The sequence below is a fragment of the Magnolia sinica genome, chromosome 8, assembly GCF_029962835.1.
Source record: "Magnolia sinica isolate HGM2019 chromosome 8, MsV1, whole genome shotgun sequence".
Taxonomy (NCBI): Eukaryota; Viridiplantae; Streptophyta; class Magnoliopsida; order Magnoliales; family Magnoliaceae; genus Magnolia; species Magnolia sinica.
In genome coordinates this window covers 58,133,498-58,194,445 of record NC_080580.1, presented here as the reverse complement: position 1 = coordinate 58,194,445, position 60,948 = coordinate 58,133,498, and the positions used below count along the sequence as shown (strand labels likewise).

The following is a 60,948-nucleotide window of genomic DNA, read 5'->3' as shown; positions in this document are numbered from 1 at the left end:
AATGGATTAGCATGTGTAGTCAATGGATACATCTCTTTCTGAGAGGAACAATGAATTCTATAATATCAATATTTTGGATGTTCACATGTTCAATATCAGGAATCTCTCAAAACATGAATCATAAAGAAATAATAATACATAAAATATAACATGGCAATCATATTAATCTAAACAATCGTAACCATCAAATCATCTATCTCAATCGTACATATATAAGAGACGTTGGGATTCACTCACCTATTTGAGATAGGGTCGAATTCTTTAATCAATCGAACGCTTTGTAAAAATTATACTTCAAATCTATATTAAGATGATTTAGAACATTCAAATTTAATCATAACATTCTAATAAGTGGCGTCTACCTTTGATCCAAACAAGATGACCCAACATAAATTCTAAACTTGAAATTTGAAAAACAAGAGAGACTATCAATCAATGCAATCTATCAAACGACCTTGCTCGAGGACCCTTGATCGATTTCCTAATCGATCGACCATGGATCGATGTAATTTCGAATTAACTCTAGAAGTCTCTGGACACTTTTGGCCACCTTCGATTGATCGATCAAGTATGGTCGGATTTAATCAATTTGCTCGCTGGACTAATTTGGTCGTCCTCGATCGTATGAGTTCAATCGATCGAGATCGCTTGAGGATACCCTCAATCCATCTAACCTCGAGTTCAATTAATTGAACCAAATTAGGAACTTTAAAATTTGATCACTAGATAAAAACTAACCTCATTCGATCAATCAAACATTGACTTCGATCAATCAACTGAAGTCAGATAGGTTCAGTTACATAGTTCGATTTTCCAAAAAATTTAGGGTTCTTATAGTTCGATTTTCCAAAAAATTTAGGGTTCTTCTTCTTCTTCTTCCTTGGTTTTGATGGATTCCATTAATTATAGAATTTATAATCAAATAATTGCTTAGATCTAAATATCTAGCATTTACAATCGATAGTTGAAAACTGTTTTTGACAAAGCTATTATAAATTATACAACTTCACATATTGTTATCAGAATTCCTCAGTTGGACAAGTCTAGAATTCGAGGTTCTAACATGATATGGCTTTAGGATCCTCTAATTCGAATCTCCTAGACTAACATGCCCGATTTTTTCAAAGTCGATGTTCCTTGTTACATAAACTTAGTTAAAACCGTCTTCCATTGATCAAAACTTTCCTTGAATCAAGATGATGGGCACAGGGTGAACTTTCCACATCCATTAGTTGAAATTCAAGGTTTTTAATTTACAGAAAATTAGAACATGAAGGTGAAATCTTACCTGGTGGAGGCTCTCCTTTCATAGGGCTTCCTTCTCTCTTTTGGTTGTTCTTAGGGTTATGCTTTTCTGCAGATCTCCTCTTGTCAAAAAATATAATTCTTATCAATCCGCTGACATATCCCTTGTTCAAAAGTGATTTTACTAAGTAGGTTAAGTACTTGTTTTTTTATTAATAATAGAAAATCAAATATTAATTTATTTTAGTTAGGATCTCAAGTGAGTCACAAAAATCAAGTTCATTACAACGGGTCTAAAAGGAGACTAGTTCACTAATTAGGGGCCAAATATAGGATCACTTATTAGGAGGCCCACAACCGTACATTGAGTTAGACCATCATCTTTCGGTTCATTTCAATATTTGTTCAAAGATTTCAACGTATCAGCTTTTGGATTTCAACCGTACATGGGTCCTACCTTTTGCACAATCTGATTTCCACACATCTAAGTCATTTTGTAGATATAAAGCATTAAGTGTATCTTCCTCTTTAGTATTTGTTGGGTTAAAAAATAATAATAATAATAAAGGAAGCACCTTTACTCTCCAATTTTATTATTTAAAATTTTACAAAAGAGAAAGGTCTTTTTCTACCATTTGACCTATTAAAAATAAAAACAAAACCAAAAAAAAAAAAAGAGGAGAAAAAAAGATAAAACAAAGTGTCATGACATCCTCCACCTTTGAAATACAAATGTCTTGTAGGCATAAACTGAACGCTTCCTCTTCGGGCGCAGATTGCTACATGTGTCACCGACTTCAGTGGTGTGTTGACATGGCAAGGTACCATGATGTATGTGTTATATCCGCACTGTCTATCCGTTTTACGAGATCATTTTAGGGCATGAGTCTAAAAATGAGAGAGAATCAGAGGTCAAATACACCTCACCATAGACCTGGATAAAGGTAAAATACAAATATCAACTTGATCCAAGACTCATGTCACCCCAAAACTAACCAAAAAAGCTTTCTATGGTTCAATCCCCACTGTTTTCTATGGTGTGATCCACTTGAGCTTTGAATCTGCCTTATTTTTGGGCTCGTACGCTAAAATGATCTCACAAAATGTATGAATGGTGTGCGTAACACACATCATGGCGGGGCCACAGTACATCACAAAATCCACGTCTCTCTAATTGCCCTCAAATCAAACACATCCTTGAGAAAAAATAATATTTTAAAATGTTGATGACAGCACTTGTAAACTAGGAAATTGTGTAGAACTCAAATTGAACCGTTCACACCGTAAGCTCACATTTACACTCAGTAGTCCTCTATTCAACAAAGAAATGTCCATTAATCCGAGGATAGGATAGGATGGTGCAATTACAGCAGTTCAGATGGTCTAGTTTAAGGCATGTACTGCGTGCAGTATTCCAGTTAAGGCACCTTCTCAGATTGATTTTCAGGATGGGCAATCGAGGGTTCAAATCAATGGTAAGACCTCCACTATGATAATTATTGACAGTCCATTTTCTTGGCAATTTCTGGAATCATATGGATCAACCCATCAGAGGTCAGATGATGGACAGCCCAAACCACTTTTTCAACTTTTTTTTCTGGCATAATCAATATGAACCATCCATTTTTCCAATCATTAATTGCCTAGTTAGGATCAAGCAATCAACGTACTGAACTGGGAAGGATATGAACAATCAAAGCTCAACCCCATAAGATGGACAGTCCAGGGACCAGAAAACTGTCATGATCAATATAGGCCATCCATTTTCTTAATTAGTGACTACAACCATCCAATCGAAGTTATTAGAGAGGAAATCAAATGTGGGAGTGGGATGCATGATGAATGTCCACGGAGAATAGAGGTCCCAGATCAACAATGCTCTAGATGATCGCTTGGTAAGTCGACTTCCGGAAACAGATGCAAACTGCCAACAAAGTACAACCAACCCGAATACACACTTCACACAATAAAAAGAGTGAACTCAACATATTAGGGTGCGTAATCAAGGTCAGGGCTTTGAATAGGGGTGCAGATGGGTCGCGTCAACCCAATGAGTCACTGGACCCGACCCAAAAACTAGTGGGTCAGGATCCAAAATTTAGACCTATGGGGCGGGATCTGGGTCCAAAAGGATGACCTGAATTACGAGGGGTTTAGCTCTGGGTTCTTTCAAAATCAACCCAACCTAGAGGGGTTTATCTCTGGGTCCTCTCAAAACCCAACCTAACCCAGCTCTGGGACCTGAATTATCCAGGGGTTTAGCTCTGGGTCCTCTCAAAATGAACCCACCCTAGACATAGACCCGACCTAGACTCATAGTCTTTTAACTTGAATTTATCTTTCTTTTCGGCCTTACACTACAAAATAGTGACCACCTTTTCCAAAAATATGGTTACACAATCCTCTCTACTAGTGACAAACCAGTGGAACTACCGCTACTACTTGAAATAACCAATTGAATTTGGGACAGCTGGCTATTTTATTTTTTACCATCCAAATTGATAGCTACCACTAATTGGTTGGCATGGACATTACTTAATTATGTTGAGAGCTCAATTTCATTTTCTACACCTAATCCAGACCCAAGCAAAATCAACTCATGTGATATGGGGGTTTGGGTTTGGGGCCAAGAGGACCCAGACCTAAACAATTGGTCCGGGAAACTTTAATGGGTTGAATCCACGGTTCAAAATCCTGACCCAATTATTTAATGGATAAGAATTGGGTCAGAATTCTGACCCAATTCTTAAAAGCTCGTAGGAAATGAATGCTATAATTCTGTTCACGGCCTATGTTATTTGTAATCAGATGACAACATAGATAAAAGTTATTAACGAAAAATGTTCATGTTTTAAAGCTTGACTAAGAACTAAAAACGATGAATTTTAGAATAGCTTAGAAATGCAAAATAAAATGCTAACAAAAAAGTGGAGCTAAACTTTAAGTTCATAATGATTTGTATACATTGATGACAAAAGAATGTGAGAAAGAGATCTTCAAACTCGCAAAAAAAATGAAGGAGAGAGTTCAGACGGGGGATATTTTAAATATATTAAGAGGGAAAAAACAATGAGATCAATAGGTGGAAAAGCAATTTTCAAAAAGCACTTGGATCATATGTTAATTTAACTAAGCTACTTATGCCTCAAGTATCTTATCTTGGACACAACCTTCCACATGGATCATGCATCATGTTGCGCCTAGCTTGGAATTGCCTTCAATGTGAGCTTTCCTTGTGCGGGACCTACCTTCAATGTCGACATCCACCCATCTTCGATGTAGGCTATCCAACATGCAGGGACTACCTTAGATGTGGCCAACCATCATGCAGGCCCACCTTTAAAGTGGATTGTGCATCATGCAGGACCCAATTTCAAAGTGGCTTTTCATCAAGCTCAGCCTGCCTTGCCTTTGGTTGTGGGTCATTTGGGGCCAACCTTCAACATGAACTGTTCTCATGTGGGGCCACCTTGATATGGGCCAGCTATCATGTAGGCCCACCATCAATATTATTATTGATCATGTAGGGCTCACCTTTAATATCCATCAGAGTCCACCCTTGATGTGGACCATCCATCATATACACCCCATCTTCAATGTAGGACATCCATCATATAAGGCCCACCTTGAATGTAGGCCACTCATCGTAGCACCTTTGATGTGGACTGCACATTCTGGGATGGACCTTGATGTTGGTCATCCATCATGTGAATTGTCTATCGTGGAGCCCACCTCCAAAATAAATTGTCCTAAGTCCACCTTCAATGTACACCACCCATCATGTGGAGCCCACCCTTGATAGAGACAATCCATTGTGCAGACCACACCTTCAATGTGGGCCGTCCATTATGAGGGCAATACATGGGGCCGTCCGCCATTATGAGCCCACCTTGATGTTAGTTATCCATCATGTGAATTGTCTATCGAGGCGCCCACCTCCAAAATAAATTGTCCTAAGCCCACCTTCAATGTACACCACCCATCATGTGGAGCCCACCCTTGATGGGGACAATCCATTGTGCAGACCACAACTTCAATGTAGGACGTCCATTACGAGGGCAATACATGGGGCCGTCCACCGTTATGGGCTGACCTTTGATGTAGACTTTCCATTATGTGAGGCCCACCCTGATATTGATTATCCATCATGTGGGGCCCACCATCAAAATAACGTCCATTTATGGCCAACCTTGCCCATCATGTGGGACCCAACATCAAAATAATGCCCAAATAAGGCTAACCTTGCACATCGTGTGGAGTCCACCTTTGACACGGACCATCCATCATGCAGGCCCCACCTCAATGTGGGTCATCCACCATGAGGAGCGCACCTTCAATGTTATTGTCCAGCTACCTTCAATATCCACCGCCCCTCGTGTGGAGCCCACCTTTGACATGGACCTTCCATGTGGGCCACACCTCAATGTGGATCATCCATCATGCAGGGCCAACTTTGGATGTGGACCTTTCATCGTTAGAGGCGGAAACGGATTGGCTACTCCCCCTGACACCAGCCAATGGCAGCCAATGATGTATACGTTTCATCCATGCCGTCCATCTATTTTAACAGATTATTTTACGATTTACGATCTGAGAACAAAAATGAGTCTATCCCAATCTTAAGTGGCCCACATTACAGGAAACAGTGTTGAATGAGCGCCGACCATTAAAAAAACATTTTGGGGCCTTAAAAGTTTTGGATCAAGCTGATTTTTGTTTTTTCCCTTCATCTGGGGGCTGTATGACCTAATCAACCTATTGGATGTCAAATAAACAGTACAGTGGGCAATACGAGGATTCTAATGATGAATGTCCAATCAATATTGTTTTCATGCGGTGTGGTCCACCTGAGATTTATATACCTCTCATTTTTGGCATCAAGCGATAAAATGATCGATAAAAATGGATGAATGGAAAGGATGAAACACATACATCTTGGTGGGGCCCACAGAGAACCGACCACCAGCCCTGGCCGGTGTCAGGGGTAGTAGCCAATCCGTTCCCGTTAGAGGCTTACCTTAGAGGCTGACCTATGGCGTGGACAATCCATTACGCAGGCTTACCTTTATGTGGGTCACACCCATAACGTGGGGCTCACCTTTGATGTGGAATATTAATCTTGTAGGCACCACCTTTGATGTGGACCGCCCATCACGTGGAGCCTACTGTGATATGGCCATACATCACATGGAGAGGTAGAAAAGTTGAAAAGCAAAAAACTAAAAACTCGTGGGGATTAGTAACTTTCACCCCCCATTAAGTTACTTTTGCCACGGTGCTTACCGAAATAACTTTAAAAAGCATCCAAAATAGCCCTCAACTCTTCCAGGATTGGGGTTGAATGATCCATAAATGACGTCAGAAACTGTAGCCCTCAACTCTTCAAGGATAGGGTTGAATGAACCATAAATAACGTCAGAAACTGTATATATTTCCGCAGGATTAGGGTAAATGAAATGAAAGAAGTAATGAGAAGATGAAAACCGAGGACCTTGAACCAGATTGTATACCAACAGAGGTGTGGAGGTAAATGACAGATATGGGTTATTTTATGCCAAGTTCAACAAGATTGTATGATCAAAGAAAATACTAGACAAATAAAGTACCATAGGAAGGATAAAGTGCTGTACTAACCACAGTCATAGCATGAAATTATGAGAGGGAGAGTGAAGTCCAAGGGGCATGATGAATACATTAGAAACTCAGCTTGATTTGAGGTCTGCAACTATAACACTACGGCTATTTTTCAACTTTAACAAGTCGAATAAATATAGTAGGGTTCATCGAGAGTTAATTTGATAGTTGCTAGGAAAGAAATGAGTTTCAATAGGAAAAAAAGATTTGAAACAAGATTGTATTATCAAAGAAAATGGCAGATGGAGGGAAAGTACCATGGTTCCTATTTACAAGATTAAAGAAAGTTTAAGGCACCAGACGGGCAGGTCCTACCGCTAAAGCTATTTTCATACTTGAAAATTGATGTTGAATAATATGGGGGGGGGGGGGGGAATAGGAAAAGATATAAATAAAGGTAGAGGGAAAGGGGCGCCTCCTACAAAGACAACTTCCCTCTCTTGGGTGCGTTTGTAGGTGTGAGGTAAAACCTAGTTCCGCTAGTTTATGCCGTCTCTTGTGGTGTGAGGTGAAACTTAGTTCACCTAGGTTATGTTGTCTATTGTGGTGTGAGGTGAAACCTAGTTCCCCTAGTTTATGTTGTCTCTTGTGGTGAGAGGTGAAACACAGTTCCCCTAGGTTATGCTCTATCTTGTGGTGTGGCATGAAACTTGGCACCCTAGGTCATGCTCTATCTTGTGGTGTGGCGTGAAACTTGGTTCCCTTAGGTTCTGCTCTTATCTTGTGGTGTGGCATGAGACTTGGTTCCCTTGGGTTATGCTCTTATCTTGTGGAGTATACTATTCTACTAGGGTATTGCTTGGTTAGAGAGTTTTGGTAAAGTGAAAGAGTGGAAAAAAGGTAAGCCTTGTATTTCTGATTTTTCTTCAAAGAACAAAGCTCTATATTGTTGCCCCATGGACATATGCATACTACCGAACCACATAAATATTTGCGCCTCATCTCTTGTTTTTGCTTTGGCCTTTGGGTTTTTTGTTTGGCTCTTTTCTTTTGTGGTTTTGTTTTGCCTTCATGTGCAGGTGTTTTTCCACAACGAAAATGTGAGGAGCAAGAGTGAAGAGACAATTGAGATCCCAGTTATTACAGGCTTGCATCAAGGGTCGGCACTGAACACCTATCTTTTCACATTGGTCCTTTTCACATTGGTCAAGGTCGGGTTAATGAGGGATCTGATAGTGTATGATGTTTACAAATGACAATTTTAATTGACAAGATGTGGGAGGGTGTAAACACAACTAAATTCATGGACGAGTGCTCTAGAATCTAATGGATTTAAAACAAGTCAAACTAAATTAGACCATATGGGGTGCAATTTAAGTGTATCAATGACAATGGGACCGAATTGCTGAGTAAGAAGTTTCATAAAATGACCACCTTCAATGACTTGGGTCAATAATCATGAGTGGAGAGATTGCGGGAAGGGATCCGATAGTGGATGTTGTTTACAATGACATAGTTTTAATTGACAGGATGGGGGAGGGCATAAACACAGCTAGATTCATGGGCGAGTGCTCTAGAATCTAATGGATTTAAAACAAAAACTAAAATAGAACATATGGAGTGCAATTTAAGTGTATCAATGACAATGGAACCCAATTGTTGACTGAGAAGTTTCCTAAAATGACCACCTTCAATAACTTGGGTCAATAATCACAAGTAGAGAGATTGAGAAGGATATTGCCCATAGAATTCTAGATCGGTGGAAGAAATGAGATATACCTCGAGGTGATCAAGCTGAAGGGAATATTTGACCAGCAAGACTTTATGGGACATAGTGTTGAAAATTAAGAAACAACATGTTCATAGATGGTTTAGTCATGTGCAAAGAACTGCGCTAGGTAGATGGAATGAGTTGGTGCAAGTTGAAAGCTCTAAAAAGGTAAGGGCATGGCCTAAAAGGAGGTGGGTGGATGTAGTAAGAAAATACTCTGCTGACCTATTGTCTAACTTAACCTGCAGTCCTCAATAGAGTGAAATGGCAGAATAGGATTTATGTGGCCAATTCCAATTAATTGGGATAAGGCTTGATGATGATCTGAGCAGTCCTATATATACAAAGATGAACTAATAGTTCAACGGTTACCTATTTGGAAAAGGTAAAAAGGGTTTTAATATTAGATAACAGGCATGACATCACCACAGGCAGTAATACCATAAGTACAAGATCTGAATCATCCAGTGCTCTCTGCTATGGATGGGCCATAAACAAAATAACTACCAATAACAATAACAATAATCATTATTATTATAATAACTAATGATAATAATCATGATATGATGATGACAAACAACAACAATAAATGAGATCCTCACAAAACACATGAATTCTAGCTATTGAATGTGAAGCATTGGTCAGGACTTCTTTCAATGATCAGTCGGACCAAATAGAATGGTCAGATCCACATAACCATCAGGGTGAACCCCATCCACGGCAGGGCCCTACAAGATGAATGGCCCAGAACTAGTACAGGTGTAACATGAGACACAGAATCCCATGCCAAATTTTAAAGACAAAAATCAAGTCCAACATGGTTGCTTCTTCCTCCTGGAAAACGTTTGCTTGCTTTCATTTTTATCAGTACAAGCAGGCATTCTTATGGAATTGTCATTTAAAAGAGTTGTCCTCAAATCCAAGTTTATCATCTATCCCCTTACCATGTTTTGTAAAGGCCTTTTCCCTACTGATTACCTCTGGAATTTAACGCCAAAACATATCTCGAAAACAAACTGCATTTTTTTTTGCTTTCCCGTCTATAATAATATTATAATAGAGAGATATTAAAGACACGCTCAAACCAGGGAAAGCATTCATGGGATTCTGAGGGGGATATGCACGGATTGGCGCTTACATGGAAACAGCTGCGCTTAGTGTGAGTAAAGGTCCCTAAACAAAGCAATACAAGAAAATCATCAAAATTGGAAAGAAAACCTCATTCTTGAGCAGCACCATTCGATGTTGTATCCATAGGCTCAGCTTCTGCTGAATCACCCTTCTTACCTGCAATGGGAAGATACGTTGCAGTAAATGCATTGATATACAGATGTGTAATGAAAAATTCAAGAAGATGAGAATGCAAAAATGATCAGCCAACAAGCAGCATCCCATGCAGGTCAACATTACTTTTAGTTATCCAACCCATTCATCTGGTGGGCCTTAACACCAATGGGCAAGCCAACAAAAAGATCATGGCTGACCTTCCTGGCCAAGTAATTGTTGGCCTGCAAATGGATGGTTGAAAATAACTCCTGAACAGTTAAAAATGTATCCACATTCATCATACCCAACCAAATGAGTAAGTCAGCCTTATTTTTTGGACCAGGCATCTACAAAGAGTGGCGCAGCTGATGAACAGAGAATCCTACATTGGCATAAGTAGCCCTAGAAGGTACTGCATATGGATCACATTACATTGTTTTATGAAGGAGATTTTTAATCCATCAGATGAAAAAATGTGAGGAACGTTGAGTCCCATATCTAACAAATATTCGAGCATTGTATGATACCTCTTCCACCCATTGGTTCTTTACCCCCGAGTCATTTTGGTCTTACAACTTCAGATTTTTTTTTCTTACTTATATAAATAAAAAAGGAAAAGAAAAATGAAAATAGAAGGTGATCAGAAAAGGAGAACGAAGATCCAAAATTAATGTGGAAAGTCCACAAGAAGGCACCTGGCTAACGGAAGTTTATGTTTCCAATCCTAACAAAACTTTATGCTTCCATTGTTAGTGTTGAGTGCCTTGGAAAGCCAATGATGATCTTGACCACTGATCATGATGACCATAGGTTCTGTGTGGACATGTGATTAATACCATAATTAATGGATATACCTTAACCATTTATGCATGTATGGGTTAAAAGAGAGGCTTTCTTTTGTTGTCCTTGGGAACTTGAGTTGGGACACAACGGCCACTGGCCAAGAGAGTTACATTCCATAGATCTCAGCACGGTATTAATCCATAACCACCTAGTAGGGGTTTTAGGATGACATTGTGATTATTCTTATGCGGTCATCCTGTGTGAGGGTGGCGATGGAGAGTTAGGATGGAAAGTCTCCACCATCGGTCTCAACAAAGACTTGGTGCCTTTTGCCCTGCCCCATATAGGAGTGTAAGGGCCCATTCATTAGGGATCTTCTTATTAGACCATTTGGACACTTGAATTAGAGGATCGCTTCAAGTCTTTAGATCAGGAGATCCATCATTTTCTGGTCCAGATCAACTAGTGTATATAACAACTTTAACTAATCCTCAAGGGCCTGTTTGGGAGAATGATTTGGAACCCCCTGGATTTGAAATCCTCCCGTTGTGTTTGGCACCCTGGATTCAGAATCCCTTGTATTCCAAAAGTAGCTATGCATAGTATATTTACAGGGGTTTGAACTTAATTACTAAATCAACTTTAATATCTCTAATTAGTGTACATATGTAATGTTTGACTCAATGGCTATAATAAGCCGATTGAAACATTTACTTTGCCCGAAAATGATGAAATTCCAAGTCTCGGATGGCACACAAGCACAAGGTCACATTCAAGTGCCTAACCAACGACTTTTAACCGATGATTTACATAGACAATGTTTGGACGGCGCAGATCATCATATTAAAGTAATTATAGTGATGCAATTGATAATCTATTTGTTTTGGGATATCATCAATGGGACATGTGCCCAATAGATTAATAACCTAGTGACACATGCAACTCTTGGAAGGATTTTAGATGTAATCCAAGCTTTCACCTTGATGTGCATTATTGGATGGCTCTCATTGCACATGCCCCAGCCCTATTATATGGGATGTGTGATGGCTCTTTGCTTCTACATCTGAGATAAATCGTGATGAGATTTCCTTTGGAGGATCAGCATAAGATATCTACAATTGGTTTGAAATTTAGGGTCTCACATGCATTCTACATGGGGATCCTAAGGCCCATCTACATGGGGATCTCGAGGCACATCTAAAATCAATTGTTTTTTTTTTGTACGTTTATGCTTCCGTTTTGCTTCTAAAATCCTAACAGAACTGGCATCAAAGCAGTCCCATCATAAATAAATATTGAACCCTTCATTTAATCGTGTTGATATGTATGTCCATTCGAACTTACAATCGGACATATTGAAGGGGTGTTCCCTTACGAACGTGTGCTCCAAATTTGGGCCCAAAAGAACATACGGATTGGGAGTTCAAATCGATTTGATACCCTGCATCTCCAATGGTGGTAATTGAATCTATGGTTAATTTGGGCACATTGAGAATTTCTTTTCATTATTCTTCTTTGTGATTGTTGTGGGAAGATAACAACTTTTATGTGGTTCAAATCAATGGATGATCATGTTTTTATTTCTCTGTTTGGAAATTTTATGTTTAAATGGATGTAAAGGGATCAGTCTGTAAGGCCACCTCCCAATTTCAATCAGGTTGTATTGTTCCAATTTTGATAGATTATGATGAATATAGCACCTTACGTGACCCAAATTAGTCAAGACCATGTTTGTTGCTAGATCTAAGTCTTGCAATTCAAGCCATTTCATCGAGGTCCAAGTCAACACGGCACATACACCACAGAGAGGAGATGTCAGTTGCACAATAAGGGACAAGAAGATGATAATGAACATAAGAATATGCCAGAAGATGAACAGCTAGGATCTTCAAATTGGGGCCCACATTGATGGGCACCCACAAGACGGTTGCATGAAGTGTCCATAGGAACAATAACAATTGGAGTCTCTCTCTCTCTCTCCCCTCTCTCCCCCCTATAATTTTCCATATGCAAAATATTGGTATCATGTTACGTATTGCATCCTCGGGATACAGATACATATCAGTTATCGCACGGGATATATCGTTTGTAACGAGTAAATAATCGCACTTTTTGGGAAACATTGGGAAATTTGTTGAAATTTTCAATGAAACTTCAGGGATTGTTAAAAAAAAAAAAAAAAAAGACCTCAATACACACTTTTAAATCATAACATCTCAAAAAAAAAAAAAAAAAAAAAAAGTGCACATAATAGGTTTCCTTTGTATAGAGTCCAAAGCTATACGTTCTATACGTTGTCTGACTGAACTAATGCAACTATATTCAAATTAAATGCAAAACATTTAGAGTGTAAGTGATGATCATTTCTTCAAATACTCCTAAATACTTCAAAATTAGTCTCAATTGAGAGCTGGTTGAAGGAAATTTTCAAAAATAAAATATTTTTTTAATAATTTTAATTAAAAAACATTTTTTGTTTTTTTTCAAAAACTGAAAAGGACTTCACAAATCAGTAGATAAGCCCTCGTACATGCTTGATTTCACGTTTGGAGTGCAACATTGCAAGCAATTTGGAAGAAATTTAGGAAATTCTGAATTTTCCCCAAAGAGACCACTTTCACTCAAATTTCAAAATTTGAATGTATGCGATGATCATTACATCAAATACTCGTATATACTTCAAAATTAGTCTCAATTCCAGCTGGTTGAAGGAAATTTTCTAAAAAAACAAGGAGAACATAATGAATCAATGGATATGGAAATTAAAGCTCCAACTCCATGATTTTTCATATAAAACATGAAGAACCAATGGATTTGTAGCCATTTGACACTGATTTAACATAATTTCAACAAAAAAAAAAAAAATGGAATTGAAAATTGAAAATGCTCACTAGATCAAACATGTGGGATATATCGGCACTACCTGTGCAATTCATATCTCATAGGTGGGATGCAAGATATATCGTGAGATATATCGGCCAATATCGTCAATATTTAAAACATTGCATATGACTCAAATTAGAAACCTTACAATTCAAGTTAAATAGAGAGGATTTTTTCACAAAAAAATTAGATTAAACCAGTTTCTCATCTTTTCCTAATTAGAAGTTTCATTGCACAAGGGTAGAGTTTTGTCTAAATTTAGAAATAAGCATAACAAGGAGAAAGAATAAAAAATGGAAAGGAGGAAATGAGAAGAGAAAATCTCTCCCTCTTGTGTCTGTATGGATGCATGTCCTAAGGAACGGGCGTCCATACAGCTGCCCTGTGGTCCCCACTTGGAAGATCAGAGACCATCTTCTCCTCATCCCATAATGTGCAACTAATATCTCCTCTCCACCATGTACGTGCCATATTGTCCTGGATTTTCTGAATGGATTGAATTAAAAGGCTTAGATCTAGCAATATAAGATCCCAACTAATCCACGTGAAGAGGGGAAGGTTGGCCTTATTTTTTTAGACCAGGCATCTACAGAGTGCTGCAGCTAATGAAGATAGAACCGTGCATGCATTTTGCTACATTGGCATATGTGCCTTAGCCATTCAGATTCTACTCGTAAAAATATATATTTATCCAACAGTCCATGTGCAATGGGCAAGGGTCTGCATATGGCTCACATCACATTGTTTTATTAAGGAGAATTTTAGTCCAGATGAAAGAATATGCTGAATGTTGGGTCCCACGTCGAAAAATTATCCTGTCCTGGTCAAGCATACCACTAAATTGAGTAGTCCACTATAATGATACCTCTTCCAAGTGTTGGTTCTTTACCCTAAGTCATTTTGGTCTTACAACTTCCGATTTTTCTTTTTTTAATGAATAAAAATAAAAGGAAAATAAAAAATGATTTAAAAAGGAGAACCAAGATTCAAAAATTAATGTGGAATTGAACTGCAAAGCCCACAAGAATGCACCTTTTTTCTTCTTGCCTCCACCTTTCTTCTTTGTCTTCGTGCCCAAAGCTAACCAGGCCTTAATCTCTGGGTCATCATCAATTGTCTTTGTAGGCTGCAACTCTTGCAAAGCATGGGACGTGATTCTGTCCGACCCATTTGGCATTAACAAAACTGTGAATTTGATATGAGCGACTAGGTCCCCTGCACCACCATCACACCATCAACTTCATTAAAACTCCCGCACTTCCTCAACATATATTCACCATCGACATTCAAAGAGACAAACAAAATGCCACAAAAAAGGACAGGGCAGGTAACTTCCCCATACATTTCACCAGATAATTCAGAATTAGTTTCTAAGTCTGAAAATAGTGAAATACGTTGAAATTTCATTTATTATAGATAGACATATATTGGTAGTTTCATTTTATTATAAATAGAGTAGCTGAGGAATTATATGATGTGGACCACATCTCTCTGCAGTATACATGGGTTTTCAATTCCGACAAGTGGGGCCAATGGTTCAGTTCCCTAATCTACACTTGGACCCTTAGACTTGCTTTGTTCCTCAGTGGATTAACTATGCTGAAAATCTTAACATTCCAATTCGTGTTCAATAGATGGCGAAGAACAGAAATACAATAGTCCACATTGAACTTAGAAGTGTTGCTAGGATCTTCTGATCTGGGAGTCTTTGCAGTCAACTCCATACCAAAAATCTGAATCATGAGCCTCACTTGTCAGAATTGAAACCCCCTGTATACTGTGCAAAGATGATCACAGCATATCCAATAATTTCTAAAGCAGCTATCACAAAACACACCAAAGCATATAATAAATGTCGCTAGTCAGGGGCCTCAAATATCAAATATCCAAGACATTCTCGAAGCCTCTCGTCAGTGAGATATGATGTTAAACATGACTCATTCTCATAACAAAAGAGTACAACAAAACAGATGGAAGGTTTGATTTATAAATCAGCACTTACCAGGCTTTTCATGCAGAACAGGGTATGGCTGCAAGAGGTCATGATTCACACATTCCACTAGACCCAACCGGGCGCGCTTCTCCTCGAGTGCCCTGAAAAGAGATTATTATTATGATTATTATATTATAAAAAAATATAAAACAAATCAGAAACCTTTAATGATTAATGTAATAGAGGACATGGACCAAACCTTGCAGTAAATGGCATAATCGGGAACTTCTGATTAATCTCGCTGAAGATAAACCTTGATGACTTCATTTTCAAGTGATAGTTTTTATCAACTGCTCTTTTATATATGGTTGTTTGCCTCTCATCCAACAACTTAGGCTGCAATTTTCACATTCATCACATACGTAACACAGCATTCATTGCATGGTTTAGAGAACTATTCATAGAAAATTTGATAGATGATGAATAAGTCATCCTCACCTTGCCATCACCTGTGCTGGTGACTATATCAATTGCATAGACTTCATTCTCCTCGAATTCTGCATCATCAACTCTGGTCTCGGGGCTGGTTACGCTCAGTATGACTTTGTTTCCGTCAATGACAAACTGTTTAAGCTGATGACTGAGCACACCTTCAACTATTTTGCAATCGTAGGCAGCAGCAACCTTTTGAATAGCTTCTGTTACATCTTTATTCTGCCATAATGTGACAAGGTTCGATAAGCAATCGATATTGATGGTAATCATCAAGTTGCAGCAAAAAAAAAAAGGACAGCGCAACATATACATTCACATGTGCATAAAATGATTGTATATCATACCGGTGAAACTCAAGCAAACATGCGCAAGGTGAAGTATGCAAGCGGGCTTGATGTATTGGTATGTGAAGAAAGATTGATTGTAATTCTTACAAGTGAAACTCAAGGAAACATAGTAAAGAATGTCCTGGGGTACACCTTTGAGAGATGAAAAGAAGTAGGTTGACGGTTAAAAGGAATGCAATTAGCACAAAAACTACGTTTTTTTACAACTACAAATTTATTGGGAAAAATGTGGAACCAATAATACAACACATAGCTATGCCCTCAGCAAGTAATCAATCAACTTGGTTGTATTGAGAGAAATTACACAGGAACAAATTAAGGCAGCAAAAGTGTGCAATGTTCCACACACCTCCAAAAGGTGCTCAGTGTACAGTTTCCAGAACCGAGCCAATGCTTGATCAAAACCCCACAAGCTCTTTTAACATATGGGTTGATGGGTTAATCTGCAAGTTCAATCAATTTCTGGCAAGAAAAGGTGCTGTTTATCGATCAACACAACATTACCGATCCCATCACCAGTGGAGCCAGGTATGATATGGGCAACAGGGAAAAGAGGAAATCAATAATCAATTGATCACCTCGGCAACACTGACTTACATTTTTTAACACTAATTTTTCAACACCAATGTTTTCATACGGACTTCTCATTGAACAATTACCAAATTTGAACCCCCTCTATATAGCCCTGTTAACTCAATTAATTCCTAAAGAGTACTTTAGATTCAGAAGAGCAAATGCTCGATCAGACCCTAGTCACCCCACAAAATCTTATCAAATTCTGGCAAGAGAAGTCTCTCTTTCTCAACAACAAAACATAAACAATCCTATCATCAGCGTAGCCAAGTATGATTTAAGAAACAGGGAAAGAGGAAATCAATAAGCAATTGATCGCATCAGCAAAGTTTCCTTCAGTTCAACAGTTGAATTTTTCAATTCCAATATATTCATATGGAACTTGTCATTGTCTAATTACCAAGTTTGAACTTCCTTTTTCCTAATTTTCTCCATAAATTTCTAAAAATGAGTACTTTAGTTTCAGAAAACAGATAAGAGAAGGTGTGAAACAGGCTGTTCACCTTGGCATATCAGTCTTCACTTATACTCTACTGTTTTGCATTCAAAATCTTGTTCTATCACAAATTTTCGGCATTGAATGCTATATATAAAGGCACAGAAACAATTTGTCAACATCGCTGATCCTAGCTATAAAGTTTCTGCCCACGAAACATCAATGTTACAAAATGGATGACCATTGTTATCAACTAATGAGAAAGGCCATTACTTAAAATAGCTATAATGGATGACCATTGTTATCAACTAATGGGAAAGGCCGTTACTTAAAATAGCTATAACTGTGCCAATCTTGAGTTCAGTCAGCGATGAGTGAAGAAAATCTTTAACTGGAAAAAGTAGTTTTTTTTGGAAGATTAAAAAAAAATCACCATTAAAGAGTAGCTATGTCCTTGGGCATTTAACATTAGAAGGAAAAATACATCCAAATGGTATGATTCTTTTTAACAATTTATTGGAAATATTAATCATATAACAAATTCATGTGGACAGGTTGACTTCATGGGTTTGCAAAGATCATGGTCGCTGGTGCCCATTACTGTTTGACACAGGCACACATGCCTGTACCAAAGTAGAATAGATAATTAATGACGAAACATCCTATGCTTGATGGAATATAAATTCTGAATCTTTTGAATTGATATATGGCGAAGCCCAAACCTTTCCTAAACAGGAAAGTCCAAGCACTTATCAACAATAATACCATGTGCATGTTAAGTGTTTTCATGGCGATTTTGGCGACCTGGTGGGCTGTTTGGATCGAAAGGAACAATTGGTGTCTTCGGAACGAGTCGAAGCCCCCCCTCTTAGTGTGCTCCTTTGTTAAGTGTTTCATTGCTGAATGGGCCTCCCATTTGGATGGGTTTAATGTTGATCTAGCGTTTCTTCAGGTTTCCTAGGATCTGATATCTCAGCAGTTCCCTTCCTCCTGTTTTTTTCTTCTTTTTACCTCTTAATACAAGTTACCTTTCAAAAAAAAAATACCATGTGCATGGAATAAACACAAAAACAAGTATTCCAATGCAACTCAAAACACATCAACAACCCCGAATAACATCAAAGAGAAATCCATACAGAAAAAAAAATATATAAGAACTAAAATTTTAAAGAGCTGTTATAGTCCAACAATAACATCCCATTAAGAGTTTCTTTTTTCTTTTTTGAAGGGCCCCATCAGAGTAACTATGACAAAAGCTTCACCTGGACATTAGTCCATCGCTTTTGATAAGTATTCATCATTTAGATAGCATTATTTTAACTCAAGAACATTAAATAAACACTTCATTGTTCATTTTAGAGATTACGTATTTTATTAAGGCAAAATAGAAGAAACATTCTCAATGCAGGTACATGCTCAATGTGAAGGCCTAGACACTACCCATGTGGGTGAAAGAAGTGTTTAGCCTACATGAAAGATCACAATCACATTAACCACAATTGAGACCTTCCAAGGCCCCAGAAACAGGGATGCGGGCAAAGAAATGCCATTCTTCGAGATTGAGATATGATGTGAGGCGGAAGTTGGAACCAATAAAAAAATAAGTAGTGTTCAGTTGCATGACAAAAGAGACATGCAGGCTTGTATAGTGTATACTTTAACAGAATTCAAATAAATTGCTGCAGAGGAAACAAAGGTGAGGCAAGAGCAGCAATGTGGGTTCAGTTGTGGGGATTAAAAAAAAAAAAGGTAGCAAATGAATAAAAGAACATATAGACAAACTAGCATTCTGACAAAAGAGGAACTATTTGTGTAGCCTTCCATATTGTGTAGAAGATGGAATACAAATAAGAATAAAGTGTCTCAGCATGCACAGTAAAAGAGAGAACTTCCAAAACCCACAAATTGAAGATGCATTTTGATGAAAAGTATGGTATCCCTGCTATGAGAACTTGCCATGTTGCAAAAGGAACAACAGTAAAACCTCTTGTTATCAAATAATAACAACAGGGACAACATTTTCTTGTGATGGAAATAATACAGAAACAATTTAAACTTGATTTCCTATCAGAGTAACTATGACAAAAGCATCACTTGGACATTCTTCCATTGCTTATGACCAGTTTTCCTCATTTAGAGAAATCATGTCCATCGGAAGAACCACAAAAAAAAAAAAAAAAAAAAAAAAAAAAAAAAAAAAAAAAAAATAAAAAGAACCAACGACAAATGGGCAACTTTTTTGTCAAATAATAATAACTGCAAAAACAATTAATGAGAGATAACAAACAATAAAAACAACAACAATAATAAAAGCATAGCATTGATCCATGCTCAAGGCAAGTCATCCTCGTTTAGCAAAACCCTATCTACTGAAACCATTCAATGTTCTTTTCCTAACATGAGCATTTTCCACGGCATTAGAAAGAACTGCAAAATGGCAAGCATTACTGAGAAACAGAAGCGATGCAATTTTCCATAGAACAATTTCAGCAACAGCCATGTTTTTCAATGAGTAATAACAAACTACAAAAGTAACAATCTCTATTATATACACAACAAGAAATAAGGACCAAAAAAAAAAACATTTTTATGGCAAAAAAAGACACTCGAAATTCATCATTCTGAAAAACTAAACCATGCAACCAAAGAGGACATGGAAGGGATTTTAACCAATTGAAAGGGCATTAGGGTAATTAGTATGGAGCTCTGTATTTAACACACAGAAGAGTTTGCTACAATCAAGGTGTTTCATAACAGTAATGGCCCCCACCATTGCCGTTATGATACGGGCTGTAACAGCCCCCATATTGGCCAGTACGGCTCTCTTTTTAAATTTATAAATAAATAAAAACTGTTGCGGGCACATTACAGCCTGGTTTTTTTTTTTTTTTGTAACGGCTGTTTCGGCTCCGTAACACGCAACGGTTATGACCATTAACAGTTTTGGAATACCTTGGCCACAATACATTCCAGCATATTCTTATAGGATACATCAGGATATAGCCATTGAATCTGGGGTCATGTTCATGATACAAACTGTTGATCTGATGAGAATACACATTGAGGGTGGTTGCTAGTTGCTACGAATATCTTCAAAATTGAATGATCCTAAAGTTTCAATATATAGCACACAAATAATGTTAAGGAAATAGTGCATACAAAAAGGATAGAGTTAAATGATCAAGAAGGGTTGAAATATTCCAATCTCAAATTTTTTTTATTTTTTGGCATATCCCCATTCCATGGTGTAGGCCATCTTACAAACAACTTAGATCATTCAAACATGAACCTAGATCCATGGCTTAGAACAAATTCTAATAAATACACACCCAAGAAAATTTCAAAAAAAAAAACACACCCAAGAAGCAGAATCCCATCCCTCGCGACTTGCAAACCACTTCCTCTCTCCACATGCATTGCATGTGCCAAGTTTCCATGACGGCCGTTACAAACCCATAACGTGTAACAGCTGCTACCGTTACCTTTACGTGAAGGCCTTTATGCTATGCCATGCCATGACGTACACCTTCCACTCTGAGAAATGCATAATGCATAACAGAACCATTATTTTCTATAAAATAGGCAACTACTATTTTCAGTTTCTTCAGAAACATGCACAATCATGATTTTTCAAGAACTGAATCTCTTTAGGACTGCCCATATCCTATTCAACCTCTAGAACAACTTAATATTATGGATTGTATGAAAGATAACAATAACCCATTCTCACAAATCACCTGAGCTGAACCATTCCTTGTAGTGCTATGACTAAAGAAAACTGTATTCGATTTTGAAATTCCCTCCTATAGTTTTCAGGAGGTGAAAAGAAATTCCACTTCATTTGTATTTGCTGCTCTCCTCTTATAATAGCATGATTGCTAAAACAATTTTTAAAAGAGAAAACAAGTTCCAATGTAAGGTATAATTGCCTTGGTGACAATATAAACATCCCCCAAATAATTACAAACAACACCAAGACAAGCAAAGAGAAGTCAAAACCAAAAGGGATGTTTTTTTGATAAATAATATCAAATACAACATTTAACATCATGATAGCCTTTCATGCGCTTACTTGGGAGTCAATTTTCATTATTCGCTTGCAACAGCCCAGCAAGCAGTTGCCCACCTTTCAACAATAACAATTAACCAAACATGTTTTCTCTATCAGAGTAACTATGACAAAAGCATCACTTGGACATTGATCCATAGCTTTCTTGATTTTTTCCTCATTTAGAGAAATCATGTCCACCCAAACCTACTCTAATCACATGAGAAAATTGCTAGACTAGAAGGAAAGTCTCTTTTCTAATAATGACAATAACAATGAAACTTCTATGTTCGATGCTTGCCTTATACTATTAATCTGGCACAACAATAATGATAAACAATAAGGATTAACCAAACATGTTTTCCTCTATCAGCGTAACTATGACAAAAGCATCACTTTACACTGATCCATAGCTTTAGCACATTTTTTCCTCATTCCAACAAGTTGTCTCCACTCAAACCCAATTCTAACAAGGTGGGAAAATGCTAGACTGGCAAAATGTGTTTTTTAATAATGAGTTAAAAGCAACTTCTATATCTGATCCTTCCCTTGTACTAGTCATCTAGCACAGTCAATCGACATGGAGAGATGTGAAGCAATATGCGGTAAAGGTTGAAATTCTTCTGTTACGAATGGATGTATAAATACTTCAAATTAAATTTCATTGCATGGTTGGAACTTGAAAACATTCTAACAAGTACAAATATGGTTAAATTTGCAATCTAATTAAAACAAAAGTCTGTAATAATAGCAAAAAAATGAGATTCCTAAACTTTTAGGGTTTTAGAATGCAAGGCTTGCCTCACAGTTACAATGAGGGGCCTTCTTTCCACTCGTTGGAAGGAATGCATGTGGCCCAGACCACTCGTCAGGCAGTAGTAATATACACTGTCAACATTACCTGGACTCAAAAATAATATTTGCTGACTGCTCAGGCAGATCACACTTGTATGAGAAAGAAAGGTGGTTAAAAGGAAAAGCTTTGCTTTCCAACTTCAATGTACATGCTTCACACACTTGATGAGAGTACTACCCTGATTTTTGGCATACAGCATGTCATAGTGTGCCCCTAATTTATACCCTGAATTTTGGTATATGGTAAGAGGGCAATGGTGCTGCTTAATGCTTGCCTTCCATCTTAGTGATGTAGAATTGGTGGATCATCAGCTTCTCCATTGCCCCTTCTCGTTGTGTGTTTGGTTCGCTAAGTTGTCTTCCTTTGGTGAATGATTGGTGATGCCATGCTCTATTGAAGGCCACTTCCTTTCCTGACATGCCAGCAGTTGTGGGAAGAAGAGTGGAGCTCGGTGGACGGTTTCCCCCTTGCTGTCCAATCTAGGGCAAAAGAAATGATTGGTGTTTTTGAAATAGGAATAGCTTCTTTTCTTTTTCTTCTTTTGGGGGGGTGGGGGCAAGTTAAATGGGTTCTATTATTAATCGGGACAGCAGTTTCTCTTTTGTTTATTGTTTCTCCCTTTTTGGTTCTGTTCTGTTGTTATCTTTTTGGTCTTTGGCCTTTTATAAGGTGCATTATCTTTCCCAAAAAAAAAAAAAAAACGTGCACTACATAATGAATGGCCCAGATTGATCCTATGCACACCACTTGGTAGTGGGAACTAGGAACTGCATGGGTACTGTGATGCAGGGCCCAGAGTTCTATGAGAGAGTTCTATGAGAACCCAAAATATTTACAGTCATTAAATACTCATTTAAATGGAGCAAACACCATAACAAGAATTCTCTCTATGGTAACCGATAGTATTACATGGACATTCATGGATATCCTGGTGGTAATTGTTACACATTAACGGCCTGTAACAGTCCATTACCTGGCCGAAACATGTTGCCAAAAATAAGGCCAAAACGTCCATTACAGCCCGTATCGTAACAAGAACAGCGGTGGCTGTAACTGTTATGGAACACATTGGTTCATTGCTTCACTTTATAACAATACAAATTGGATCAAACCATACAATGGATTTCTCTTGAATGATTTATCTCTTTATGCCAGCCTATTCATTCCAGTCAACCTCTAGGACCATACAAAAACAAAATCCAGTGATAAAAATTAAAATTTAAAATTTAAAAAGTTTGAATACAAGATACAAATTCCTTTAGCATATCAACCTTTCTTTTGAATACAAGATACAAATTTCTTTTGCATATCAACCTTTCTCAATCACTGAAGAAAAGAGCAACATTGTTAGGATCAGCTATCATCACACATGGTAGTTTCTTCAACTTATGAACAGTAACTGACACAATCCAAATGGAAATCAAACGCTCAATGGGATCCCGACCCTAATAGTTTTAGTTACAAATTTAGTTTATTGTCTTGTATCAATCAAAATATCCTATTGGATTAAACACCGCAACACTTGAAGATTAGAACCTTCAATGTTGATCCAAATCTTAAGATCAATTAATCACCAATTCAAGGAATCATCCCCACTCTGTCAAACCTAGGGCAATACAAATTTCACGAACTACATAGCTTTACTTTTGAGCTTCAAGAACTAATTCAGAATGGTGTAGCTTTCTTGTCACATAAATGATCAACTTCAATACTCACAAATCATTTGAAATAGTTGCAAGATAAAGCTCAAAAAAAAAAAAAAACATGATCTCTATCAGAGTAACTATGACAAAAGCCTCAAGTGGACATTCATCCATAGCTTAAGATCAATTATCATCATTTAAAGGAATCATGATTGTTAGGCTTAGATGATCAAGGATTTAAGAATAACTGATCTTTCCATGGCTTTTATAGCGACACGCATGAACAAAAAGCATGAAGAACCAATTGGTGTTAGTGGAACATGGTTGTAAAAATAGTCAGATACAACTTCAGGTTCATACTTTCACCAAAGTATGAAAGGGATTTCTTTTCTTGATTCCATTTTCTGTGGACTACTGGACCATTATACGCACCACAGCACATATCTAACCTACGAGCAAAATCGATATTTACAACATTGATGCAAGATTAAATTGGAGGTTTCACAATAATTGCACACAACAATATGAAGGGTTTAAAACCTTTCCGTGGGTCATTATGCTTGCTTCACTTGCTTTTATACTGAATAGGTTTGACATCCAAATAACAGAAAAATTGCCAATGCAGTGGGGAGATGAGTAAGTATCATTATGTATTCAGTCATGTACACACGTACAATCCTATCACATTGGGATTTTTTTCTCATCATAACATCAATACCTGTAAACAGAAGGCATCTATCAAAATCTAGTGCACCCAAAGACAGCAATTTGTACCTTTCTTCCTGGCCTCACAAGCCTCAAAGCAACTTCAGCAGCAGTGTTAGCAGCTGCAATAACATCAGCAGCCCTCCCAGTAACTGGCCCTTCCTGAAGGACATGGGTGTGGGCAACCACAGCGATGAATCCATCTATATGGCACCCCATATCTCTGCAATCCCATCAAGGAGAAAAAAAATTCCTCAGTAACTTTCAACTCACTGCCTCACAACAGAAATGCAATTAAAAATAGAAAGAGGAGAACCTCACATTTTCACAATATCATTCTCTTCCAAGACGGCTTCGTCGCTTGCGAGCGGGGAGAAATGGCACATAGTGTTATTGACTGATATGCATGTCGGGAAAGCCACACCCCTCTCAATCTTCTTCTTCGAGTTCTTATACATGTTCCCAGTTTGTCTATCCAGAAAGAACCATAGAAATTATAATCAATACAGCAACCCAAGATTGAAATGCCAGCTGCCAAACAGGCAGTTTATATGGGTTTCTAACATGTGCACTAGGCACAGATTGAACGGTCCAGACTAATCAGATGTTGCACAATAGCCTGAGTGGTCCAAACCATTCATCTGTGTCCATCCCACTCGTGTGTGCAAGAAGCCCAGATGGGGCCCCAACCTGAACGTGTTAAGGCCCGTTATAAATGGGTTACAAGTTACAACTAAATATTTTTCACAGATTGGATGAATCCTAACTATCCAACTGGTGGTTCATGTTTTGTCTTGAAGAATGATCATGACACACATCCTTTTTCAACCTCCATTGAGGGTAACCAATCAGACAATCAAGATCAACTAATTCCACAGTGGAACCCAATAAACAGTACAGACAAAACCCAATTATCAGGGAACATAAAATGAAATAAAAGCTCACTCTCTGATGAAGGCATCTCCCTTCTCACACACGTCTACGATCTTAGCCTTCGATTTGCACCCTGACAACACAAGTTGCAATGCCTCTGCGTGATGCCAAAAAAAAAAAAAAAAATCACATTTCAATATTATCAGAAAGATTATAGATACGGGGACGACAACAAAAAGGCGATTTTTCTTCAATTCTGAAAAACATTCTAGGGTTTTGTATCTTCTAAAAAACCAGAAACCAAAAAACAAAAGAGAAAAAACGAGAGATAGAAAGAAAGGGAGGAGAAGGAGAGAGAGAGATACTGTTGAGGATTTCAGCAGCGCTTTTGTATTTGGTAACGACTTCAGGAGAAGTGAGATCGAGCTCTTTCTCCTCTTTCGTTTCCTCGTCCGACATCCTTACAAAGACGACGCTGCAAGAACAGGAGGATAGAGAGCTAGGGTTTCAGACAGAAGATCCAAACCCCTAGAATTGAGAGAGAGAGCTAGAGTTTTCAGACAGAAAATCCAAACCCTAGAAATGAGAAAGAGCTAGGGTTTTCAGACAGAAGATCCAAACCCTAGAAGAGAGAGGATTATATACCGTTAGTAGAAAGATCGGAAGAAGACAATCGAAATGGAACAAGGATTTGAAGTGGGAGATAGTACACGGAGATTGGGTGTATGCGCTCTCTCAGTGGGAGGAGAGAAGTGAGTCCTCCAGTTGGCGAAAGAGAGGAGGCGTTTAGGGCATCATCGCTTCATTTCATATTTATAGAAAAGGGATGTTGCCACGTAAGCGGAAATCTTTCTTATCAGAAGTCGCGCCACGTGTCAGGCTGGAGCACGTGATGGATTTGGTCCGGGAGACACGTGGGATTCATGTGCGTCAATCTCAACCGTCTAAATACCGGAATGTGGGAATCCATCCTGGGTGTTTCACATGGTGAAAATCAGATTGATCTGCTAGGAGTGGATGTAGTTAGCTTGAGATTTGAGCTGTTGAAAGTTTTCAAATTAACCGTCCATTTTACAGCACAGTGATCTAGAACTTAGGATAGTTTTTCTCACTTTGATTTTAGGTTACAGCTTAACTAAAACGGTGGTCCACGCTATTTGGACGGCTTGGATTGATGCACCTCCATGCCAGGCTGCCTATAGTGGAATGGCAAATTTATTAAACTGTTCTTTTGGTTCTTTATTGTTTTTTCTGCCACCAGGTGCAAGGCGTACTTTCCTTCCAAGGTCAACAAATTTTCCAGAATTATTTGATACTCTGATACGCGTGATGTTTCATACGCAGGCACTTAAAAAGTTACATTAGATACACTAATTAATTAAAATTAGACCGATTATGGAAATAGTCACTAACTTTCCTTGAATCGAAACCATCCTAACCTTTTATTCCTCCCGTTTATTAAATGAAATAATATCTATAGACACTGTTTTAAACGGAAATAAAATCATCTTTCCTTGACTTAGAAATCATTAAATTCAAACGGTTAAAATGGAAAATATCATCGGCATGTCCTAGGAATAACTAATGGGTCAGATTGGCATATCACTAACCCAACAGACCTGATCTAACCAAATTGACCAAACCCTCTTGAAACCCTGACATGAATTTCTGTGAAAAAAAAATGCTTAGGATCAACCCAATAAACATTGAAGATCTAAGCGGGTTAAGTCAAAATGGTCGCCTTGCCACCACCTCTCGAAGACAACCACTAAAATCCATCGGCCAATATCAAATCTAATAAAATTATATCACGGCCATTCATCCGGCCACCAAAAACCTCAAAAACTATTTGTACATAGTAACTAAAGTGCAGAAAATAACAAAGGATACCTTTTCCAAGCATCGGTTTCCTTTATACTCAGTCTCCCCCATATAACATTGGTGTTAAGGTGTGAAAGATTATATTTATAAGTTACGTTGAGATCGAGATTAGTACGATTGCTCTTATACATAAGATAGCTGTAGACACCGCTTAAATAACAGAGACACTACTCTGGAACTAGGGTTATAAATGGGTCGGCGGACTCGATAGCGTACCTAGACTCAACCTGTTTGTTAAATGGTACGGTTATAGGTCAAAGAATAAAACTAGTTGCTAAATAGGTATGGATATGGTTTCCTTTATAATGGGTCTGACCTGAATCAACTAGAACTCATTTAGTAAATAGGCGGGTATGGTCTATATTGCAAGGGACCCATCTGGACCCATACTCGTCTAGACTCGATTTAAAACCCGGTAAAAATGCTTGCATACATTGACAAAAACATGAAAAAATGAGAGATCCACCCCATATCCGGTAGAAAATACAGGTCGCTATAGAATCTGAATCGACGCACTGAAAATAGTGGGATTAGTGAATTAGAATGTATGCGGATTGCATGTGAAAGGCTTTTGCAAGAAGTTCATGTGCTGAGATGGTTCAAGGTCTAGATATTCCTTAACCATACCAATCAGACCCGACCCATTTATAAATGGATATGGGTGGATCTCCCCCTTACCAGACCCGGACCCATTTATAAATGGGTCTAATGGTGTAACACCCTAGTTCTCAAAACCCGATGATAGCCGCTCCTCATTGAGAACCCGAATATTACGTTATGAAGTGGACTAACATACATCTAAATAGCGGCAAATTTCATAATATGAAGTAAGACAACATTGCATAAACTAAGGATATAAATAACGAGGAAGTTCAATACAAGTAATGGAAGGAAAAGTGAAATCTCCCAGTAGGAAATTATTATTACAATTCAAGTAAAACACAAAGTCTGAAACATAAAAGTATGCAAATCCAAAATATCAGTTGAGCTCCAACGGCTCAACTACATTTAGATAGAGTTCTTCCTCGACAAACTCCACTTCAGTCGTCCCTGGAATACCGTCATAGGGGTCTCCACCTGTTCATCAACCCTGTATCTATTTGGTGCAACCGCATGATTGGGTGAGTGAAAACTCAGTGGGAATTTTCCTCAAAGATTCATGCATATCATGTCATTCCAATATAGATTAAACCAATCATATTCAATCACAATGAGGATAATATAAACTCGAATGTACATGTATGGATGTATGAATGTATGCCCAAGTCACAAATCTGGGGATGCACATCTAGCTGTCAAAAGAAATGACCGCTTGCGGTAGATTAACTACCTGGAAAATGCCATGTAAGTGAGTGCGCCCAAGGATATCTTCTGAAAAAATACATGGGGTATACCCGAGGAGTGTCTAATTTCAGAAAAGCCTCGTGAAAAGAAAGAGCACCCAAAGTGACACAAATGCACATGCTCTGGCTGTTTAACTGAAGTAACGAGACTTACAACAAATTAAACAGTGTGGCTTACATTGAGTACTCGGAAAAGCTCATGTGTCATGCATGGATGTCATGCACCATGATACTCATGTAAACTCCATATGATTAACAAGGTTGCTTTCATAGGCGTTGTCAAAGATTACGAGATATTAACCATCCAAGCATGATTTCAATCATAGATTCATTTACATTTTTCTAGGTCCAAATGAGGGCCCATAAACCTGTCATTTCAAGCATACTAAATGAGTGATAGATTTATTCTACTTCATAAGGAAGGTAATGTTCCCCAACTAGCATTCGTTATTCAACTTGTGAGATAAAAAGAATGAAAGCATCATAAGACTCCTTTCTACTATAATAAAGCTATGTCCAAATTTGGGCAATTGCTAGGATAATATAGAGAATGCAAAACTAATCCAAATTGCATAATTATGAATTTTTAAGGTTAGAGTAGTAGAAGTCATTATAATATCCCACATTCATCAAATGGAAATCTAAAGTGCTAAGTTGCCATTTGTAACATTTTAATACTATATTAGGTTCAATTTATAACTAATCTAATATATACAAGGGGTTAATGGAGCAACTCACCATTAGAATAGAAGCAATATATTTACCCTCTTAGTGTAACTAATAGAAGTACACATGTATATAAGCAATTTCAAATGAGACAAAATGAGCATAATACAATTCTTATAAGATGGAATAAAGCAATAAGATTCAAGACAATCCTACAAGATTATCGACATCAATTTCAGATTTAAGGAAGCAACATTAACATTTGCACAATTATACGATCTTCATACTTTTAAGGTTAAGCTATTTTAGAATTCAATAAAATGATAAAGTCATGTGGGATATCCCTCACATTGAATGAGTATTCTTTCCGCTGATTTGGAGTGTTCTTACGGTTGAATATAAGGGTCCAGTTGAGACTTGTTGTAGGGAGGAGCGTCCTTCCAGGTAGATGATTTCAGTTAGATCCTAAATAGACGTTTACGAGATAACAGTAAGTTGCTGCCGAGTTGACTCGGCTGGGAAACTGGACGTGTCAACTCATGATTGAGTTGGGGGGCATTTCCATTTGAAGCTAATGGGTTTTTCAGCTTCATCCCTTGGTGAAAGTTATTTTCTAGTAATCGTAAGATGGAAACCCAAGTCTGTCCTCCAATGGCTGATGGAGTTTATATTCAGGTTTGGTAAACAATCACCGAGTCGACTCGTTAGCAAGTTGCTTGAAACGGAGATTACAGGGACGGGTTGAATGTTATACATGTGTAGGAGACGGTTCTATCTATTGGCTTATCTCCTCTTTCCTCCTGATTTCCTTTCTTCCTTCTCTGCATCTCTCACATGCAGCAGTTAAACTCTGCATTCGGGATTCAACTCGAATCGTGACTCAGAGAAGGACCCGATCAGATGCGAGTCATCTGGTGCGGTAGCTCGGTGCGGCACGAAATGGAAGCCGCACGTTCTTTCTTTCTTTCCTTTCCTTTCTCTGCTTCACCTAATCCCATCCAGACAGCGTCTAGTCTTAACCAAACCACACTCAACTCACCCAAACTCGGTCCAGCAAGGCAGACTTGCCACAGCAACCCGGACGAGTTAGTGCGGCAAAAACGGGCTGGCTCTCTTTCTCCTTCTATCTTTTTTCTCTTTTTCTTCTTCTTCTTTCTACTTCCAACCTCTGGACTTTCCTCTTTCTTTTCTTCCTTCTATCTCTCTCTCTCTCTCTCTCTCTCTCTCTCTCTAATTGGAAAGTCCGGATGGGACGCTGTAGGCAGTTGCGACTCGAACTGAGTCGACCCAATCGACTGTGGCACCCACAGCGGCGCCCTTCTCTCTCTCTCTCTCTCTCTCTCTCTCTCTCTCTCTTTCCATTTTCGAAAAGGAACGCCCTAAAATACTGCCTTTAATAGGCGCCAGTAACCTATGCTAGATGGTTCGAAAGTGTAATTAATCAAGGATTAGTTATGGTCTTTTGTTGTTTAATCCACGCCGTTTCACTATGTTAAAACAGAATCATGCTTGAAAGGCCACGATTGAGCTATTTGGATGGACTTCTAGGACCTTGGCCTACCTAACCGACTGCTCAGATCAGACAAAGGGCCCACTCGAAGGTGATGGGTTCTCAGTTCAATGGAGAAGATGATCCCGCCACCAATGACGAATCATCACTCGATGGTTGATCTTACGATCAACAATAGATGGATGGCGTGGATTTAATCCCAGATCATTGTGGGACCCACTGTTTGGAGGGATTCACACAAAACTCAATGGGTTCCGAGATTTCCAATCGCGGCTGATAACTCGCAATTCCCTGATTTACTCACGAGAACTCCAATTCAAACGAGATGGTTGCCCTAAGACGAATGGTTGGGATGATATTCATCCCACGCCCGAGATTTGTAGGAGGTTAGGGTTGCCAGCCTGACAATCCGAAAGGAGAAAGGAGTTTTCCATTTTCGGAACAATGGTTACAAATGGTCTATATGTGCATCGATTTGTGTCTACACGCGTGCACGTCCCCCTGTGAAACTGACCAGGTTTTGGTCAAAGCTGAGGGACGCACACGATGGACGGTTCGAATCTTTGATCCAAGATTTGATGGTGGGCCTAATCTTTAAACAGACGGACGTCGTTCGTCCCTGGCAGAAAAGAAGGAAAGGAGAGAGAAAACTCTCTTTTTCAAGGAGAGTTTGGGTCAACAGCTCTTTGACCATTTTCACGGTCCAATGCACTGTGGGTGCACCACTTCTGGTGCACACACGTGATGGATGTGGGGCTCGCAGTGATGTTTAGTGTAATCTACTCCGTCCATTCACCTTGTAAGACCATGATATGGCAAGGGATTTTCAAAAAAATGAGGGAGATCCAAAGCTTAAGTGGGCCATACCAATCGATCTTTAGGTTTTAAATTGCAAATTTCTATCAATTCGAAGATTGGATCATCTCTTATCTTATCTCATGGGTTCCTTAATAAATTCTAGAGAGATTTTAATGGTTTTCTTTTGTATTAATCATATAGTGTTTGATTAAGGGATGGATTCTTAATTTGAGTGTTTCGGTCCATTGAATGACAGATTGGATGAATTGGATTCTGATTTTTAAGGTCAGGGTTGCCATAGCCTATGTTGAACATTCTCAATGGTTTCTGGGGTTGTCTAGTCGCAACCAAAAGATTGATTTTTACAATCTGATGGTTGGATTAGGAAAATCAAGTGTTAGAGTAGTCGACCTAAAGTTTCTCTAAGGAGTCATAGTGCATATGTATGGTCTACCTTGAGATTGAAGGGTGAGTTTAATGATCTAGGAGATGGTGTCGGCAGTGAATGGCTTGATTTGTCTCTAATATGGTTTAATGAATTGATAAAGATTTCTCTTCTCGGTCTAATTAGGCTAGAATTTAGGTGATCATTCCATTACTTTAGATTTGTGTTCATGCCAAGATAGGTTCCACAGTAACACCCGAGTACGAAAAAGTACAGGGCGTTACAAATGGGGATGACTCATAACTAACCCAAAAATCGTCTATTTAGTAAAAGGATTTGGGTTTAAAATTTGGACCCAAACCCACTTAGTAAATGGGCGAGTATAGTTTTGGCTAAACTTGCCTCCAAACCCGACCATTTACAGCCTTGTCTGAAATTGGTTGACTAAATCTCGATCAAACTGCACCAAGAACCCCTGACCGCCATAAAAAATAAAAAATAAAAACCAGGGAACGATGTCAATAGACCAGATCCAGAGATTCCTGACTCCTAGTCTTGCACTAGGGCCCCTAAGCAACCTTCTCTAAGACTCGTTACCCTGACACATTCAAATAAAGCTACACTTATCCGTCAAAGGAATTGTCGAAAGCCCACCAAAAAAGAACATTTAAGCTAAAACCTCCCCCTAAATAAGATGAATGACCTAGATTCTTTGAAATTTGGCCATTAAAAAAAAAAAAGAGGGAAAGGAGGGAAACACTACTGCTGGACCGAAATCTAAAAAAGGAAAATTGCTGGATAATTCTTGGGCAATAGCCATCTGACCCATCCCTTGCCAACAAATGATTTAAATGCCTCTAACAGATCCTGCATACCACATTTTTGCCAAGTGTCCATCGTTGCCCATCCATTAGCCGACAATTTCTACTTATAAATTCGACTCCCAATGTTCAATCCAGAGAGAGTAGGGAGGCAGTAAGAAACTCCCATAAGTTAGTTTTAGGACGATTTATCCATCAAGAAAGGTGGACTCTACCATATAAGAAACCCATAAATTGCCATTTGTGCGCCCAGATCCTGCTCAACTCAAGCCAGCCACAGAAAAGTCAACCTATCAGAGAAGTCAACCAATTCAAGAGTATGGTCAAAATTAGGGATGTCCAGCTATCCCTTTTAACCAACAAGGGTGCTTGGCTTCTCCTTAAGTTTCTCACATCTCGTATAAATTCGGAACGTAATCTATTTCGCACATTCCTTCGTAGTAAATATTACCTTTCGTCTTTCTGCTACATTTATTTATATTTACTTTATTTATTCTGCTTGTCTACCCAATGTCGCTTGACTTTGTGTAGCAAGGCTAAGAAGTATTTTATTTTTTCCTGTTTGACGCTCTCGTTAGGCTATGCGAAGCATGGCCAGGTGAATAGCATAGTTGCAGATATGATATTCCTTTAAAATTTGTATGCCCCTTGAAGTGGAGACCACAAGTGGTGCGAGCAAGAGATGATGACTAACTCCATCTCTCTCATAACCAAGACTTTTAACCATAACTCCACAGTCGTCGGCCATCCATAGGAGTCATTCAGATAAGGGGGATTTCCCAACTCCCTAGCCCTTAGGCGTGTCCACGGACTCTAGTCAATCGTGGACACATATTAGCCTAACTTGCTAATGGTGACTTCAAAATTCAAATATATCATCTTGGCCGCTTATGAGAAAGGCATTGCACAATCAAGGAATCGGAATTGAGCCAAACAAATCATATACATCATTGCACCATTACAAGAGAGTGAAGAGCATGCGCGTATCCTCATACCCATTTTTCCTCGAGATAGGACAAAAGTTCACGAAGTCACGTGGGCGACATTCACAATAGCATTGATGTTACGTAAGGCAAACTTTAAGCCATATAATGATAGGTCAAATGATTTTTTGATCAAGGTGTTTTGTGATCCATTAGAAATGTGATCAAAATATCTTCCCAACAAGCCTAAGTTTGCTCTAATTCGAGTTATGATGAAGAAGATCTAATTTGTTTACTAAATTTGTATGTTGCTAAATTAGCACATTAAGTGACTGAACCCATAATAAATTTGTGCCCACTTTTCATAAATCAAACAGTATATAATTGAAGTGGTTATAGTCCCATTAAAAATATTATCAACTTATCTTTCCAATGGGTATAAGATAATAAAGAATGGACATGTAACGAAGAAGATATAGATAGTCAGTTTACTTTACACGCTACGATTCCGCACATCAAATGGTTACACTTAACTAGAAAGCTTATCTAGTAATCTTTTAAATGAGCACAAAATCACTAAAACATATGACGAAAAGATACACCATTTTAAAAAAAAAAAAACATGGTTGCATAAAATGACGAAAAATTAAAATTATTTAATATTAAAAGAGGTGCAACTGACTATCTTTGTTTATTTTATATTATTTTACTAGATAAAAAGTTACATGTTATATTATTTTAATATATAAAAGTTAGTTTTATATATTATTTAAAAATATAGGTTATCTTATGTATTATTATAATATAAAAAGTTTACTTTATATTTTTAAAATCTAAAACCTTTATATACATATTATTTTAATATTCAATGACTAATTTAAAACCTAAATCATTTGTGTACATATTATTTTTTATTTTAAAATGATTATAATTCCCACCATTTCCATGACCACCTCTCGTAGACTATATAAACCAAAGCATTATAAGGGAGAGGAGGGAAAGGCGAGAGATAGAAAGAGAAGGGAAATGGGACAAGAAGACATGGATAGAGAAGAAGGTAGAGAGAAATACAGGGAGAGAGCAGACGGAGGGCAAACGTGAAGAGTAAGTGCAATGAAAGATTATGAAAGTTAGAGTTTATATGAAGAGTTTGCTTAAGGATTCAAGATGTCTTGAAAATTCCAAACATGCCTACATGTTACCCAACTTAGGAGACCAAAAGGCCCATTGAAGCAATCATTGAAGTCAATAATAAGGTTAAAATCGAGATTATCCAATCATCCATTTTGTAGAAAAATGATGTATGGTTAGCATTTTTGCCATCGCATCTCGATTGAAGTTGCATTCCACTTCATACATTTTAAATACATTTACTACACACATTCACATTTTTTTAATTTTATTTTACATTATTCTTAAAAGAAAAAAAAATTATTTGTTTGCTTGGGATCTTAAACGTTATGAAGTAAGGTTGGGCACTGTTTATTTTCTTTTTGCTTACCCGGGATCTTAAACCCATTAAAGCATGACTAGGTGCTACTTTAGTTAACCTATATGGGGCCTTTAGATTTATAAGGTAAGACTATGTTTCATATCATTTTATTCAGTACACACACTTTTTATTTACCTACCCAAAACCACTTTATTCTATAAATTGATGTTATATACTTCTATTTTTTTCTTCTCTGGCCCTTATGGGTTATGTGAAGCATAGTCAAATATAAAAGTGCTTAAATTCTGTTGAATCTACCAAAGAATTGTAAAATCCTATAAAGTAGATATTACACGTTATACATGCGGAAAAATAGTGTTTAACCCATTCTTCTCTTTTCGTCGTTGAGGTCCTTGCTCGGAATTACGATTATATACTAACTGCATAAATTACTTGAGAAATCCCATTATTCCCCAACCCTTGAATGATTCTTCAATTTTTAACTGTGGACATTGGAGGAAAATTTTCCCCAAGCAACCCACTACTGTAGACACCCCACGCAGGCTAACAGCTTGATAAAGCATGGATAATCCTTAGGAATAGAACCAGAACCCCATATCCTATCCCAAACCTCAGTCAAATCAAACTTAAGTTACCCAAAAAGCCCTAAAAGCCCAAAAACCTCAAAAAAGCCTAAATGTCCATATCCAGAGTCCAAACCCAAGCCCATGAGAAGAAAGTCGAAGTCAACGGTGGCCGTACGGTAATCGGACTATTGCCAGCGGTAATCCAATTACTGCCCTCTCTTGACAAATGTGCCCTCTGAGCACACAGCTATTCCTTCCTCTCAAAGTCAACTCTCCAATGAAATTACCCGCAGAATTCACTTTATTTACCATCTTACCAAAGCCTAAAGACTAATAAGAGAGTGCAATGTGGCATTGCCCTCCCCTCAACCAATTATAAGCTGTCACATCATCATTTACCCTCCAAAGTCTTTAGAATTACCAAAATATCATCCCAAAAAGCTATAAATCGCCCTCACTTCTCTTCATTTCTAAGGAATCAATCAACAATCAAAGAAAAAAACAAAAGCATCACCAAGAGAAGGAGAGGGAGAAAGAAAGAGTGTGAGCAAGTGAGAGTGAGGAGGGTACAAGTTTTCAAGCCTCTATCCTTCTAGCCTCCTCAGCTATCCCTTAGCTTACTCACCTCATCTGAGTTAAACCTCCCAACCATAGCATACTAAAACATTCAAGCTTATGCAAGCCAAAAGTCACACAATCATCATACTTCTTATCGCATCATTACTTCCTTTCTCAACCCCTTTGCTCCTTTAAACTACCACTGAACGTATGCTCTGTGACTTGCCAGAATCCCGGATCTTGTCACATTAGAAACTCATGGTAGCCTAGTCTATATTCCATCATCATCATTATCTGTTTAAAAACCCCTCTAGACATTCTCTAGACATATGCTTTATGACTTGTCGAATTTCTGGACCTTGCCACACCAAAAATCCGAGTCTGCTTAGTCCCATCTGACCTATAATTTTATCCCTTAAGAAAATTTTACCACATGAAGTAGAGACCGTACATCTGAACGGGCAGAGAGGGTGCTCAATACCTTTCCTCTTTATAACTGTGGTCCCTTACTCAGAATCTCAAACTGCAGATCAAGAGTCAATTTAAAGCAAGAGAGTATTTAGATTCTTTAGCTTTACGTATTCTGCAGGTTTTAGCCGATTGAGGGATTTTGAGTTAAGTGGCTAGTGGCGACTCCAAGTCTACTTCACATCAACAATCCAAATCAGTTCAATAATGTCACACCCCAAACCCGGAAACCAGGCTCAAAGAATTTTCGATCGCTGAATCCGTGCCGACAGCCTCCGCAGTACCCCATTCTTAGCTCCCGACACCTATATGCCGGATTTCGATCCTAGGATCCTATAAGGAAGATTTTTAGTATAATTTTTTTGAACGGTTGATGTGTTTAGGCGATTACACATTTTGTACATGGTATCAACGCATATCGAAGAGACTAACCAGTTTGATATATCACACATACTATAGTGCACCGGCTCAATAGTAATGAGGGAAACAATAGCAATTCTAACAGCTCTTGCATGCATCTTGAAAAAGTGTAAGTCATCTATATGAGCAAACCACAACTCGTGAATCTACTGCGTGCCGGGAGTAAAATACAGTTGATCAGGGCGCTCCTTTAAAGACATCCAAAACAACCATAGGCATGTTATCAACAGAGCATGTTATCATATGTGAGCAGGTTATTATTTAAGCATGTCGTATGGCTGCATAGGTTATTAGGAACATAACATTAATAATAGGCATGTCACTCAACAAGCGACTATGAATCATTAAAATAACCAATCATTATGAACAAGATAATCAAATTCCATTTTCTACTCTATGGCGTACGATGGAAAGGCAATGATAGAGCTGGCATGTGGAGTCATAGTAAGCCGAATGTCATATGCTACGGATGTAATGCAATATGCAATTCAAAAGAACTAATAAGCTGGAGTGTGTAGTCGGGATGATAGTACGTGGTATTGTAAGCTGTGGGGTTCATCACAAGGGACTTCTATCCAAACCAGTTCCATACCTAAATTTGGATAGCAAGACTCAATGTGGCAAACTCCTGATCTCAGGTTGGTCGCGTGCCCCAACCGAAATCCTGGCCATTGTGAAGATACATATAATGATTTGGTTGCGCACCACCAGCCCGAGTGGATAGTGGATGGATGAATGAATGAGTCAAGTACTAAGTATGCGACTGCTATACAGTAGCCTTCCAGCATAATAGCCCGCCAACCACTGGCAGCTCGCCCAGGCCCTTAGGCCCCGCCCACATTAGTGTCTACCCATGTGAGCAACAGTGACAGGATGTCATCATATCAATACCGTACATCTCTGGGATCATCACCAGAGTCTAGTACAATGCTATCAGCTATACGTCAGCTATACTAAGGCTATGCGATGCAAGGCATAAATACTATCTGTCGTATCAAGGATATGCGATGTAAGACATGAATGCTATCTGTCGTACCAAGGCTATGCGATGCAAGGCATGAATGCTATCGGCCACATCAAGGCCATACGATGCGATGCAAGGCCTACATAGCCAATATCATATGCAAGATGCAACTCAAGCATACCAATCCATATATCAATCCAGCTCATCTCTGGAGCATCATAAATCAATACAGTTCTCTTTGGATAATCACTGGGGTCTAATACACTATACACCACATTACCGCCCTACACTGGACATACAAACATATAAGTGAAAGAGACCTCTCTACCAGCCAGACTAGTAGTCTGCCAATATTTACCTGACACATTGGTAGCAGACCCATTTATGAGCTGGTTAGATTCAGCCTAACAATTGGCCCCTACTCTCGGGCGAGTAAGGCCACACTCCCTTCCAACCGACCATGGCACGGTGGGAGACATGGCCTCACGGTATTCGACCCTCATGCGCTCATACATTCAATCGGTCTAGGCATTAGAGCATCCTTCATGGTATCGTAAGGGTTTGGAGACTTTCACCCTGGGACATCCTTTGCACCCCCGTGCTTAATGAGAATTTTTGGTGTCCAATTCTGCCATCCACGCTATATCTGTGGAGGCTACAGCCCTGATGTTGCTAGGGCGTACAATAATTATAATCACACAATGCAAGATGCATGAGTTACTTAGTCCAATCATGCATCAATCCTATGCATACTTTGCACTCATGTGGGACAACTCCGCCTATTAAGGAGTCCCAAAAACAACCTGCCCAATAGCATATGCAGGTCAACCACATCTCATATCAAGCATGTAGATGATACGTATGGGTAGGAATCATGATGATGATGTATTCTCCTCATATCAAGGATGGGCCTAGACGACCTACTCATATCAAGAATGTGCCTAATAATTATGGGGGCCCAATGATTTGGGTTAGCCCACTAAGAGGAGATGAGAATAGGCCTAATAACAGGCCTTAGGGAGGGTTACAATGCAGACATTTAACTACCAACGCCCTTACAATGTGGACATTTAACTATCATTACTCCCAAGGCATGACCCATTTTAATACCAACTAGGAAGACGAATGGGCATCATAAACATCTTTACATACATCATGGTGGAATCACACATCACAATTGGGCCTCATATACATCACCTTGGGCCTCACACAAGGGCCTCACATACATCACATTGGGCCTCGTTCATGGGCCTTATATACATCACTTTGGGCCTTACACAAGGGCCTCATATACATCACTTTGGGCCTTACACAAGGGCCTCATATACATCACATTGGGCCTCACTCATGGGCCTCATATACATCACTTTGGGCCTCACACAAAGGCCTCATATACACCACTTTGGATATCAAGCATGGTGGTCAACTAGCATGTTTTGTCATTATGCATATATATATATATATATATATAATATCATTATCATTACCATGAGGATCATTTTCACTTCATGATTAACATAAACAATGTCATAAGTGTTATAAATAATTACTCATCCATCATCAATGCATATGTTATAATTCACCATCCATTAAATCATATCTATCATTTCAATTAACAACTGCATATGTTATAACTCACCATCCATTAAATCATATCTATCATTTCAATTAACAACTCACAATCATCATTATCTGTTATCATATATGTATCATCATCTCATCCCATCACTAGGTGCGTCCTACCTAGTGTGACTTCCACACTGGACTTGAACTACATACAAGGCATGAGGTCGTATGGGTCAAGTGTGAGTCCCACTTGGTGAACCAATAGGCCAACCGAAGGGCATAACTGTCCAACCACAATGATTTCAATGGTATGAATTTAATTCCACAACTAAGTGGGCTCCACACATTCCACCAACTAGAAACAATGCACAATCTCAAACACAAAGGATAACATGCTAACATCTTTCATGTCATGTATCATATTGGGCCTACTAGCCACATACACAACAAACCAAGAAAAAGACTAATTATCCAGTTTATGCATTATAAAATAAGTCTCTCTAAGTGTGGTCTACTTGACTAGAAGTAGTATACAAGACATGTTGCCCAGTAAGCAATGGGCTTGCCCAACAGGCTCAAGGAAGGTTACCTTTGTGGGTTTATCATTCCCCAACGATTTCTCCTTGTGTTGGGCCTGCTTAGGCCTTAGGTTTGCATCATTTAGATGGGCCCAAGGCCACCTATGTCTTAAGAAAACATTTGGACAGCAAGATCTGTCCACTAAATATTTTACAAGTTATACAATACCCATTTACAAATCATGCCAGGTGGACCTCATTATATGAAAGGTAAGACCTATACAAGATAGCCCATACTAGATGACCCACATAAGGTTTTTAAGCCCAACAATATCTAAGAGTAATTTTTAAGAGTTTAGATGCTGCATTAAATGCTTTGGGATGGTTGTGGACCCCACCGCCGTGGCCCCACATAAATTTTACATCAAATAGATTTTTGTTGCAATGTTGGTTCTAGGTCATTTTAAAGTCAGATTCATGATCATGTGGAGCCAACATATGGTGAAAGAAAATAACCACCTGGTAGTTCTATACATGGGCTTTACAAATTATAAGGCAGGCCTCATTGGTTAGGTGAGTACAATTTACGGTGATGGCCCAAACATGGGTACTTGAAGAAACTGTGTAGGAAATATAGTGCAAAATTAGTTTTGGCCCAATTTTAAGTATATCCTATGATCACAAGGAACCACATTTCATTGTGTCGTCAGGTGCCCTTAGTGGTACTATATATGCACTTCAAAAATTATAAGTTGGGACCAACAAGTTGTGCACACGTAATATTTGGTATAGGGCCAAATATAAGCACTTTGATTTTCTGCACAACCATGCCTGGCCACCTTTTGGGATCCACTCCTTGATCATGTGGGGTTTGATTTGGCCAAAGTAAAATATTATTTATTTATTCATTGGTATAAGTTAAAGGTTCCAAGTGGTGGCCTACTCATATCTGCAGTGTGTAGTCCACTACAGAGGCCCAAAGTTGGTACAAAACATAAATAATCAGACAATTTTCAGAAATGGGGTCTATCACAACTTAGGGCCTAATTTTCAAATACTTAAAGATCATTCCTAACAAAAAGGGTAGGACATATCAGCTCACTTATATAAGGACTAAACATCTCCCAAAGTGGGACCCTTAACTACAGAGTGTGGGGCCCACTACAAGGTGTCAAAGAGGCCTACATGCAATACAGTTGGGTACTTAGAAAATTTTCAGTAAATAGAAAGTGTAAAGGGAATGAAATAGATCTAATGGCAAGTGGGGCCCACATACTAGCAAACCATAGATAAGAGACACACAAAAATGTGCATGGGTTCCCAGATTGGATGAACTAATAAAATGTATAAATCACAAGTGATCCCACACCCAAGTGGGTTAATGAGAGGATAATTGTTATGTATAATATAGATCCAACATATTCATCAAGTAACACATGAAATATGTATTGATGAAATCTCTATGATCAGATTCTTTGTTGGAAGATCTGATCCAATGGATGGTTTGAGAACAAGTCATTCAGGCCGTTTATAGGTTTCCAACCATACAAAGCCTTGGATACATCTAAACCACTCATAGAAATTTAAGATTTATCTTTACAGAGGTATCTATCGGTCCACAATTTTTTAAATTTATCATGAAAGAATCTAACCATAAGGACCGTACATATGATTACTAATTATCTCAAGTAAGTTAAGAGAAAATATCAAATATATATGACCGTTGGAATCACGGATATAGCCCAAACAAGAATAGTCATAATAACCTCCCAAATACAGCTTTCGTATAAGGCCAAGATCTCTGTCATCCGAACTCCGATTGAGACTTATTATATACCGTTGGAAAGCTAGTTCGATTTTCTGCGAATTTAACAGAACATATGTTTTTAATACACTCATTAAAAGAGTTAAAAATGGGTCCATTTATGCAAATTGGAATCCTGCATGTGCTGCTAGACAGCAGCCAAGTAAACTTGATGTTATAGATGTTTGGACCGTTGGATGGCTATGAAATTTGGTCCTGTGTTAGTTCATATTGTGATTCATAATATTCCCAAGTTTCAACTCCAATCTTAGCATGGTTAAGTTTATATGATTTTTAGAACTTGTTGTCCAGAAACAAAAAAGGATTACAAATGAAGGGTGTAGACATAATGTCCATCATGGTAGACCATACTGACGTGGGCCACCTTGATGACCACCATAGCTATAAATACATGCACACAAGAACTCCACACCAGTGGGGCCCACACATATCAAGAAAATAAAAAGAGAAAAAAAGAGGAGGATGGGGATGAGGGGTGTAGACTCACTTCAATGGATGGATGGTTGGATGATGATGTGTGGTCCACTCCCTCTTAATCAATGGTGGGCCACACCTTGGCCCCACTCTCTCTCACTCTCTCTTAAAATCTCAAATTTTTTTTATGTATAGGAAAAAATAAGTGCAAGAAAGCTCCTACTCTTATATAGGGAATTGGGGGTTGAGGTGGCAAAATGATGTGACAAGTTTATTGGATCTTATTGGTGCTAAAAGTGTGATGGAAGGTGGTGTATGGCATGAGTAGTGGATAGATGAGGTGGATGGTGCTAAGAATGTAATGGCCAAGGTGGAAGAAATCTAGACATGCATTGGCTAATGGATGGATAAGGGTTATGGGTTGTAGGTGATGCATGATGGATGATGAAATTGAGTGTTACAATTGGTTGTTTGAAGTGATGTGGCACAAATCAAGACATGTATTTGATGCATGTATAGGATGAGGTGGACATGTAATTTTGTCTCATAGTGCTTGTCATATATTTGCTAGCTTCTTACTTTGTCATGTAGTAATTGTCTTATTTGTTGGTAATTTTCATGTTCTAAAAGTGGGCTTTAGGCCCACATGGGCTCAAGTCCAATGGGCCTAGCATAATAAAGGTTGCTTATGTTATTGGATACATAATTTGGGCCTTACATTCAATGGGTCATATCTCACAACGTAGTGTCGGATTGATACGTGGTTTTCACCATTGCGACCGTAATGACGACGCCGTCCACATGATAGAGGTCTCAAGATCATCTGGAATAAATCACTTTGGTGAATTTTCTAGGTGCACTAGGATGCAGTGTATGGTCTATCAACGGTACGAGTTGGGACACGTGTGTATACGAGCAATGTTGCAAAGGACCGGGATCCCACAGATAACCCCCATTATCATTAGGAAACCAACAGTAAAATCTAAGTGGGCACCGATTTCCCAGCGTTCACAACTAGGCATTTGGGTCAGACTGTCCGATGGTTGCATGGATCAAATGGTGGATTATATATATATATATATATATATATATATATATATATATATATATATATATATATATATATATATATATATATATATATATATATATATATATATAAACTAGAATTTACTAAGATTTTTGATGTGATAAGATCAAGATAACTGGCAAGTCGCAAAGTATATGTCTTTCGTAAACTTGGAGTATCGTATGCTTAGTTAATACAGGCTATAGTATATGAAGGCCCAGATTCGAAATCTATCTAGATCCAATGAAACCCATAGCTAAGACGTCCATACTTAAACCTTGCAGAGGGGTTGAGAAAAGAAGGTTAATAGTTTTAGGTGCTTGGTTGATACAGGCAATATCATATGAAGGCCCTGATCCGAATTATATCAAGATCCAATGAAACCCATAGCAAAGACCTCCACACTTGAACCTCATAAAGGAGTTGAGACTTATCCATTGCATAAGGATCATCATAGCCATCTTGCTATTGTCTCCTCTCGACTTAGGGCGCCAAAATATCCCCGACAACATATCATGGGCCTTTGCCTGGAGCATAAGGAGATTCTAAAATGTGGCTCACTCCAAACTCTTGGTACCATGCAAAGTAATCATGACATCAATCAATGAGCATCTAAACCAGTCACGATCACTTCAAAAATTGGCAAGTCAGAGGTCACTCTAATAAACAGGTATGATCGGAGGTGTACAAGGTATTTAGGGAACCCTTGTCAGTTACTAATAAAGACTCTCCCCTATGTACCATTTAAAAGTTTGCGGGTCGACAAGATTACTATGCTGACAAGAGGCTTGGAATGCAACGATAGCTGCAGGGCTAGAATAAGTAGGAAGTGAAGATATGACTTTGGAATGAACTGCAAAAGCATAGTAAAAAGGTGAAAATCCATTCATAAATGCTAAACAATGTACAAAAGAATGATGCTTACATCATGTTGCGGGTATACCTCCATGAGGGGGAAGCAACCAGTGAAGGACATGCTCGTAAATCTACTCACTTTATCTAAGCCTTCATATAAATGCAGCAGCCGCATACTTATATGCTTGTTGTAAGGCTATGGAAATGTAATATCCCTCACCAAATGCAACAATTCTAGACTTATGCACTTGTTGCCATGGCTAAGGATAAGCCCTTCAAGAGCAAAGAGGATAAGTGCCCGAGCCTTACAGATAGTGGCCTCCTCTAACTAAGGAATTATGAGGGCAAAGATAGTGAATAACTAGTGCAACTTAAAACACCCACGTTGGATCTTAGAAGTTGATGGAGTTTCACTAAAGATGGATTCCCATTGCTCAGTAGTAGGGACAAGTAGTTCCTCCTCGTGAGGAAGAGGACGACCCTCGTTCTGTAGGGTAGTCTAGATATGGACATCTTGTGGGATAATACCCCACTAGTTGGAAGGAAGCTAGAAGGTATGCGTCTCCGCGTGCCACCGTTCCACTAAGCAGGTCATCAACCCCAAGTTTGCATATCTAAGCCATAGCTGGAAAAGACTGTTTAATAGTTTTGTTTCAAAACTCTGTCAGTCCTCAAACTACGTGTTCCAGATTATTCCGACCCCATGACCCTTCATCTCTGGAGAGGATCGTCTGACCTTTGTATACTTTAAGAGGTGACGACCATCTCATGAAATGAAAGCAAGATCACTGGAATAATTTATTGAATGCCCCATATTGCCTTGATTGTGGTGCAGCATATCTAAAGGACAACTCAAAAATCAAGTATGTCTCCTACTCCCATCTCATGACATTCCTGCAATCCACGTGGCCATCTGGGCCACACAGGCAAGCTATAAACCTTAAAATTTCCATAAATTTCAAGTCTTCAAATTTCAAGTTATTTTGAAGACCTGTATGACTAAGTTTGCAACATGAAAGAATCTTAAAAATTGATGGTTGCTTAATGAGCTTGGAAATGGGCCCACGATTAAAGGTGGGAAGTGAAAATTTTCTTAATGGGTTTTGAAATGGGCCAATTACATCTCATTATTCAAGTTTGGAAGCGAAAAGTCATTTAATGGGCTTGGAAATGGGCCCATTACATCCCATGGTTAAGGTTTGGAAGGGAAAATTTGGCTAATGGGCTTTGTAAATGGGCCCATTGCATTTTATTACTTATGTTTGGAAATTGGTTATTCAATGGGCTTTGGGATATGAGCCCATTACATCTCTTAAAATCTTGGAAATTGAAAATAGGCTTTAATGGGCTTGAATTGGGCGCATTCGTGATCCATGTAGCCCTCTTGGTCACATGGATAGATCATCATGCTTCACTTGGCTTATGGGTTTAATTTAGGCCCATTTGAGATCCATGTGTTCACAACCCCAAGTGTAGGGTCGCGATGTAGTAATAATCTCGGTGAGATCGAGGTCGAATCCACATGGACTAATTTTGTACGTTTCTGAAAGTAACTAGAACTAAAATTAGAAGAAGATGTAAATCTAAATCTAAATAATTGGAAAGAGTAATTGTAATGCCCCGTGTTTTCAGGACTCGAGTATACGACTCGTTTCCCAAAAACCTAAGTGTTAACCTAAAGAGAGCCAAATTCCATATATATATATATTATTTTTTTTAGAGTTAGTAGTTTAATGTAGAATGGACAAATTAACATAAAGGAAAATTTATATTTGCATTTAGAATATACAAGAGGCTGCCCATAATGACTTATAAAACCCAATGTCTCAATACTTACAATTACAAAATGCGATAACATCGCATATGAAACAAAATATATTATAACAAATCTTGAGCTATAAAATTGTCACGCCCCAAACCCGGTAATCGGATTCACATGATTGCACCCTGCTCCTCATCAATATGAACATGAATGTCAACTGGGCCACCTGTGCTACCTATACGGTTATATATTCGATAAATGAGTGGTCAACTTAGGGTGAATTCCCTTCAAGATTACACACCGCCGCATTAGGTAAGCATAATTATAAAAGCATAACAAGACATATAAAATAATATATGATGCAGTCTTATTAGATGCATGGATGTACGAGTGCACATCAACTGGGGATGCTCATCCAGTTGACTTTTGGACAAAACCCATGCAATGTGGCTGGTCACTAGCGAAAGTACATAGTATATGCGTAGTACTAAACTCACCGAAGGTGGGTCGATAGTCGATGGTCTGGGAGCTAGCGAAATGATATCCCAATTAAATCCTATTAGGCATGTGCTACAACATCCAGAATTAGCCACCTATCATCGCCCGAATGCTATGAATGCATGATTAGCCCAACTATTATTATTCAGTTTACAATCAGCTAGTTTAATAAAGCTCAAAGGTCACTACGGGGGGTTCATCACCCAACATAGGCCGACAGCTCGGGCATAGCTCATGAGGCTGCCACCTTAGGATGTTTAATGGAAACCCATCGACTAGTGGCCAATCAGTTTCAATATGTGAGACTTATCATCACATGGTTATGTAGAAATAAATCGTCGAAGCCATATAGGGCGAAAACTAAGTCGAACCCACATAGGGCAATAACAAATTAAAATCATGTAAGGTAAGTATCAAATTGACGCGATAAAAGACCATCCTCAAAAACCACGGAGACACAATAACCCATGGATGGTAGGCCCACTTTAAGATTCACATTATTTTAACCACTTTATCAAGGGTCCATTATAAATACAATTAATCGAGTTACATCCCAAGTATGTGTGTACATTTATAAGTGAGGGTTTTTCACTGATGTACCAATTTAAGTTCCATAAGCAATTCACAAGTAATCCACAAGCATAACTGCATAACAAAATATGTAGGATAAATATTACGCATGTAATCTAACAATTCAATTCCAATAATTAACACATGTGATTATAATGTGAAGATATCAATTGTTGATCGAAATTAAAATAAAAACAATCACTTAAGCTAATGGGAAAATGAAAAGCTCAAGGGAAGAAATCATCACCTGATGAACTGAATCACCTATTGCTAAGTGCTTGCGCCCTTAGAATTGAATCCTACCACAAATTATGAACTTGTACAATTAGATCCAAGTCCTGCGCATTACCTAGGTTTAGGATCATAACCTAGGGTTTAAATTGCTTATCTTACGGTTCAATGTATAATTAGGATTTCATCCTTGAGTTTAGTCCTAAACTCAGATTCTAGGATTTAAACTCTAGTTGGTGTACCATTAATTCCGATGTAAATTTAATAATTATAAGATAACTATTAGCATTAGTGTTATAGTCGTAATAATCATTATGATGATAATTAATATTATGATCTACCATTAGTGATAATATATAAGAGTGACCAAACAAAACACTAATATTTGATAATTTCTGTATGTAATAACTAATATTAGTATGAACAATTTACAATGGCTATTCATATATAATATTAATAATCTTAATAATGATAGTAATGGTAACAATGGTGATTGCAACGACTCATTTATTTACAAGTTTAGTTCGACTTATTCTATTCTAACTCTCAGATCCAACCCGGTGGACTTGAGCTCATAGCTATCTACGCCTGATTCAACTCGGGTTTTCTTTTATCCAATGACGATGAGGCCTGTTTTCATACGCCCTATGTTAGCCCTGACTTGCTAGACCTAGTCTGTAACTCAGACGAGTCAGGCTATGTTGGTGCAGTGCAATAGCCGCACCGCTTCATCCTCTTCTTTCTTCTTTCTTCTTCCATTTCCATTCTAGTTCTCTCTCTCTCTCTCTCTCTCTCTCTCTCTCTCTCTCTCTCTCTCTCAACACCATCACTAGATGGTGAGAACCCAAAAATGGCATGCTCGAACTGAGTCTGACTCGGTTTGGAGCGGCGGGGAAGATAACCAGCTTTCATGACAAATTTCAAACGGAGGGGTCTTCTTCAAATCTGATTTTAGTGGAGGCTCTTGATTGACAGTAGGGAGCTTCTGAAATGGAGAGGTCGAAGCTTTGAGGGGTTTTGGCTGGTGGTTTCAAGCGGATAGGAAAACGGCTGGTTTCTATGGTGTTTTGTAGAAGGATAGGAGAAGAGATGTTTTCTCTTTTTCTTGTAGGAAAACCTAGCTTTCCTAGGTCGTTGGATCGTCAACGAGCGTCCCAAATTTAACCTAGTTGAAACTGCCTCTCAAAAAGTGGGTAAGGACCGAAATCGTCCCTAGTTTTGTTTGGAAAACCCTAATCAAATGGACGGCTAAGATCTCATCTATTTGGACGAACCTGATCATGCCAAATGCCTCACACATGGATTGTTAACTTGTCGCACGGAGACAGTTTTCGTTTTTGAAAACATTGTGTTTGCAGGACTCGATTACAACTAGAATCATGTGCATGCACACATGTGGAATCGTGCGAAACCTATCGGGTTTTGGTTGCACGCAGGTCCTCTATCAAATGGACGGTTCGGATCATCCTAATGGCCAGTGTACGTGGGCCACCTATCAAAGAAACGGACGTCCGTCTGTCCGCTGAGCAAAGAGAGAGAAAAATTCTCTTTTTGGAGAAAGCTCGGGTCAGCCCGTGTTGACCGGGTTGACAGATCTGGTACACAGCGGGTGTACCACACCCTGTGTACACGCACTGCTAGTGTGTGGGCCACTATGATGTACTTGGTAAATCTACTCTATCCATTCCACTTTTAGGTTCATAATCAGGGCCCTAGATTGGAGATCAGGCAGATCTAAGGCCTAGGTGGGGCCCACGACTTGATTTGGGTTATATCGGTGGATTCCCGTCAATTTAATGGTCGGATCATCTCGAAATTGAACGTCAACAGTTAAAAGGGTCTTACTGGGTCACGTGTACATTCAAAACCTTCATAAGATACTATTAACCCAAATACTAATATTAATATTAATTTTATTATTATTATTATTATCATTGTTTATTTCACTTTATTATTATTATTATTTTCAGATATGCATGTATTTTCTGTTGTGGGTCCCACTCTATAAGTTATTAGGACTATTTGTCTTATGATTTTATGTTGTTATTATTATTATTATTATTATTATCATCATTTATATATTTTGTCATATATAATTTATATTATCATAGATTGTTAATGTATATAAATTGTATGAATATTAGTAAGCAAAGATTAATATATATTATTTGTAAATTATTTGTATGGTTATATATGTGTTATGTTTTAATTTTATATAAGTTGTTAAATTGTTTGAAATATGTTATTCATTATAAAATTTTTTAGTATATTTTATTTTTATGTATTATAAATTCTATAATTTGTAATTTATATTAATGATATTGTGAGTGTATACATATAATATGGACTATAGTTGTATATCATTTTAATATGAAGTTTTAAATCTTTATAAAGTATATAAATAACATTTCATAGTGTATATATTTATGTTGTATTATTTTATTTATTATAAATGATTATTAAATAGTTAGATTACATAATACATATATATAATAAGTTATGTATATTAGACAATTATTATATATTACGTATTCTGAATTGGACGACCAATCTAATGATCGGATAATTCTACAACTGATCCTAAGCATATCAATGTTTCCCGATTTTATTATCGATGCTTCTGAGGGTCCCCAAGCTAATATGGACGGACCCTAATCATCCCTTTTAGAGTTGGGTGGTTATACAGTGTAGGTAAGCGTTAAATCATCCCACAGGAAGTTGTGGGCTTGATGAACGGTAAATCTTGTGATCCATAACTTTAGATTTACAATGGTCGGTTAGATTTGTCTATCAATGAAATTAGAATTCTAAGGATAGGTTTTTCTAACGACGTGGTGGTCCATCTTGAAGAATAACGGATGGATAGCTTGGTATATAGGTGTGGACTGCTTTCAACGATCGGATTTAAACCATAATAAACGTGAATATCTAAGTAGGTTAAGTTTATATTAATACTAAATTAGATTATATGGTAACACTCGAATACTGAAAAGTACGGGGTGTTATAGTAATTGTGAATAATGTAATTGAAACTTGTGAATTTAAAGGTGGGAACTAGGGTGCCAAGGATCCACTTGTAGCTATTGGGAGGCCACCTTGCATGATTCAAGAGATCCAACTAGAATCGGAGTCCTCTCTTATCCAGTTAGAAAATGAAGAGATGGTCAGATCTCTAAACTTCTCATGAACCTAATCTTAACAGATGAGAGTTGTGAGGATTGGAAGTGATTCCATCACCCAACTATGCCCAGGAGGTAATGGCAAACAATAGGATATACCAATCTCACAACCAATCATAAGAGAATTGTTAAGACTAGGAAGGATTCCATCACCCAACCATGCCCAAGGGACGATGGTGAACAATGAGACTTACTAATTTCACAATCTCAAATCAGGAAAAGAAGATATTCAAAGCAATTGCATATCTATTGTAATTTGTCACAACAACCTATTAAAAACTAAAAAAATTCCTTAATAAATAACTAGAATCCATAAGGTTTAATAAAAGCATGAATCAAAGCAAAGCAAACATTCTAATCATGCTACAGGCTTCACCTCTTAGCCCTAGGTAAGTGGTTTAGCCAACCATAGATACAATTGAGCTAAAAACTCTTAAGAAAAGCATAAAAACAATCAAGGAAGAAGAAGAAAGACTCTTGACAGCGGCTCTCCATGCTTTTGTTCCATTCTTTAAACCCTAAAAGATAACTATGAACATCCTAGAAACTATTATTTATAGTTGTAAAACGTCTCCATACGAATCGACTTGGAAAAATTCATAAACTGCCTTAAATTTATGTGGTCCATGCAAAATCTATGTAACCTTAGATGAGTCAAAGGCAATCTTCAACGAGTCGAGGATCGTGTGAATTTAAAAGATAATTTTGCTAGAGTTCGAGACGAAGTTTCTTCAACTAGTCGAGGCAGAGCTTAGGCTGGTCGAAGCAGGGCTTAGGCTAGTCGAGAATCACTTCGTTTCCTTGGATCTTTGGCATGTGAATTCTTCAATCTTAGTCTCCTAAGATTTATCATTTGCTTTGGTGATTCTTGAGCATCAAATCCATGCTTTTAACATTCTTTTCAATTCAAGCTTTCATATTCACCTTGCAACACAAACATGTATAAAATATATCATTAAGCAGTATCATGTGCATAAAACCAAGATACAAGCATGGGAAAATATGCAATATTTGACACTCAACATACTCTCTAACCAGCATTTTGCTAGTCGCAAGCAAAACATGCTTGAAGTAATCTTCAATTCTTAACATTCAAACCTTTTTCAGAAATCAATCCTTTGTGAAATCAAGTATGAATGGGTAGAATTAAGATAAGTAAGCGGGATTTTGAAAACCTAGAGTCGAATCACATAAGCAATTAATCAAATAAATTCTTTATCAATTCTTTCAGAGCATAATTTATATATCAAGTTTTTAATGTGCTTAGTGCAAATCAACTTCTCATAAAAATACTATCTTTTCATAATGTTAGCCATGCTCATCACTTTAAGATAGGTTGAAATTCAAGTACTGATTCCGAACTAATCCCCTTTTCCTTCTTTTTCCAGTTTTTGATTTTATATCGACGGTCATTTATATTCATTCAGTCTTTTCATCTTTTCTCTTTTCTTTCAGATTTTTCATTCTTTTTCAAACTTTTTCAATCTTTTCATCATACATGACCCTTTTTGTCAATATCATATTTTTTAATTGGTTCTTTTCTTCTTTTAAGGTGGATAAAATTCTCCAGACTCGGTTCTCAATATCTTTCAATGATAATCATACTAACATTAAGAAAATCTAGTACTATTCACAGAAAGTAAATTGAACGTGTCTTGTGATTTAGATTAACATGATATTCAAACTTCATCTCAATCAATTGAGTGTAAGAACTTAGGTGATAGACAGACTCCAACAATTCAAAATTCAATTTCTATCTTATCATACTCAAAACATTCTTAAGTATACAAACTTTTGTTTTTCAAATATGTTTTTACTTGAAAAATTAAAAAAAAAAATCAACAATTTTTGCTCATAAACAAAGAAAGTACTAATTAGTTTACCTAATCCACACCCTCAACCTAAAATCTACATTGTCCTCAATGTAAAAGATATAAACATGCATTGCAAAAGAGGCAATGAAAAGAAAGGAGTAGTGATGGACAGATAGTACTTGAAGAAGGAAAATTTGAGGCTTTTTCCAAGGATCTCAATATGAAGATGGGTTAGCCAAAATACTAAACAAATGGAAAGCAAACTATCTTAATCATAAATTCTATGAAAGCAATAAACCTAACTACACCTCCATCAGACTAGGAGGTCAATCCGAGTAAACAGGATCAATCAGAGGTATGGACATGCCCTTTGAATCAAATTTCTCAACAAATGGCTTTAAATGATGTCCATTCACTTTAAAAGCATTACCATTATTCGGATTCTTGATCTTAACGGCCCCATGAGGATAGAAATTCGTAACAGTGAAAGGGCCGGTCCAATGAGATTGGAGTTTACCCGAAAAAAGATGTAATCGAGAAGAGTACAAAAGGACCTTTTGACCAGTCAAAAATGATTTTGGCTTTATGTTCCAATTCCACAGGAAAGTGACAAGCTTTCCTATAGACGAGTCTAAATGGAGACATTCTAATTGGGGTCTTAAAGGCAATACGGTAGGCCCATAAAGCATCAATCAAACAGATTGACCAATCCCTGCGATTAGGGCTAACCGTTTTCTCCAAAATATATTTAATCTCCCTAGAAAACTCAGCTTGCCCACTTGTTTGCGGGTAGTATGGAGTACTCACCTTATGAGAGATGCCATATTGCTTCATTAAACTTTCAAATGGCCTATTATAGAAGTGTGAACCTCCATCACTAATAATGGTTTGAGGCGTTCCGAACCGGGAAAGAATGTTTTCTTTTAAGAATCTAATAACCGTTCAATGGTCATTGTTTCGGCATGAGATCGCTTCGACCCATTTAGTGACATAGTCTACTGCTAGTAAAATGTATAAATTTCCAAAGGATTGGGGGAATGGCCCAGTGAAATCAATGCCCTAACAGTCAAATGCTTCAATGATTGGGATTCAGAGGCATCATATTTCGATGGGACAACGCTCCCAATTTCTAACAACGCTCACAAGCTTTGCAAAACTCATGAGTGTCCTTAAACATAGTGGGCCAATAGAAGCCGCACTGCAGGATTTTGGCCATGGTCTTTTTAAAAGAAAAGTGACCACCATAGGCCTAAGAGTCACAGAAGGAGATGACACTTTAGTGTTCATTGTCTGGCTCACATCTCCTTAGAATTTGGTTTGGGCAATATTTGAATAAATACGGGTCGTCCTAGAAGAACTTACTACCACGGCGAAGAATTTTTTCTTATCTTGCATAGTCCAATGAGTTGGCGTGAAACCTGTAGCAAGATAATTTGCAATGTTAGCAAACCAAGGTAAGTGGGAGAGTTTAAACAGTTGTTCATCAGGGAACATGTCATTTATAGGTGTCATCTCAAGGGAATTAGAGAGGTCAAGTCTTGAAAGATGGTCAGCCACTACGTTTTCTACTCCTTTTTTATCTTTTATTTCTAAATCAAATGCTTGGAGTAGGAGGATCATCTTATCAAGTAAGGCTTAGCATCATTTTTATAGAGAAGGTACTTGAGCGCCGCATGATCAGTGTAGATGATGATCCTAAATCCAATCCAGTGGGACCTAAATTTGTCTAAAGTGAATATTACGGCTAATAGAACCTTCTCCATAGTAGAGTAGTTCACTTGAGTAGGATTTAGAGTTCTACTTGCATAATGAATGACGTAGGGCATCTTTTCTTTTCTCTGGCTTAAAATTGCCCCAATAGCATAGTCAGATGCATCACACATAATCTCAAAAGGAATGCTCCAATCGGATGGCTACAAATAGGTGCGGTGGTCAACATGCCTTTGAGCTTAGAAAAAGCTTCTTGGCATTTCTCAGTCTACTCGAATGGTACATCCTTTTGAAGTATATTACATAAAGGATGAGAGAGGTGACTAAAGCCTTTTATAAATCTTTTGTAAAATGTAGTGTGTCCTAAGAAGGATAGCACGTCTCGTATGCTCTTGGGTGGAGGTAGGTTAGAGATAAGATCAATTTTAGCTTTATCTACCTCAATTCCCTTGGACGAGATGATATGTCCCAAAGCAATTCCCTTACGAACCACGAAATGACACTTCTCTCAATTTTGTACCAAATTCTTTTCCTCACATCGCTTTAGTACATTTTTTAGATTTTTCAAACATTTGCTGAAGGATAGACCAAAGACAGAGAAGTCATCCATGAAAACCTCTAAATATTGCCCCACCATGTTAGAAAAAATACTCAACATGCATTACTGAAAAGTAGTAGAGGCATTACACAGTCCGAATGACATCCTTCTGTAAGCAAATGTACCATAGGGACATGTGAATGTTATCTTTTCCTGATCTTCAAAGGCTATCTCTATCTAATTATGGCCCGAATACCCATCGAGGAAGCAATAGTAAGAGTGACTAGCTAGCCTTTCCAAGATTTGATCAATGAAGGGCAAAGGAAAGTGGTGCTTTCTTGTGACAGTATTCAACTTCCTGTAGTCAATGCACACTCTCTAACCAGTAGTGACTCTAGTCGGCACGAGTTCATTGTCTGCATTGGCTATGATGGTGATTCCGGACTTCTTAGAAGCCACTTGAGTTGGACTCACCCATTGGCTATTGGATATGGGGTATATGATACCTATGTAAGCACCTTAGCCTTAACCACTTCCTTCATGTTTGGATTTAATCTACGTTGTGGTTGTCAGGAGGTCTTCGAATTATCCTCAATATGAATGCGGTGAGCACAAATCAAAGGGTCGATTCCCTTGAGGTCTGCAATCAACCATCCAAGAGCTCCTTTATGCTCAATGAGAGTAGCGATAAGCTCACTCTCCTGTTCTTTCTCAAGGTGGGAAGAAATCACCATCGGGTATGTTTTATCTTAACCTAAAAAGACATTTTAAATCAGAGGGTAAAGGCTTTAGGTCAAGCTTCGGTGCTTTGAGGTTAGATGGTAGAGGCACTACATTAGTTTGGGACAATTCTTCAAATCATGGCCTCCACCGGTTAACTTCAAGTACTGGTGTAGAATTAAGTATGATATCTATCTCCCTAATCGTGTCATCATCCAAATTGGGGGAGTGTGCCCAGCACGTCTCTAAAGGGTCATAGGATAAGGTCATCAAGGCTCTATCTTCCACGAAGGAGTTTATCATATTTATGTCATGGGCCTGGTCATCATCCTCTGCCTGTCTGCTCATGTTAAAGAAGATATTGAGCTCCAACGTCATATTTCTAAAAGAAAAATTCATGAACCCATTCTTACAATTGATAATAGCGTTGGATGTAGTAAGGAATGGGCAGCTAAGTATAATAGGGATTTGAGTGCTCATATTTACAATAGGTTGAGTATCCAGGATGATAAAATATACTGGATATTAGAATTTGTTAACTTGGACCAACATATCCTCAATCATCCCCATTGGTATACAAACTGAGCGATCAACAAGTTTTATGTGGTCTGGGTGGGTTTTAATTCACCTAGACCAGGTTGTTCATAGACCGAGTAAGGGATCAGATTTATGCTCCCCCCAAGTCAAGAAGTGCGTTATCAATTTGGTGATTCCCAATTATACAAGTAATAGTTAGACTTCCAAGATCTATGCATTTTTGTGGCACACTTTGCTTGAGGAGGAGACTCACTTTTTCTGTCAAGAAAATTTTGTCGCCTTTTGGTTGTGCATAGGTCTTTTAAAAATTTAGCATTGGAAGGAATTTGTTTCACAGCATCCAGAAGAGGGATGTTGACCTTCACTTGTTTCAATACCTCTAGAATATCCTGTGAGTTGGCTAAAGGTTTTGGTGCAATCACCCGTCGGGGGAATGGAGCAATCAGCTTGCTCAGAGGTTTTAGTTCTAATCAATGTGGAGTAGTATTAGGTCTATCATCCGTGTCCTCTTCCAGGTCCTTGGACTTTTCAGCCCTTCTCAGAATAGATTTGTCAATTGTTTTTCCACTCCCAAGAGTGGTGATAGACTTTACTTACTCCATTGAATTTAAAGAGCTTGGGTCACTAACTCCGTATTGCGGTTTAAGATTAGGGATGGGTTGAGCTAGAAGGATCCCTTTGTCCGTAACCGTAATACGTGAGTGTATATTTTGTATAGCCTTAGTAAGTTCTTGTAAGGCTTGGAGAGTACTTTGCTGGATGAGCTCTTGAATTTGTGTGGGATTTTGAACCGATTCCTCTTGAGGTTTCCCTTGATTTAAAAATTAGTTAGGGACTTCTTAAGGAGTAGCAGTTTGTTCATTCCTTCAGCTGAAGTTTGGATGATTTCTCCAATTTGAGTTGTATGTGTTTGAAGTAAGTCCGTTGAAAGGCCTTTGGTAATTGTTTACGGCATTCGATTGCTCATTCAATATTTCTTGAAAAGCAGGTATTGTTGGACAATTTTTAGTTGTATGAACATTACAAGCACAAATACCATTGACAACTTCCTTAACCTTATCCTTCTTAAGTTCCATGGCCTCGAGTTTCCTTGTGAGACTGGCCACTTTAGCATTTAGATCGTCTTCCTCTTTTAATAAGTATATTCCACCCCTCTCCTTTGATTGAGCAGGCATAGAAGTGATAATGGGTCTAGGGGAGATGTCCCATGATTGTGTGTTTTTAGCAAGTTTATCAAAATGTCCCACACATCATTGACATCTTTGCTCATGAATTCCCCATTGCATATTGTATCGACCATTTGGCGCATAGAAGATGTTAGTCCATTGTAGAAGAAACTTGTTATGCGTCACATTTCAAAACCATGTTGTGGGTATGAGCTAACAAGATCCTTGAACCGCTCCCAACATTAGAAGAATGTTTCATATTCTTTTTGGGCGAAGTTCATGATTGACTTTCTGAGGGTATTCGTTTTATGATATGGGAATAATTTTTTTTATGAACTCCCTTGTCATGTCGTTCCATCTACCAATAGATTGTGGACGTAGTGAATGCAATCACGTCTTAGCTTTTTTCTTTTAAAAAGAAGGGAAAAAATTTCAGCCTGACCGTGTCCTTAGACACATTAGAAAAATATAAAGTGATTATTACTCATCAAACTCTTTCATGTGTAAATATGGACTTTCAGATTCAAGTCCATGGAACTTTAGAAGGAGTTAGATCACTCATGACTTAATATCCATATTTCCTATATTAAAAAAAACATACAGGAAGGCGTGCTCACCCCTACTGGTTGTAAGAAATCTCATAGTGCATGAGGCGGGGTTGCGTTCTACACCTCGTTTTCATCCTAGATTTCCTCAACCGGAGGTTGAGGTGGATTTGCAGCTTGATTTGTAGGTTGATTTGTAGCCGTCACCTCTATCAACTCTGAGGATCTTTGGTGGTGTTTAATCCTATGATGGATAAGCAACCCTTCGGCAAATCCTCCTTCACTTAAGAGACGTTAAGTATTGTCACGAACTCACTTGGGCATGAACCACTCGAAGCCTTCAAGTAACTAAACCTAAACCTAAGAAAGAAAACTAGAGAAACTAAAACAAATAAGAGATCTAAAATAAAGAGAAAATTAGAATGAAGTTACTAGATTGGAGATTGCTATGTTAGAATCCTACAAAACAGAAAAGTAAGTTAGTTTCTAAAAGCATATTAGAGAAAATCCTAACATAGAAATAAAACAAAAAGTCAGTCCTAATCTTAACCTAATTCTAAAACTAATTAAATTCAGAAAAACGCAACCGTTAGTCCCTAACAACGGTGTGAAAAACTTTTTACAACCCCAAGTGTATGGTCGCGATGGAGTAATATTCTCGGTGAGACCGGGTCAAATCCACAGGGACTAATCTTGCACGTTTCTAAAAGTAATTAGAACTAGAACTAGAAGAATATGTAAATCTAAATCTGAATAATTAGAAAGAGACATTAAAAATAATGTAATTGAAACTTGTAAATTTAAAGGTGGGAACTAGGGTGCCAAGGATCCACTTGTAGCTATTGGGAGGCCACCTTGCATGATTAAGGAGATCCAACTGGAATCGGAGTCCTATCTTATCCAGTTAGAGAAAGAAGAGACGGTCAGATCTATAAACTTCTCATGAACCTAGTCTTAACAGATGAGAGTTGTGAGGATTGGAAGTGATTCTATCACCCAACCATACCTAGGAGACAATGGCAAATAACAGGATATACCAATCCCACAACCAATCATGGGAGAATTGTGAAGATTAGGAAGGATTCCATCACCTAACCATGCCCAAGGGACGATGGTGAACAACGAGACTTACTAATTTCACAATCTCAAATTAGGAAAAGAAGATATTCAAAGCAATTTCAGATCTACTCTAATTTGTCACAACAACCCATTCAAAACTAGAAATATTCCTTAATAAAGAACTAGAATCCATAAGGTTCAATAAAAACATCAATCAAAGCAAAGCAACATCCCAATCATGCTACAAGCTTCACCTCTTAGCCATAGCTAAGAGGTTTAGCCAACCATAGACATGATTAAACTAAAATCTCTTAAAAAAAGCATAAAAACAACTAAGGGAGAAGAAGAAAGACTCTTGGCGACGACTCTCCATACTTTTGTTCCACTCCTTAAACCCTAGAATATGCTAGGAACATCCTAGAAAATCTTATTTATAGTTGTGAAATGCCTCCTTGTGAACTGACTTGGAAAAATTTGAAAACAGCCTCAAATTTACGCAGTCCGCGCAAAATCTACATAACCTTAGATGAGTCGAAGGTAATCTTCGACAAGTCGAGGATCACACGAATTTAAAAGATGATGTTGCTGGAGTTCGAGCTGAAGTTTCTTTGACTAGTCGAGGCAAGCTTAGGCTGGTAGAAGCAAGGCTTAGGCTAGTCGAGAATCACTTGGTTTCCTTGGTTCTTTGGCATGTGAATTCTTCAATCTTGATCTCCTAAGATCCATCCTTTGCTTTGGTGATTCTTGAGCATCAAATCTTTACTTTTAACATTCTTTTCAATGCAAGCTCTCAGATTCACCTTGCAACACAAACATGTATAAAATATAATATTAAACAGTATCATGTGCATAAAACCAAGATATAAGCAGGGAAAATATGCAATATTTGACACTCAACACCATGTAGCCCTCTTGGACACATGAATGGATCTTTGCATTTTAAGGGACTTAATGGGCTTATTTGGGCCCATTCATGACCATATTTGGAAATGACTTCACAGGCTTCGGTATGGGCCCATTACAACCCACAAATAGGTCAAGAAACTTAAAGTTTGCTTAGTAGTTTGATTTGGGACCCACTTTGAGTTATGAAGCACCTCTTGATTTCATGGGTAAAGCATTGAGTTTTAAAAGATTAGTGAGTTAGGCTTAAGCCCATTATCATTCTCATAGCTCTTTTGACTCATTGACTAAGGGCGTCATGCTTAAAATTGAAAAGATAGGTGTAACACCCCATACTTTTCATACTAGAGTGTCACCGTGTAACCTAGCTTTAGATGAATACAAACCTAGCTTAAGCAAACATTTACGTGCATTTTAGCCTAAATTCGATTGCGAAAATAGTCCACATCCATATATTAAGCCATCCATTCGTTGATGTTGAGATGAACCATCACATCATCAGCATAACCCATTTTTAGGACTCTAATCACTTTGATAGATGAATCAAACCATCCAGTAGTCCATGATGTCTAGTCAGAACCCTGGATCATCGGATAATTCATTCGTGAAATGATCTGACTGTTAGGTCTTCATAGATCGTAAGATAACCATAAGTTCACAAAGTGTAACCAATCTAAACATTAGATTGGTCTCATCTGTGGGAGGGTCCACTATTTAAACCCATGAAACCTATTAAATGGTGTGGATCTTAGAAAAAACATCATTCGTGAGACTCAGATCACAAACTCCATTGTTCCTTAGCTTTAAGAGTACGTTGGGAGTAAACGCAACTATGATTTACAAGAACTAATGATTTGAGCCTTAAATCTCACTACTAATCATGGTGTGGACAGTCCTTGGGCCTTTAGAACCCTTTTCATCAGTGATGATCAAATCTAGAGGAAATCCAACCATTAGATTGGTGGGAATCAATTGTTGACCATGAAGTCAGTAGGTATGACTCACCTGAGTTTCAAATCAGGCCCTATATTGCACCCAAACCTTCTTTAGGATTCTTAGGACCTTTTTAACCATTGACGTTCAAACTTGGGATGACCCGATCGTTGGATCGACGTGAATCCATAAATAGGACCCAAATCAGGTTGTGGGGCCCACATAAACTTTAGATCTACCTGATATTTGGCAAAAGGCCCTAATTGGACTCCTAGAAATGAATGGATGGAGTAGATCAGGCAAAACAACCATGTAGACCCCACCTTTAGATGGTGGGCATGCACGATAG

General features: G+C 38.1%; 1 protein-coding gene, 2 long non-coding RNA genes and 1 other non-coding gene across 5 annotated transcripts; 1 reads left to right on the top strand and 3 right to left on the bottom strand.

The window, feature by feature from the left end:
• Nucleotides 1-2,481: 2,481 nt before the first annotated feature.
• Nucleotides 2,482-5,721, bottom strand: LOC131253350 (uncharacterized). The gene is made up of 2 exons (XR_009175104.1): nucleotides 5,291-5,721; nucleotides 2,482-5,243 (listed from the first exon to the last, which is right to left on the bottom strand). It is a non-coding gene; the product is annotated as an uncharacterized LOC131253350 (long non-coding RNA).
• Nucleotides 5,722-9,593: 3,872 nt separating this feature from the next.
• LOC131253347 (ERBB-3 BINDING PROTEIN 1) lies at nucleotides 9,594-26,233 on the bottom strand. 2 transcript variants are annotated; one of them, XM_058254316.1, is made up of 10 exons: nucleotides 26,077-26,233; nucleotides 25,797-25,906; nucleotides 25,504-25,588; nucleotides 24,880-25,029; nucleotides 24,628-24,781; nucleotides 15,954-16,169; nucleotides 15,715-15,851; nucleotides 15,525-15,616; nucleotides 14,555-14,737; nucleotides 9,594-9,877 (listed from the first exon to the last, which is right to left on the bottom strand). In XM_058254316.1, the coding sequence occupies exons 2-10, from the start codon at nucleotides 25,888-25,890 to the stop codon at nucleotides 9,810-9,812; spliced, it is 1,179 nt and encodes a 392-aa protein (XP_058110299.1). In that variant the 5' UTR covers nucleotides 25,891-25,906; nucleotides 26,077-26,233; the 3' UTR covers nucleotides 9,594-9,809. The 2 variants fall into 2 exon arrangements, with proteins under 2 accessions (XP_058110299.1, XP_058110300.1); XM_058254317.1 differs by having other exon boundaries at nucleotides 25,797-25,959; nucleotides 26,077-26,221.
• LOC131253349 (uncharacterized) lies at nucleotides 22,756-23,945 on the bottom strand. Its single transcript, XR_009175103.1, has 2 exons — nucleotides 23,304-23,945; nucleotides 22,756-22,869 (listed from the first exon to the last, which is right to left on the bottom strand). It is a non-coding gene; the product is annotated as an uncharacterized LOC131253349 (long non-coding RNA).
• A 31,118-nt stretch (nucleotides 26,234-57,351) lies between the features above and the next one.
• LOC131254453 (small nucleolar RNA R71) lies at nucleotides 57,352-57,458 on the top strand. The gene has a single exon (XR_009175566.1). It is a non-coding gene; the product is annotated as a small nucleolar RNA R71 (small nucleolar RNA).
• The last annotated feature ends 3,490 nt before the right edge of the window (nucleotides 57,459-60,948 follow it).

Excerpts from the sequence above, each read along its gene's own strand:
- LOC131253347 (XM_058254316.1), bottom strand. The coding sequence starts at position 25,890 with ATGTCGGACGAGGAAACGAAAGAGGAGAAAGAGCTCGATCTCACTTCT. Across the intron at positions 14,738-15,524 it reads TGTTCTGCATGAAAAGCCTG|GGGACCTAGTCGCTCATATC; the intron begins GTAAGTGCTGAT and ends ATGGTGGTGCAG. Across the intron at positions 9,878-14,554 it reads TGGAGGCAAGAAGAAAAAAG|GTAAGAAGGGTGATTCAGCA; the intron begins GTGCATTCTTGT and ends TTCCCATTGCAG.